Raw genomic sequence first — 72089 nt, forward strand, 5'->3', positions numbered from 1 at the left:
TTTTTATTAACAAGGCTTTAAAGTTTTTGACTTTTGAAAATAAATGTTTATTGGTTGGTTCAAATAAAAGCTTTGAATATAGCTTTCATAAAGTGTACTTAAAATTTAAGAAAAAATGTTTTCCATAGAAATACATCTGATTTAATTTTTTTCTTCATCATATAATTTTTTTCAAATTTTCAAAGTCTGATGCCTGCGGTGCGTTAAGTATCCAAGATAATGAGCTGGGAAATTGGGGATATCTTAGTCAAATATTAAATTATTTACTTGTAAAAATAAAACTGCGATCCGATAATTTTCTAATTTTGACTTCTTGCAGCCTCAAACCCCATAGTGCGATGCCCAGACTTCGTCAGATTTTTCTGTATAAATGTCAGGGAGAATCCGCTTAACATCAATCTTAAAAAACGGGCAATATCCGGGCAAATACGGCCAAAAAGGTTACATTCATTACAAATAACCCTACATTCGTAAAAAAGTATTTCAATCAGTAAACTTTTGGAAAAGACAAATTCGTATACAAAGTGCATAACATGAGCATAAATCAGTCAAACAATGAGAATTTTTGAGCGTTGTTGAGAGCATTCTTAAGCTTTGAAATGATATTCATGATATAAAAAATCGATCATCTTTCAAGTGAGACATATTGTAATAATTTAATAAAATGACCTTTTTTATAGGGGTAAAGAGGAGCACAACAGTTAGCATCCTATTATTATTTCTTCAGTATATAGTCCTTTTTAGAATTTTTGAAGTGTTAAAGATCTTTTTAGAACGATTTATGGAATTTCAATGACTAATGGCATGCTGTTAGGACATATAAAGAAAAAAATCCCGTTACTGGGTAAATTATCTGAAATAGCACTCCATTAAGACTGCTCCGGTCAAATGGCCACAGCCCGTGGCGTAGAGTATAGCTTCCAAGTCTTCTAAGCCAGGGGGCATGAGATCGAATCCTGGTCACGGCATACATGGTACACTTTTTGTGGGTTGGTGGTTTTAGCATTTGTAAGATTCTAGCCATCATATCCTCGAAAAATGTACGCTTTGAGTTAACAAAAAAGGAATCTCTTCGCGGAAACATCAAGTTCCATTGAGATTCCTACATGTGTTTGTGTTCATTTTTATAAAAAAAATAGAGGCGAATCTACCAAGCAAGCCTCTCTAATAAAATAAAATAAATAAATTATAAAAAAGAATCCGACGACAGATTTGACTGAATCAAAGCAATCGAAAGATTCCTTTTAATTCAACCACGGTAAATGAAAAGCTCATATACCGGTATTTCGATAGCAACTTACTACCTTCTTCAGTGAACGTTTTCGATCAAACGAAAACGTTCACTGAAGAAGGTAATAAGTTGCTATCGAAATACCGGTAAATGAACTTTGCATTTACCGCGGTTGAATTAAAAGGAATCTTTCGATTGCTTTGATTCAGTTGAATCATTCAACCAAGTAGACTCACAACACAACAGAGGGATAGATTTGAATTTCTGAGAAAATTCCATGTAAGATTATTTTTTTGCCAGGTTCTATAGGATTTCGAGTCTAAATTTTCCCATTGTGCTTTGGATTGTTTGTATGGACGAAACCCTTTAAATGGGACCATCTTCAATGTAGATTGCATTTGATCTAGAAGTTTGCTTAATAAGCTTCCATTCCAAATATCAGCTCCTTAATTCACATGTTGGCTAAGCATCAAGAAGGCTTTTAGGACGTTCCACTACAGTAGTTTTTCGATTATATCACTGTTCGATATTTTTAATTCTCACCAAATTCACGCTCGATTTTATCAAGGTTGTTGTTTCCATTTTATCACGCTTTTTTAGAAATCATTCAGAAACTATTTCCAGGACCTTAATTTTCTTTCAAAAGCGTAGAGCGTCTTTGATCATGATATTTTTTTAATGGTTTAGTTATTGAACTGCTTACTTTAGCTTAAGGTTGCCAGATTGCCCGGTTTTATCCGGGTTTGCCCGGATATTTAATACCAAATTTTAAGAACAGTCCGGCCCGGTTGCCTGGGTGTCATTGAAAAATGCCCGGATATTTTCACTTTATTTGGCAAATCAAACGAAAAAAATCAACAAACACCTCCAAAACGAAATTTTTCTAGCAAGTTTTAGAGAAATGATCATGAAAGGTGTTTTTGAAGCCTTAAATACAGTTCAATATCTATCGAAGAGTTTTGAAGAAAAAAAAATTTTTTTTTCATTTTTTTCTTGATTTTTGTTGAGGAATTTCTGAGTTTTGAGAAAATTTGCCCGGATACTGTCCGGATTTATGGTCGTTAATTTGAAATCGAATGCCCGGATTTTGCCAGGTTTTTATATAAAAATTACCTGGTTTGTCCGGCCAGGATACGTGCTGAAAAAATTCTGGCAACCTTACTTTAGCTGAATATTGTTTAAAATCATCATTTGGATTTTAAAAACATTTGCAATAATCAACATAAGTATTTTAACGTCACGTTAATGCTAGTGTTGTTATTTGTGTTAGGTAAGCCATTCTAAAAAGTTAACTTTTTTGGTTATTCGAAACATATAAAGATGTGGGGTTAAATTAAGCGTTTTGAAAAGAGATAAATGTCACTCACTGATTTCATTTTTTAATTTGTTTATTTGAAAGGGTGGAGTGCGGAGTCCTGATTGGACAGTCTTTAGTATTATCTGAATGGATAATTTTGGATGAACAAAATGACTCAGATTTCTGTTTTTCTGTATATGAAAAACCAAGAATTATTTTCCGAAAACATACTTTAAAAGTTAAAGTTGAGCAAATTTAAAAATATTTTCGAAAATGAAAATATTGAAATTTGAAATTTGCAGAAGAAATACCTTGCAGATGCAGATTTCTTTGAATTCTTTTTTTTAAATCGACATAAGAGATAACTGCGTCGTACTTCTAATAAATTTTCACATTACAATAAATAAATGCTTTAAATTTTACCAATTTTTCTCTGCATCAATTTCCAATGGCAACCTTTCGTGCCAAAACTCTTTTACTGAATGCCCGATATTCCTTTTTTTCTTTTTCCTCATCACACACATAACTCTATTCAGTCATTCTTTTTCTAAAATAATGCAATGTTTCAAAAACTCATTACGACTGTTCAATTATTCATTAATATTAAATCTTGTTTTAATTATTTCCATTTATTCATATATTCATTTCTTATTTATAACTCAACTTAATCGATCCATTAACTACATTCACCGACTGTTAAATTTCCATAAAAACTAAATAATTCACTTTAATTGATATTCCACATGGTTTAATCTCAAGAAAAAATCTTGAAATTGCTATAAAGAAAAATTATTTGATATGAAGTTGATCCTTTGTGTTTAGTGAACTTTGATAATAACATCTAATAATCAAAATTTATTGATACAAAACGTTTCCATTACTGAAATCATTATAAATTATTGAATAAATTCAATCAAAATACTTTTGATTTAAAGCTGCGGCTCACTGCGGTAAAATTACATATATTTTTAAATAGCCTATTTATTAAATCGTGCTATAGCGATAATTGAGTCTTGAGACCTGCCATACTGATTTTCATGGGTTTAGAAGAGAGTTTTAAAATTGCATCCGATGTAGGAACAAAGAGAAAGGACCGAATGGCTATACATATATCAATTTTTGAAGCCTAATTTTAATTTTTTTTTGTATTTACAGTTTTTGAAGCAACAGCATAGAGATCAAGATTTAATTTATAATTAACCGTTAATGCAAAGAATAACTGTAGTGTTACAACAACAAAACATAAATAAAATTATTTGAAATGTTTGCATAATGTGTAAATGTTTGCATCACTTGAAAACCCTTCAAGCAAATGCTACCAAATTTGGCATGGTTCCATGACATATTTCTATGAATACCTGTCTATGGTATCTCTTTTTTTGTGGGGAAATATTAAGTGGGGAGGGGGTCTCTCTTACAGTTTTCTACATAACTCGAGAATTAGTCAAGCAATTTTCATAGATCCAGATTTGGCATGAGGGAGTATTTGGATACCAGAAATGTATCAATGATTATTTGAGACCCCTTCCTTCTTTTTGAGTGCGGAGAAAGAACGGCGGGGGGGGGGGGGGGGTTTCTTCCATAAATTTTTTTCGAATAAATTGATATTTATTCAAGTAAATGGAACAAAATCAGCATGGTCTGTACAGCTGGCCTCGTGGTAAGATGTCGGCGAGCGGACCCAGTCTGCCCGGGTTCAACTCTCGGTCGGGCGAAAACTCTTTAGAGCGCCGATGTGGTCTAGTGGATAGGCTGGCGCGAGTCTGGTATTGGTACGCCAGGCGTACTGGGTTCGATTCCCGGTATCGGCAAGAAAAACTTTTGGGTTCGAATCCCATAAGCGGGCCGACAGGTAAGATGTGTTTCATTATATAACTGACTATATAATTGGAATGTTCAATCAGTTGCCAGCTGGCCAGGTATATACACGGATGCCGGAATACCTGTAAGTAAACTAGCCCAACTGATTGATTCGTTCTTCCAAAATATACCTACATCAACACACGCAATACATTCACCACATAACAGTTCATACGAAGCCATGGGGTCCGGGTATGGTGGCGCGCTGCATTGGAGATTTGTCGAACCTAATAATCTAAGGAATGTATGTGATCCCATACTTTGGCAAAAACTGCGGTGAATCCGTGCACCCATGGTGGATTACCAACATAAATGGAACAAAATCAGCATGGGAATTTATATGCATGATGGAAAAGTTTTTATGATTGTTTGAGACTCCTCTCAACTTGCAATGGGAGCATAGAAAAAGGGGAGGAAGCCCAAACATTTTTTTTGCAATATAATATAGCTGAACTGAACATGCAAAGGGAATCAAATTTGGAATGCGAGGGTATTCGGGTGAACGAGATGTTCCCAAGATGGGTTGAAGCACTTGCATTGGAAGAACAGAAAGGGGGAGGGGGCTCTCATACAACTTTTTGCATAACTGGTGAAATAATCAAGCAAATGAGAAAATTATACAATAGAGTGTCCATTTCCCGATCGTTTCCCCTTTCCCGGGAATCGGAAAATCTGGTGGCCTGTTTCCCGGGAATTCCTGGGATGCCGGGAAATATTAAAAACATGTAATATATATGCACTTCGACTCAAACATACATAGCTTATCGAACTTTTCGTGCATATAAGCCTATAATTTGTTCAAAATGTACTCTTCATAATGTTTTGAACTTATTTTAATCAAACAAGTTAAACTGTTTTCAACGAAAATATATTAAAAACAGTCTAAAGAACTTTAAAATAACCTGAATAAGTCAAATGAAGTATTCATTCATGCAAATAGGGGTTGATTGAAAAAAATGTTCTTATTTGTTCGATTATTCCAACCATTTTTCGTTTTTCTAAACATTTTATATATTTGCTCTTCAAATAAAAAACTATTTATTCTTCATTTTAAGGATTTAAAATTTATCTGGCTTTCCAAGCCAAATGGAAACAAGTACACGAATGTTACTTTCGAGAATTAGTCTACCTGCTACGCAATTTTTGATATATTTTTCGAACTTTTGTGGGGTTTCGTTCAATGAATACGGTGTGGAAGTACATATAATCTTTTTAAACTTACCTATTCGAATATAAAAAAATGTACCAAATGGCTGCAAAATCTCTAATGCCACAGGAATCGACATATTCTCTATCAGTTTTGTATGACTACATTTTCAAAAAGAACATCTTCCAGGCTTTTCCAGAGAAAGAATTTCATACATGTCGGGAATTCCCGGGAATGAAACTACGATTCCCGGGAATCGGGAATTCCCAAATTTTTCAAATCCCCGGGAAATCCCGGGACGGACACTCTATTATACAACCATTTCTCGTATCAGATGCTCTTCCGTGCCAAATTTTCCCTTTCCTATCTCCCAACTGGAAGGTGGAAATAATACCAAAAATATCAATAGTAACTTAAATTGCTCTCAAATACCTCTGTATGCCGAATTTGCTCGAATTGTTCTCAATAAATGTAACAAAAATTATAAGGCTCACTCCTCCCTTTCTATCTTCCCAATGGAAGAAGACAAGAATCCAATACAATCATTGAAATATTTCTCGTATTCAGATACCCTTACTTGCCAAATTAAATTCCATTTATTTAAATAGTTTTCGAGTTATGCAAATAAAAAAAAATTAAGAGCCCCCTGATTTGTTCTTCAGTTATACAAAAAATGTATAGAAGCCCCTCTCCCCGTTTCCTTTTTCCCCATTGGAAGAAGGGAGGGGCACCAACTGTTGATTGAAACATTTCTCGTACCCTTATGCCATCTCATACTAAATTTGGTTCCATTTGTTTGATTGGTTTTTGAGTTATGTTAAGCATTGTAAGAGAGATCTCTTCCCCCTTCCTATCGCTTAATTGAAAAAAGGGAGGGGTTTTGAATATTCGTTGCCACTCTCTTGCCATTTTTAATATGAAATTTCTCAGTGAATGGTTGAGATTTTAAATGATAATATTTTCTTACGAGAGTTCTTTTTAAAGTTATTTTATTTTATCGTTCATACGTTGCAGTGCAGTGTTCTGGGGGACTTTTTAAAACAGACGAATGTCATTTTACCATGCAATTTGCCATTGTAAGAACTTTGTCCTTAGTTTTTTATTTGTTTACTTTGTATAATCAAATCATATTTACTCGATCAAACAACCTTTCATGATCACATTTAAGAAAAATAGACAATCAAATTTTTCAAATGTTATCGTCGAGTCTAAAAATTTTACTGGAACAAAATTTCTCGAAAGAAATGAGTTTTTTATAATTTTTTCTATCATAAAGTCACGAATATCAACAAGACTGTTGATTCTACGCAGAAACTAAGTTCCGATGATGGGTAGAAAATTTACTCACCTTTAATATGCAAAAAAGAGATTTCAAATTACTGTTATGCAATCCAAGATATTTTTATCTAAGTAAAAGTACTTTTTTATTTTTCCAAATTTCCACATTTGGAGCATAACTCAAAAACTGTTCTACTGAGAATTTTTTGAATTTTCCTTTCGGATTTAGCGCTGAAAATGACCTTCAGTATACTAAGTTCAAAAATGCTGTAAACTAGTGTAATCAATAAATAGACACGTGCTTCTAATTCGATAAACTATCAAATCGGGGCCGTTTACTATTTTCCCTTTTGTTCCAAGAAGTTTCCATCCACCGATAGTGGGGGGAGCCAAAGGAATTGAAAAATTCAATTCAATTAAACTTTACTTCCATTTGATGGGTTTGATTTGGAACGTACAATGCAAAAGGGGTTCGATGAATCCATGTTTGAATAAAGTGGCAGAGTTTGTTTTTTTTCACGTCATCTTCGGTTTCATTTAGGGTTTTTACACACACAATTTGCATGTTCCAGCCAAATGGAAATTGAACCCTTGAGAATATTTTTTTTGCAACGAAGAAAGAAGAGAGAATGGGTAGTTTTTATAAATTCAAAAAGATAAACAACGAACATTAACAAAAGTTTGTTTGTTTGGTTAGTGTTTGACAGCATTGTGCAAAAATAACATACGTATCTCGTTGTTTTTTGACAGTTGCACCAAACCAAAGAGTATGTTCAACCAATTATATCGAACACCAGGTTTTGTATTTTTGATTGAAAATGCTTCCTGAAGGTTTAAAAAAACACAACAGAAAGTATCTAGGGGCTGTGAGTCACTATACATTTGAATTTTAGTGAAATTATTTAATAGCGTCGTATCAAAATGTAGGGATGAATGCCACGATGTGGTAAATTCCTAGCAAAAAAGGCGTATCAAAACACAAGTTTCAGAACAATAGCATAAATGAGTGAATTTAAAAAAAAAAATCAAAGAGTCATTTGGTCTAGAAAACAAGCTTTCACACATGAATGGTAATCAATTTGAGTTTGATGTGAAATGTTAGGCACCTACTTGTCAGAAGACCCCAGGACATCGCATCGAAATCACTATTTCATTTAGGCCTTTTAATGAAAGGGTTATGCGGCGTTCAGATGAATGAATGAATGCGTAATGAATGCCAACAACGTTTCTATAATAGTAATCAAACGAATTCTGCACGGCCCATATGTGTCGAATACGGTGTACGGTGGTCTTTCATAAATATCCTGAATTGAAACCAATTATCGTCATCTCACTTTTGGCTGATGGTTTTCATTGGAACCGAAGAATCAACGCTCCGGGAAAAGGGCCTGCCTATCGTAGTTGTAAATTTGATAAATTTGACATTTCCTTTCGGCAGCGGGCGTTTGGTTTCGAGCGAATCACGCTTCTCCAAACATAGTACATATTATCCCCGGACATCAGCGTCCCAGTAACAGTGCCAGATCGGCAAAATCTGATCCATATCATTCTCACAAACCTCCGTCCACTATTCCGGATCTCCTCCTTGGTCCCCCTTTTTCCGAATCCAAAACATCAATACCGCCCACGACCCACGCGAGAATCGAAAGCATAATTTGCGATGTGTGTGGTCCCATTGAGCTGTTAATGTTTTACCATTCATCCGGAGGCCGTTCATCCTCCTGCTTTGCTTTGCTTTGGCTGGTTGGCTGAGCTGAGCTGATGTGTATCGGGCACTATGGGAATCTATCGAAGAACAACGATGCCTCCCAGCGATCATCTGCCGGTTTTTCGTGTGCTCCGGACTCAATGGACAAAGAATATTCTAGCAGAGCGTAGCACTCCCATCTGACCATCATCATCGCATCGGATCCCGATAGCTCGCTATCTCTAGGAAAGAGATGATGAGAATCCCTATAGAATCCGCCATCAGTTCCCACAGAATAAAAACAACAACACCAGCAGCAACAAGCAAACGAAAACAAAAATCTCGGCGCTCATAAACGCGCACTCGCATTTGCCGATGATGACGGGAAGAGCGATAGACTAAATCGTGATCATTGAAAGATAAACAGTTTTCAACGTATCGCGGCGGAATCATAACGCTGAAGTACACTATCTGGACTGGTTGTAGGAAGAAGGTACACAACCTCGGAATAATCGGGCCCTTTCAGCGATTCGAAGCGAAGCAGGATTTGTTTTTCGATGCACTTCCGGTGCAAATTTGATGAGAAGCAAGGGCTGTTGTTGAGTTTGATCCGGGAGTACCTACAATGCATGTGGATTTCAGCGTGTACCTACTCTTTGTGTTGATACGAAATTAGAGATTGCTATCGCAAGTGTTATCGATAATTTTGGGATGTATGAAATTTTGTTTTCATAGGTTCAAGTTCGCAGTGATAGTACATAATGAAAACATATTCCACAACCTCTAAGGTTCTCAAATCTTAATTGAAACGACCTTTATTCAAAATAAATGTCAGACAAATCATATTCAAATCTCTATGCTTGGCTGTAATAAAATAATTAATAGTGATATAAAAATTCGATTTTTAATCTAAAACTGCTAATATTAAAAAAAAATGCAATTGTTTCCTCTTAATTTTTGTTGAACAATTACTGAGTTTTGACCTCATTTGCCGGATATTGTCCAGTTTTTAGGATGAAATTTTTAAAACCAATTGCCCGGGCATTGTTAGGTTTGAAAGCTACTTTAGAGAAATTATACTTTCAAATTTTCGTTTTGGGTTAACTTCCAATTTTTTTCGAAAATGTGCAGTTTTCCTTTAAATTTTATAGGGTAAATGATCTTGAGCGGAACCAATTGGCTCAATTCGATGCAACTCGGAACAGTTGACCAAGCGGTGTGGATAGGGGTTACATCCGAACGAAATTTTTTTTAGTTCAACGGGTAGATCTTGGCTTCTGCTTTCTTATGATGATTTGTAGAATATTTTAGAGTAAACCCTAATAACTTTAGAGCTGTTTTACTGAAGAAAGAATTCTGATCTTGAGCGGAACCATGCCGATCTTGAGCGGAACCATTTTGTACTGTCAACATCTTTAAGAGCTATCATTCATAATCTTTATGTAACTGTGAAAACTTCAATTAAATTTCATCTTTAAAGATTTCAAAGTTCAAAAATTGATGTTTTTTATGTAAATGACAAAAACTTTGCCTTCCACAGTTTTTCTCAAAATATCCGTTCAAATTTATTCCTTACTTAAAAAAAGATATCCTATTTTCACTTCGATTCACTGTATTTTATTTTGAAAAAATAGATTCTCTATTCTCAAATTTTAGTTATTTCATCTAAAAAATTAGATTTGTTAGTATATTTGAGTGATAATTTGAATGTGCGTGCTTAGGGTCATATTTCCCCGAACAACTTTTGAAGGTTACGACAAAGTCAGTTATACAAAAGAAGATGCCTTTAATTACAGATTTTGCTAATAAAACTGTACATTGCTCTAAATCAAAGTGTTTTGAAAGAAAAAATTTGATTTTTTGTACTTTTATCCTCAAATTCAGCGATGGATTTCAGTGATGCTAATTCCTTTAATTTCATTGAAAATTTATGATAAATTGCTTCTTTTTTTATATTCTAGTTGGGAAAAATCAGTTAACATTGAAATTCTTATCATACTTTTCTAATTCAAAATAAGAAACCTAAATTTTATATTGACCAAAAATTAAAATTTTGGAAATCTATGCAAAATTCAAAATTTGGTGAAATCTGTAAATATTTCAAATTTCTGTGTTCAGTGGCACAGATTTTGTGATAAAAATTTGCTCAAAATTCTGTGAAATTACAGATTTTTCTTTGATTTCAGCATTCTAGCTCAAAACAACTCATTCATAGAATAAAGTTTCTTGTTTCTTATGAATCTCGATAAAATTAATTTATATTAACAAAATATGAAAACATTAACCATTTAGCTCAATTGATAAAACATTTATTTCCCAAACCGATTTCATGAGTTCCAGCTCAAGTCTAAACATCAAACACTAGAGAATCGGATAGGTTTTCAATACCACGTCACCAATTGATTCGTTAAGTATTATGAAATGGCTAACTAGGTGTGCTTTGCAACACATTTTAGAACTGAAGGAATTGGTGTTAAAAATAATTTGAATTTTTGTTTATTGGTATATCGTTTTCAATTGGAATTTCAACATCAAGAACAACCTGCTGAACAACGAAAGCTGCTTCTTTAAGATCGACTAGTAATGGCAATGAAAATTGATTCTTATTCTGGAATAATGACTTTACTTTAATGGCTTCATTAGTTCTCGAATTATGCCAAAAAATATATAAGAACACCTGACCATCGTTCCTCTGAAAGAAAAAACCGAAAACATTTCTTGCACCCCAAAAACATTTTGAGTGCCTGGTTTGGTACGCTGTGACACCAATTAAAGTAATTTTTAGTTGTATTCGAACTTAATTTTACATCTTTTCTGTCTGTAATAAGTAAAATAAAAAGGTGTTGCTTACATTCAGGGGTTTAACCCGCGTGTGAGACATTAGGCATAAGGCAGCGCACCTAGCGGTTTATTTCGGAAGCTAGTAGTTCCGCTCAAGATCAAAGATGGTTCCACTCAAGATCATATTTTACTTTTAAAAACTACGTGATTTATTGATATTTTGATGGAAAACTTGTTACAAAAACCCGAATAATGCTTCTTTTAGAATTTCTCTACCATTTTAGTCAATAAGAATCAGTTTATAACGGCCAAGGGTTACATAAATTGACGTTTCAAAATCAACATAGATTGGTGAAAATTGCAGCAGAAATACGTATGTTTTTAAAGCTTCTAAAAACATTACTTCATTTAATAAATTTTAGCAAAAATGATAAAGCTTGTATGAAAAAATCTTGAAAAAGTGTTTTTTTAACATTTCGGTAAGATTCATAAAAAATCATTGCCTAGATCTTAGAAAAAGTAAATGGTTCCGCTCAAGATCAGATTTCGACTAGTTCCGCTCAAGATCATTTACCCTAATATGTAGGCAATAAATTCTAATACTTTAAAAAGAAATGTTGTAAACACAGGTTTCAGTTTTTGGAATAGAGTTATCATTATTCAGGTTTGTTCGTCAAGTCCTTAAACAACTACCATTACATTAGCGATAACTATTTGTCACTTTCCACTTCTCATATTTCCAAACCAGGAACGTTCTTATTTCTCAATGAGTACTTTAATACTCTTACCCAGAATATCTGGCAACACTGTTGTGTTAAAACGAAACCCAATTTGAGTAGTCTCGTTTAACCGTGTAATGATGTAAACATTTGTACCGCGTTTATCATCATCATCAAGTTAAGTTAACTTAAGGCTAAACAGAATTAAGGTCTTAGGACAGAAAAAAAACGACAAGTATAAAGAATGTCTCCGGAAGAAACAAGAAATTGTAAACTCTTATGAGTAAAACAGAATTAAATGAAGGCTTCGGCCAAGAAAACCAGAAAATTGTAAACTCCCTTGGAGTATAAACATAAGAAAAAACACAATCGGGCCTCGCCCACTATAACCGCCAAGGAAATAATAACAATCATGATTATGATATCGAATGACAAAATTGTTAACTCCATGGAGTTATTAGAAGAACATTGGGCACATAGCCAAATAGACTACAAATAATAGCTACCGATAAAGTAGACTCGAATTCAAAAAATAGATTGATCAACAAACAATATCAGAATACAAGACCATTGCAATATAGAGCACATACAGAGCCGAGTTGCACTCATTGGTCTTACGCATAAGTCGTGTAATAAATGAATATATGCACAAACAAACAAAAATAAAAATCGTTATAAATAATAGTTCAGTGTTCAAAATATATATTTTCGCACTTAAACTCCTTTGTCTAGGAGGGCCTCAAAAAATGAAGCTGAAATTCTTGAATTTTAAAAATTGTACAAAACTTGACATGTTAATAATACTTCCATAATTTATTCTGCAATGTTCAACGATTATTTTGTGTTACCATTAGCTTTATAGTTTTCTCAACCGATATGGGAACATCGAGAGCTTTAAAGAGGATATCAGTTTAATTTTTGAGGAAATAGGAGTTTGTAGGGCTTTGTTTCAATATATCGAAACATCATAGTCAAAATTATATTTCCACAATGATTACAACTATTCGTGACTTTATTTACGAAAGTTTTTTTCAAACAAAGTTTTAATTTTAAAAACTCTTATGTTAATTAAACTATCAAATTAATTTTAGTCCTTATAATAGAAACTTGATCTGAAAAAAATCTAAGGTTGATATTATGGAAAATTTTTGAAACATCTTCTACTGAAATTTTAATCTTCGGTTTTGTACGAATAAACGGAAATAGGGTAAGTTTTAAGATTTAACACGTTCTTAGCCAAGAGTGGGTGACGTAAAATACGTCTAAATTTGAAAGGTGAAAACACCAGTTTGGAGATATATTTTTTATTCAAAATTATTGTATTCATATTCTTCCTTCCTCTACCTGAGATTTGAAGCCGAAACGATATTTCCTTCTGTGGTTTTGGCCTTATTAAATTTCAAAATTTTTGAGTGGGTGAAAAAGTAGATGAGGCCCGTATTTTTAAAAATCTATGTTATTTATGTTATAACAAAAGTTTGTCAAAAAATATATCTTCAAAATGCCGAATGCATAAATTTTTAAAGGAGTACAGTGTACTTGAGAACGGAAAAATGGGTAGTGATTTTTTTGAAGATTTGGAGATCATGAAATTGACCATATATTGTCATCACAATATATGACATTCTTAGGAAGAAATGTTTTTGCATTTAAATGTCTATAAAAAACAAATCTTTTTAACGTGTATTATTGGGAAAATTTAGTTCCGTGTGTATTGCGATTTAAGTTAAATATTTTTGTTTTTTTTTTCAACCAATTCTTAAATAAATCTTTTTTAACCCTCCAAAGCCAAAAAAAAAATTGAAATGAATTTAAGTTTATATGAATTTAGACAATTTATGTTTATAACCGAAAAATTTGAAAGCTTTTCGATAACGTTCTATTGAATTTTAGAATCGATTGATTAAAAAATCAACAGCTAGACTTAAAGTCAAAGAAGCATAACTCAAATATTCTGAATTTAAAAATTTAAGATTATTCTACAAAATAACACACGAAAATTGCAGTAACTCGAAGTTTCAAAATTTCCAGGATTCGGTCCAGTGGTTTCTAAGATATATTTAGGATGCCAAATTATGGTGCCGGGAAGGCTTTTATTTCTTCGCGGACCTTAATGTCTTAATATGACCTCACTTATATGACATGAGCTCTTCCAAAGCCCCTCAAATTCAAACTTGAGCTCACCGCCCTCCATGGGGCGGTTAGAACCACTTTGAAAACCACTGATCTATATTAACCCATTCTAAAATCTGTATTAGTTTTGTTTTCTTCTAAAATTTAGCTAGCAAATATCATTTCTAATATTAAGCCCGCCCCCGCCTGTTGATAATGTTGACCTCCCATGTTATAAAGCATAAAATTTTCATAAAAATTCAGAAGCCGGTGTCAGATGGCCGGATTTTTTTTTGAAAACTGTCTGTTTTTGGCCAGGTTTATTGGAAAAATTTTCAGAAGCAAAGACAAAATTTTTAAGGCAGGATCGAGAAAAATCCCAGAAACAGAAAAATCAAATCTACAGAAAAATTCACGTTGTAAATTGTCTAAACAGTTCTAGTGAATCTAACAGTTACATAGTTAAAGTTTGAATAAAAGTGAAGAGAATGATTCCATAAATTCAAGTAATGCGAGAGGTTCTATCATATAAAATTCCAAAATGTGAATAAAATAATAAAAAAAAAACATAAATTTTTCTGACTGGCTCGTCTAGCCGACTTGAAAAGAGGCCTAAATTCATTTCTAAAAGTTAAAAACGCTGCCCACTGGTAAAATTAACAAAACACGGTGGTCAAGTCGTATGCAATATATTCGGACCGTTAGCGAGGAGATATTCGAAAAAAAAATCGTATTCTACATCAAAATGAACTCTTCACTGGACACCTAGCAGGTTTCTAGCCAGAAAATTTTCGTTGAAATGTCTCGCCTGGAAGATAAACAGCTAGAAAAAATTTAAAATTTTGAAGCTTGAACTCGAGGAAGCTGCAAATCAATCAGTGTTTCATTACGACTGATACGCGAATGGCTTAATATAAATTGAAGGCTTTCTCCAAATGCGACCATTTTTCCTGCATTGCACTTCAATAGGACTTACAAAGATGATACTCTGTTTTGGTTAGACCTGGTATCCCGCCTTCAGGCCAAAATTTGGTGGATTGAACAAGAGTCAAATATTTATGTTGATTTCGTGCCAAAGGAACACAATCGGCTAAATGTGTCATAACTTCAACCATATTTAAAAATCTAAATAATTTGAAGAGTCAAGCTTCAGAATACAAAAAACGCTATAAAAAGCTGCCTTGATTTGAAAAAAGGTGGTTCAAGAATACATTATAGATGGCATACGTGGTGCTTCTTCATTAGACGCTCTCTCAGAAACGTCCCAAATATTTGCAAATTTCATCAATTTCCATCCATACATTTATGAAAATTCACAAAACAAAGTGTTGCATTTTTCACGAATACATTCCTTAGTCAGTTTCGCTAAGCTAAGGTTAACAGAAATTTTTGGTGACATATTCGGACTGGACAAATTCGGGCGAATTCCTCCAAAAACCTGCCAAATTCGGACATTTGATCAACACGAAATCCGGGCTTTTTTTTTTAAACCACGTAATAATTCAAAAAATGTCAAAATGAATGCCCTAAAAACATTTTTTTCATAAAAACATATCAGCAGATTTTTAATCATATTTTAGGCTTCCAAAACACCGGTCATGATTATATGGATAAAATTTCTATTTAAAAATTTGGGACAAAAATGAAAAATTGAAATAATTCTTTTTGAGTGTTTTTTTTTTGTTAAATTTTACAAATAAAGTGTATAAATCCAGGCGAAATCCGGGGTTTTCCAAGGAAACTGAGCAAATTTTGTGTCAAACATCCGGGCAAGTCCAGATCAATCCGGGCAATCTGACAATCTTAAGCAAAACCAAGCCATATACATTTTACACAACTTTGCTTAAAATGCAGTCGTGCACTTTACTGTGTCAAATAAAGCATCATCCTTTGCATCGAGAAAGTAAGTTTTTATAGAAATGATTGAAAGTTTTTATAGAAATGATTGAAAATTAATCCAAATAATTTTACAAACAATTACAGCGTTTTCAACACGTTACAAGAAGTCTGGAAAAGGCTCTTAGAATCTAAGAATTGCCACAATTTGTGCCTGGGATTCTTTCCATTCAACTTTCAATTGAAAGCTAAGGATGTCAGCAACAAACTTTATGGTGGCGGCCATAAAGAAAATCCATTGAATTATGCACATTTGAAGTCCAATGCGGTCTCAAAAAATTGTTAGTTTAAAATTTATCGTTTCAAAAAAATTTAAAAATTTTAAAGTTTCATGTTTACAAACTTTGTTAGGTCTTGACTTTAAATTATGAAAAAAGCGTCGATAAAATGTCTTTTTTCAACTTGAACCAGTGAAACCTTCCTTTTTCTTCATTGCAGCTGAAGAAAAGTTTGTTTCTTATATCTATAACAGAATGAGTTCCAACTTAGATATAGGGGGAAGTGTTCCTATATGCGCATATTGGGTAATATGCGCCAGCCGATTGACGATATGGCTGGAGATTCATCATATCTAATTAGTGCAGTTTGAGGGTACGCTTTTAACACATGGCATAAAAAAATTAAATTATTATATAAAGTCGAAAAAATTTAAAAATTCAAACAAGATTTTTGTCAGTTTTGTTATAATATATTGAACTTTAATTATTGTGCATAAATATTCTGTGAACAAAAATTTTAGTGGTTTTTCTTTCTTATTCATCTGGAAATCGGAAATTCAACAAATCGAAGCTTTTGGCAAAGTTGTAAATGATAAGATATTGGAATAAGAGACAGGTTCTGAATGCCCATATCAAGGCAGGTTAAATGCCTATATCAAGAAAAATAGATTAGTCTTATAAATTTTTTACTTTCTATCATTTAAACATGAAATCTACGCTCAAATCACGATCTTACAGCGAAAAAAGAAGAACTTCCTACTAATCCGATAAAAATACAATATGAACGAAATATTACCCTGAAATATGGCCATATGGCATACTTAACTATGTTTTATGCAAAAGAACTAGTGATGTAAAAAATATCACCGAAATTTCGGCCTTGACGTATGCTTAACATCTGTTTCTACCATTTTCAATTAAATAATATCAAAATATTGCAAGTGGTAATGAAATATAGCTAAAAACATAAATATGCGCATTTAGCCCGCCTGTTTCAGAAATCGGCTATTTTGACTTCTTTTATTATATAATTATTTCCACGAAAACTGTAAGAGATTTTAACAAAAAAATTTCACTAACGTATATAAAACAGATGTCCGCTCATGTGCCTATAGTTTTCAGACTCGTATCTTTTGGAGTATAGGAGAAAATGAGTGCTTTCCTTAATATGCGCATATAGCCTTCCTCTCCCCTAATGCAATTTTTGAGCTCTTTAGGTGGAGTAAATTTTTCAGATTAAAAAAAATCTGAAAATCTCGATAAATAATTTTTATAGAGAACGTTTTTGAACAAAACAAAATGAATCCAATAAGACTGGAGCACAACATCTCAAGTTGTATGTGCCATTTTTTGTAATAAATAAAAACTAAATTGAACCAGCCGGACTTGCTCCTTTAAAGCTTCTAGAACTGTTGTTATTTCGATTCCCCTGGTTTTCACCGCGGAAATATCCTCATGGCGAGGGAATCGGAATAAAAACAGTTTAATCAGGTTTTAAGGAACGAGTTTTTCTGGAATATAATCATTCAACAATTTTCCATCGATTCCGCTATGTCACAAAACCTTTCTTCGCGTTGTTGATTTATTGACGAAATAAGATTTTTCACGTGAAGTGTAAATGAGCCTTTAGACTGAAATGGGAGTGGAGATTCAATAGAGAAACTCAGTATTGCTGATTTGTCCAATTTAACTACTACAAACAGCCTATTCGTTAATTTTTTTCAAAAATATTTTTGGAATAGGATGTAGAGTGTATGAACCAACGCAAATGTTAGAAACGATTGAAAAGCTAACATTTATTTTGCATAATTCATATTCACTAAGGGGAGAGTGGGGTAACATGAGCCATGGGAAAACGTGGGCTAAATATCTCAGATGTGTTTTGAGAAAAAAATCTCAATTCAACTGTCATAATCGTCGCATTGTGTAAGCATGTTTTTTTATACATTGCTGACTTATGTATGCATCATATACTTCTTTTATTTAACTAACCTATAATGAATATACTCTGCCAAGAAAAATCTCGTTTCGCATGCTAATCTGGATAGAATATACGCGTCATCAGAATTCATTTTATTTATCAAAAAAAATCCGCACAGTTCCTTTGAATTTTTCTGATCATCACGGTGTCATAATGAAATATAATGTCGAGAATGCCAGGCCCGTGCGAAGGCCCCTTCATTGGGGGGGGGGGGGGGGTAGGGGGGTTTGAAATTCAAATTTAGCCAATAATAATAACAATACCAAAAATACACAAGAAATAAGGAAATTGATTTCTAAACCATTTTCTTACTTATAATCATCACACAAACTCAAAAATAATAAATTTGACTAATAAAATAAATCAACGTTTTCAAAACGAATCCAAATGAATGTGTCATTAGTAAATCATTCTAAATGATATTCCTTATTCTGAACTAGAAATTGGCTTGCAAATAAATTCTAAACAGTGTAGATTTCAAATTTGAAATCAATATTCCTGAATCACCTGAAAAAGAATGCAAATCAATATTTCGAATAAAGCTTCGGACATAAGAATTATTGCACAGATAAAGAATATCAGATTTGAAAAAATATCCAAATTCTTAAAATAATTCAGTTTCAAAATAAAAAGATTATTTTTTTTCGGAACACAAAAATTTGGATTTGAAAAACAAAAGAAACTTATTAAAAATATTTCATACAGTTTAAATAGTTTTACTTTAAACTTCTGTAAATTTATTTGAATATTAAAATAAAATATAATGATGAAAAAGATTAGTTTTCAATATTCAAGAGTGATTTTTTCCGATAAACTCGTCATATCATTTAAAAAGTATTTTAACTGATAACTTAAAGGAACAACATTTTGGTGCCTATGATTGAATGCTTGATTTGGTATATTTATGCATCCAAAACTCGAATCTTTCGTCAAATTTTGTCTATCACCTTGCGTTTTGGTGATATTGAGTTTGTAAGATTTTAAATGTATCAGTTTCAAGTGAAATCAATCATTGATAACTGATGAAGTAACAAATCTACGGTTACAGAAAACAAATCTGATTATGAATTTGTTTATTATGCCCATTTTATTCAATTATGGAATAATATTCCAAAGATGATGAGGTATGATCTAAAAAAGTTAAATTCTACAGGTTTAAAAATATGGAAAGATATAATTACAAGTATTTCTTAAATTATTGAATAAGTTTAAAAAATGGAATTCATTCAACAAATCTTGTTCAAACCTGCAAAACGATTGAATTTTTGCTTTAAAAATACCCAAAACTCAATTTGGCTTAAAACTTTATTTAAAAACTAGCTGATTTTACCCGGCCTTGCTCGGGTTCACATAAAATATAAATCGAAATGAGTCGTTTGACTTTTTGAAATTTTGAAAGATTTTTGTTCATCATCATAGCAAATTGGACCATCTTTGGCCATGTGAGCTTTGTAAGTCTTCATAAAGTTTTGACTGGGATTATTAGCAAAGTTTATCGTTTTCATATTATTGAATAACTAATTGTTTTTAGGTTTGCTAATAGAAAGATGAAATAAGTTCCTTTGGATGTTATCCTTTCTATCACGAAAAACATTTCAATCTAAGGTTGCCAGGTTGCCCGGATTTATCCGGATTTGCTAGAACATTTGAATCAAAATTTGAGGTAAGTCCGGTCTGGCTCTGTTTCCCGGATTTTGTTGCAGAAAGCCCGGATTTTGCTCGGATTTATTCACATCATTTTTAAAACGTGACATTAACTGAGATTTTTTTTATAATTATTATAATTTTTCATTTTTACGTTTAAAAAGAAGTTTTAAATGGAAACTTTTAGAAATAATCATGATTCGTGTTTGGAAGCTTGATATACAATTTTAAATCTGCTGATGTGGTTTGTTGAAAAAAATATTGCAAGTTTATTTTCTGCTATTTTTACTGAATAATTCCGCGGTTTTGACCAAGTATGCCCGGATATTGCTAGGATATCGGTTTAAATATTTTGAAATCAAATGCTGGATCTGGCCAGGTTTTTCGATAACATTGGCTGGATTTGTCCGGTCCCGATACAGCAATTCTGGCAACCTTATTTTACACCCCCCATTTTTAGGAAGCTTGTATTGAATTACCATTTTTTTTATCAAATGATGACATTTCTTTATCTTTTCCATGGGTTATCTAGTGAAAATCCCATGTATTAAGCTTGTAAACAAATGTTAACGACTTTTTTCAAGATCCCTCCGTAGAATTGAATACTCATTTAAGTTTTATTTTGTACTTAGAAATTTCTAAATAGATTTCCGCTGAAACCTTCTAAAAGACATCCTCTGCATATTTTAAATGTGCTTTAGTTTTAAGTTTTCTTATAATTGGTTGGTGGAATCGAACACATCGATGACCAATAATAATTTAAAATTCAAAAATTTACAAATGAAAATTGAATTGAACAAAACTAAAAACTTCAGATTAAATTACTAAAAGTCTCGTGCGTTGGATTTGGTTTTAATTTTTTGCATAAAATGAACGTTTAATTGTCTAATTCCTATTGTAAATTTGATTCCTAAACGGCAATCAAAGTGTTGAGATCGCAGCTTTGAACTTACAACCCTCAGTTTTATTAATTGTTTCACTATGAGGAGTTCCGAAAGTATGAAGATGGATGGATCCTTGAAGCTGGAACATTAGTTTTCAGTCCAAATAGTTATTCAACTGAAGAAGTCAATTCATAATGAACATGAATTAATGTATTCATACTTTACACACTTCATTTTCTAGTAGATTTTCAACCACTGCTTCTCTCAATATATTTCTAACAGGCGAGTAGTTCTTTTTATCCTAAATGAAGGCTCATTATAACAATCAAATGCCTCGCACGGGTACCACGTGCTCAAAACAGTAGAAGGAAAAAACACCCGCCAAAAGTTCTCCTTCCAAAATTTTTATGCTCAGCAAGCATTGATTTGATTTTCAGTACACGTGAATTTTGGATGGTCGTTTCTAAGGCGGCATCCATAAATTACGTAACGCAAAAAATGCACTTTTCTGACCCCCTCTCCCCCGTATGTCACAAATTGTAACGCTGCGACGTACCCCCCTATGAAAATTACGTAACGCTGATAATTCATATCTATCCAAATCGCTTCTAACTTAGTGCTCATTGATGAAAACTGTCCGAAAAATTAATTGATTGTGTCTAATTACTAGATGCACTGTGCTTGTTAACTGATGATCTACCTTGTTTTCTTTATTTTGTTCAAGAAGCTTAATTTGTTATGCAAATTATACTCCACTGAGTTATATTCGTCGGTATAGTCAAAATTCCCTTTTTAAAATCAATTGAGAAAAAAAAGTTAAATTTCCATTTTACTTTTGAATTGAGTTCTTGGGGGTAAATGTACCTAATATTTGGTTTTCCAACGGATATTTCACGGCTATTCAATACACATTTTAAGGGGTATATCTCAGAATTTATAAAGAGGACAGGTTACAAATCAGTTTCAATCATGTTGAAATTTTAAGCTGATTTGGGTTTGGTTATTATTCTGCAAAAATTGCATGACATCCAAACAGCTGCGATTAAACTGAAATTTTTGAGGAAAAAATCGTTACGTAACGATGCGCATACCTCCCCCCATCCCCTATGTCACAATTTGTAACGCTCGACCTTACTCCCTCCCCCCCTTAGAAGCGTTACGTAATTTATGGATGCCCCCTAATGCCCATGGTGATTGTGAAAACAATCCCGCCAAAGGAAACGAAAATCGGTTGACAAATGGGTGCCATGACTTTTGATTCGTGTGAATAAAACCGAAAGTTGTATGGGAGGGTCCCTTTTTTTAGGTGGGAGGAGCTCAAAACTATTACTAAAACCTGACCATGGTCCAAACACATAACTGTACCAAATTTCAGGCAGATCAGTTAAGCGGTGTGGATTTGTATAAGGTGCATACAAACAAACATATATAGTCCAACTCATCTTTATATATTAGATGGGAAAAAGTATACAAATTGAAAATCTCTATAACTTTTTCGCAGAACTTCAATAACTTGAAGTCTTGAGGAAAGTTCAAATTTTATTCATGCCTTAATTTTTAAACGTTGTGTTTTTTTTGAAGTTTTGTCAGAAAAATACAGAAATTTCTTAAATGATTTTAAAATATTTGCTCCTCGAAGAATGTTAATTTTGTGGTTTTGTGTAATTTATCAAAACGTTTTTGGATGTGATGTTGAACATTTAGAAGAACAAGAAACAAAAAAATATAATAAAGACTGAAATTGGTTTTTTGAAGAATGTTTCATATTTGCAGAATTTTTTGTAAATCAAAATTTCTAGTAATTTGCTGATACTGATAACCATCGTGAGTCATGATATATGGCTTCCAACTTGTTGATGTATAATATTAGTATTCAACGAATTAATTATGAAGTTAAAATGGTTGGTTTCAAGTTCTGAACTTTTTTGGTTACATTTCTGAATAAAAACCCATTCTAAAGACTAAGTAGGGTTTTTGTATGTCATATTTAGAGTTTCAATGCAAAAGGTTGATTAATTGCAAATCAAAATTTACAATTAAAAATAAGTTTCATTTCGTATACCGTTTCATGTAATGTCGTAAAACAAAATGTCTCAAGCCTAGGGTGATTTAAAACTCATTTCTGACTTTGTTATAAACACTTATTTAACACCTTTGAGGATCAAGTAATTTCTCTTTACTTCTTCATGGGAAGGGTTAAACTCCGGTTCGCACGGCCTTGCGAGAATCCTTATAGTTTTGCTTTCATAGGCAAAGGAGAGTGGAAACTAAATTTAAATGTGTTCAATAATGAAGATATGTTCGATAAATTTAAAGAAATTTATTTAGAATTGAAATTCAGAAGATCTTATGAAGATATCAATTACTGGTGGAATACGCATGCAAAAACAACCATTAATAAATTTTTCAAAAAAGAAAACTTCCTGAGAAACCAAAAATTTTATCGACAAAAAAAATTCTGTAATAATTGTCTTTTCGAATTATTTAAAAAAAAACTTTAGGTTTTAACGTTTTGTCAGATATGAAAACTGTCAAATCGAAAATTCTAGATTTACAAGTTAGAAAGATGAACTCTCTTAACAACAAATTTAAAGCGCATACATTATATGACGAAGAAAAAAAAAGTATTTTTCAAATTGCTAATAGACTTAAAAGGACCCTTTATTCAAATGCTTTGAAACTTAGGATCGAAAACCAGATAACTAATAAGTTAAGACCAACAATTTATGAATATTTCAGCAACATTTTCAAAAAAAACTCCCAGACATTCGAAATGACTATGAAAATATTTTAAATGCAATAAATAATAGAATGAACGATATTGAGCAGCAAATATTAACTAGACCCATAACTTGTGATGAGTTAAAAACAGTAATTGAAACAGTATCTAAAAAAAAGTAGTCCCTGTCCTGATGTTTTATGTTACAATTTCTATTGCGTTTTCTTTGAGTTATTAAAAAAATACTTAGTAACTTTTTTCAATCTATATTTGCAAGGTGACACTTTTCTAGATATGAAGGTATCATTACACTCGTCCCTTAAAAAGGAGATATGGAGGAGATATTATGCTCTTGCAAACCGTAGACCTAATAGTATGCTCAACACAGATAGCAAACTTTTCACTAAAATTATTTGAAATAGAGTTAGGCGTTTAATGATAAAACTAATAGGTAAAGGGTAATCTGCAGCCGTTGATAACAGATCATGTGTTGATAACTTGAAAGATTTAAGAAATATCTTGATACAAACTAACTCTTCAAAGCCATTTAAAGTAGGGTTACCATACGTACTCTTTTAAGAGTACATGTACTCTTTTTCGATCGAAAAATGAGCGTACTCTTCTTTTTGTGAAATCTTGCGGTTTGTACTCTTTTTTTGTTGAAAGACATTTTATTAGAGCAACGAACTTATGTCTTCCAGTTCTTAAGTTTGTGTTCCTGTGTGTACAAGAAGTCGGATAGAAATGCAACACTTTATGCATTCATGGCACGGCACTTAGTTTTTCTACTTTGTTGAATTTTCCAAACGATGAATTAAAATGGAAAGCATCACAATTCGAGATTAAAATCTAAATTTTTCGTTAAAAAGAAGTTTTCTTGCTGATGAAATAAGCAGTATTTTCTTATAATTAAAATTCAACAAATTCGAAAGCTTTAAAACCGCTTTTGAGAAAAGCTTCTCCCAGGCGTCGAAATAAACTGTGCATGCAATCAGCGCCTTTGAATATGCAATTAGCGCCCAAACAGTTGGCGAAGAGCACAACAGCAATTTAAACTCTTTTTGAAATACAACATTTTCTCATGTTTGCGATGTTTTGATCTCTATCTCTTCGAATAACCCGACCCTTCCGCTTTTCACTAAAAATCTGCAAGAAAATTAGCAAGTTTCATTTTGTAAAAGGTCTTCTGGAAAGTCATAGGTAATTGCCAGGTCACATAACTAGCAACTAGCAATTGCAACTATTTGAATGGACTAAAATTTCTTGGTTTCTCTCGTTTCTCCTAAATATTTTGAACTACGTTTTCAATGTACTCTTTTTGACGTTGAAGGGTATGGTAACCCTAATTTAAAGCTGTATTGTTAAGCCTTGACTTGGAGAAAGCATTTGATCGTGTAGATCATGACTTTCTTCGGGCAATTTTGGACAAATTCAATTTTCCGGTTTCGAAAAAAAGAAATGTCTATATAAAAATGCTTATTCTAAAGTTCTTTTCAACGGGTTTTTTACTCCTTTAATATCAATTCAGAGCTCAGTACGGCAAGGATGCCCACTGAGTATGACTTTGTTTTCATTATATATTGAACCATTAATAAGGAAGCTTAGTGAGAATATACCTGGATGTCTCATAGGAAAGCAGAAATTCGGCTATAAGCTGAAGTTATAACGTTCAATATAGAAACTACAGAAACTGGGGATTTTGAAAAGCTTAAACAAAATATAAGAAACGCGCGATTTAATTCCAAGCACTTGTTTGAAATCATTTCAGTAATTATTTGAATTTCTTCTAAGCTATTTGTAATGGAACTATAACTAACCATAAGCAAAAACAATGAAAGTAAAATCTAATTGTAATTTTAAAAATAAAGTTGATTTGGAAAAAAAATTATACGTGTGGCTTGAAAAGCGACATTTTCATTGCAACCGGGACCGTCAACGTGAAAGAGTGTTTTCAATAGCGTTTACTGCCTTTCCTGATAAAACATGAGTTGTTTGTGCTGTTTCAGCTGGAATTGGCATCCTGCCCTTATGTAAAAAAGCCATAGAGTAGTATGCCGCTAACAACATACAGGTTGTGCCCAAGGATGAGAACTCTCCCAAAAGACCAGAACCTCAAGAAGACCCAAAAAACTGTTAGCAGCAAGAAGCAGTTAAAAACAAACTGGCTTTTTTTGACGAAGAAAGTGGATAAGGTAACTGCATAAAATTTAATGGTAGGCGTCAAACGGAAGGATCGCCAATTTGGACTAATGGTCCCTCTTTTTAATTTATAGGTTCAAATTATAAAATATATTCAATGTTGAATGAAAATTTATTTTAAATTATGCAATTTTTATTTGAACCAAAAAAAGTTTTGATTAAATTATACGTTCGTTGATTTAAAAACAAAAAGTTAGTCAAAAATTGCGATTTTTGGACTTCAGAAAGTTAAGATGCAAATTAAAAATTTTATCATACTGAATCAACATTTTTTCTTCAGGGCGAATGTTTTCTGAAACAAATGACATCAAGCCATAACCTCACCAAACATTTATCAAATAACATAATTTTCTAGAAACCAAACCATCTAACAACATAAGCAACATTTCTTGCATTTGCCATGACTGGTAGGTCAGAAGAAGTGATTTCTCCAACTGAGAGCTATGTACCTATGAAGCTAACTGCTGCCCACCGCCACGATGATGGGAAGAAACCATTCCTTGAGGTACTCGTGCTGTGGCAAGACACCTTACAAATTTACTTTCGATTCGACCCGGGAGAGCTTTCTTCAATGTATCAAACGGAACGAGGAATTCATTCATTTATTCATTTCACCGGAGCACTCCTAGGGGTGCCTAATTGAATTCGTGACAAGGAAAGTGGCGCGGTTGTTTGATGATCGTTTTGCGATTCGAGAAATTCGTTTTGCCGAATGTTGGTTTGCTTGGGCGGGTTCAGTCAGACCGGGAGGAGTTTGGCACCGTTTAGGAGTCGAAGTACTTTTGCGGCTTTGTCAAAAGCTTTTCGCAGCGTATTTTGATTTTTGGAAGCTATCTGAGGAAACATCACCCACATCCACATTTAAAAGGTTTAATCAATTTTAAGAAATGTTTTATCAGGTATGTGCCTTTTCTTCTTCTTCAGAAACTTTCTGCTACTTATGATGAACTTGCCTTATAGTATCGCTACAGATAGAAGCAGATTCGATTAAACACAATTGATATAGCAACCATTATACAATGACTACAGGCTGGAATTAGAAAAGTTTGTTCGTCTAGTCTGGCACCATTCCAAACAAATTTCAAAAAAGGAAGCTTGCTGGAGCTTTCACAGCTCTGCTTATTTCCCGTATGAATTCTATCCAAAAGTTCAACGTGCATCTGTTTTTGACTTTCATAAATTTTCTCCACCAGCTCTTGCGATCAACTTTTATGCTCAATCACGATTAGCCAGTTAGAAGAGGGGCCAACAGTCATAACAAATTTCCGCACAATTGTCTGCCTGGGAAATGGCAAGCTGTTTGGGGCCAGTAGCAAAAGTGATCCAGAATTTGTTACATCACTCAGTTCAAAGTGCCCACGGACGTCGGAATGATGCCATCCGCAAGTTCTACTTACACTGCCGGCCAAAAGTTTGGGATCACCCGCTAAAAAACATGCAAATTTTGATCGTTCATATCTCAGCCGTCTTAGGATATATTGCAAATCTTCTGAACTCATTTGAAAGATAATGAGCAATAGCTATTTCGGAGTTATTTTGCTCAGAAATAATGTTTTAGTTTTGCACCTAAAACTTAACCTAAAGTTAGAGCATTTTCGAAAATACGCACTCAATATTCAAAGCCGATCATCTCGCGATAGGGTGGACCAAATTTCAAAATTTGAGTTGCATTAGAATCCTTATTCTATACTTCTCAAAACACAATCAAAAAATTTTGTGCAAAAATTTAAGAATGTACTATTAATTAATAAAATAGACACTTAAGTTATCGTCCAAAAGTTTGGGATCACCCCTAGTATGGTGTATCGGCCAAAAGTTTGGGATCATTTTTTCAAAAACATGCAAATTTATCTCATTCATATCTTTCTCATCTAACATCGTATTGCAGATCTGAAGGGTGCATTTGAAAGCTTAGGAATTGTTGTTTTTTCATAAATTCATTAAAAAATTATATTTTAAATCCATAACCATAAAAAATTCACATTCATAAGTGTGAATTTTCAAAAAACATTTAATTTCAAGTAAATTCTTTATGGTTATCACTCTAAAATATAATTTTTGTATGAATTTATGGGAAAACAACAATTCCTAAGCTTTCAAATGCACCCTTCAGATCTGCAATACGATGTTAGATGAGAAAGATATGAATGAGATAAATTTGCATGTTTTTGGCCAATACACCATACTGAGGGGTGATCCCAAACTTTTGGACGATAACTTAAGTGTCTATTTTATTAATTAAAAGTACATTCTTAAATTTTTGCACAAAATTTTTTGATTGTATTTTGAGAAGTATAGAATAAGGATTCTAATGCAACTCAAATTTTGAAATTTGGTCCACCCTATCGCGAGATGATCGGCTTTGAATATTGAGTGCGTTTTTTTGAAAATGTTCTAACTTTAGGTTAAGTTTTAGGTGCAAAACTAAAACATTATTTATGGGCAAAATACCTCCGAAATAGCTATTGCTCATTATCTTTCAAATGAGATCAGAAGATTTGCAATATGTCCTAAGACGGCTGAGATATGAACGATCAAAATTTGCATGTTTTTAGGCGGGTGATCCCAAACTTTTGGCCGGCAGTGTAGATGATGGGCCACACATTTTTTATATCATCTTTGGCAGCAGCAGCGCAAAAAAAAAACCGGAGAGATGCCAAGTGATGAGAAGTAAAGTGCCCTTTTCCCCCGCTTGGGTTCTCATATCCGGTTGGCCCATAAACTTCTCGAGAAGTAACTTTATTCCGGCTCCCAATGACTTTGCTGAAAACGGGCCAAGCCACGTATTGGCGTAGAACAAGTAAGTAGATTCATCCTCTCTTCCACGGAGGTTGCGTGAATGTTGGCAAAGGGCGCGGGTGGCAGAAGCAGTTTATAACTTTCAGCATAAGTAGATTAATTTATAATAAAAATAAATTGCATCAAATTAGCGCACCAGTGTAATCTGGGTTCGGTTTTGTTTTGGGTGGATCAGGGCAGAGACGGTTTGGCTTGGTCTTCCTGCAGGAGCGAGCCCGAGAAGATGATGATGGATTATCGCTCCGACAAAATAAGGTTTATGATTCGCGCTGCACAAGCAGACAAAACATGATTCACAAGTGGTTGGAGCCACACGTCCGACAGCGAAATTGAGGCCTGTACACTGAACGATTAACCAAGAGATCTTTTTACGATGCCGTTAAACTTAAGTTGAGTTAAGACATAAAACAAATTCTATTGTCTATTGATATTAGTGATAATTCGATCAAAAGAAATGAACGAATTATCTTCTTATTTGCCCATTGCAATTTCTTGTGAAAAAATACGTATTTTACGAAGATCAAGTCCGTTTACGTATTGATAACTTAAATTATATTTACCGTATGCCCCATAAAAAAAATGCGAAAATTCGTCTTAAAGGTTCAAAAACACTCTCTTGATGTTAACATGATTTTTGATATCGTTTCTGAAGGGCCGTGTGTTGTGAGGTGTAGAAAACGTGCTCGTGGCAAAATCGGCTGGTACTTCCCACAAGTGAATCCTAAATTAGTTCTGGATGTTTGGTAACGATTTTTGAAAAGTGTCTCACTTTTTAACAACAAAGTGGCTGCAAAAATAATCTGAGTATAATCAATATTTGCGATTAAAACTGCTATCAGTGAAGACATCTCCTTCAAAAACACTGACATTCGTGTACCACAGAACCGACCATATCGCCTACTCTGTGTCTGTTTTGTGCTGTTTTCTAAACTGATACTTATTTACGAACACGATGTCAAAACAGAAGAGCGATTTGTTGATGACTAACTCTGCGGAATCGGTACATAAATTCAACCAGATATCAGTCCCCGGAATACCTCGTCACGATATGATATTCTTCACTCTTAAGTATTTGCTGCAAAGTAGGAACTCAGGATATTGGTATCGTGATCACCAAAATTATAACAATAACAGCCTTAATGTTGCAATGCAAAACATGAACTTTGATAGATTGTTAAGCATAAATGATTCTGATATGATTTTAAACATTTTGAATAGTAACCTCAATGACATACATGAAAACTTTTTTTCCTCTAAAATTTAGGAAATTCAACAGAAAAACATGGTTTAATAATGATATTAAAGTTGCCATGGTGAATCGAGACATTTCATACCGCGCATGGATAATAGATAAGACAGAAGTCAACCATTCGACATTCAAGATTTTGAGGAATAGAGTAAATACACTTATCCGTTCTGCTAAAACTCAGTATGATAAACAACGAATCGATTTTAATTTTCTACAAAAAGCTCTTTGGAAAAATATCAAAACTCTAGGTTTATCTCAAAAATTGAATGATAACCAGCGTAGTTTTTCTCCGGATGAAATCAATAAATATTTTTCATCAAATTGTAAAAATTTTACTACGGATTTTTCATCTTCATCTTTAAGTTCGAATAGATTTGTATTTGAGCCAGTTTCAGAATTTGAGGTTTTTAACTCTGTTTTTTCAATAAAATCCAACGCCATAGGGCTCGACTGATTGGAAAATATCGAAAATCGTTCCTTTACCCAAAAAAGCAAACTCAAACGCAATCTGCAATTTACGGCCTGTTAGTATTTTGTGTTCCCTTTCGAAAGTTTTCGAGAAATTTAAAAAAGAACAAATATCGAATTACATTAACAGTAATAATTTATTGCACAAATTTCAATCTGGTTTTCGTAAAAACCACAGTACAGAAACAGCTCTGATTAAAGTACACGATGACATAGCTAAATGTATCGGTAGAAAGGGAGTTGCAGATTTACTATTAATTGATTTTGCTAAAGCTTTCGACCGAGTGTCGCATGCAAAGTTGTTTAACAAACTTATAAGTAATTTTTCGTTCGGCACATCAGCTGCTAATTTAATTAAATCATATCTCATTCTTAGGAAGCAGGTGGTATTTGTAGATGGTTCTTTATCGGGCTTCGAGAACATCAAGTCAGGCGTTCCACAGGGCTCCGTTTTAGGGCCTATTTTATTTTCTTTATTTATCAACAATTTACCAAGTGTTTTGAAATATTGTACCCCTCATCTTTTCGCTGACGATGTTCAATTATATTTTTGCAGCTACGGCAACTATGACCCTATCGAAGTGCAAGTAGAATAAACAATGATTTATCCGAAATTCATCGCTGGTCGAATACTAATAGTTTACCAATAAATACTTCTTAAACTCAAGCTCTATTTATTTCTCGTCTCAAATATGCTCTTGTAACTCCCCAATTATTCTTAAATAATGAAAAACTAGAATTTGTAGATAAAATCAATAGCTTAGGTGTAATTTTTGATAATAACCTCATTTGGGGCATGCACATCTGATTTCAGTGTTCAAAAATATATGCATCCTTAAAACTTCTAAATATCAACACGCGACACTCTGATATTTCAACCAAGATAAAGCCGTTTAAAACTTCATTCTCCCTCGTTTCATGTACGGTGGATTTATTGCTTCCAATATTCAAATATTATTTCTCGACCGACTTAAAGTTGCATTGAACGCCTGTGTTCGGTACGTTTTCAGACTGTCACGATATTCTTGGGTAACGCATCTTCAGAAATTTCTTGTTGGTTGTGAGTTTAAAAAAATTTTCGTCTATCGATCGTGTATGGTAAAACACAATATTGTTAACTGTAAAAATTGTCTTATTTATATTAAATGCTCATTCCGCTTCGAAGTTTACGTACTAGCAGTTACATTGTCCCATACCATAGCTCATCTTACTATATTAACTCGTTTGTTGTGAGAGATATCGTTTACTGGAACCAATTACCCTTTGAAATTAAAAATCTTAAGCATAAAAAGGGATTCAGAGAGAGTTTGTTGGCAAAACTGAACAGTTCAAGAGATTAAGAGAAAAATAGATATGTATTTAAATATTTATAAACGGCGCACTTTTAGAAACGTTGTTAGTTGTTTATAAAAGTGAATTTACCATTTTGTAACGCATTTAAAGATCTGAGATCTTATGTTACATGAATAAAGATCAATTAATAAATAAATAAAAACACAAAAAAATAAAAACTTATTTCTACTGAGGTTGCCAGATTAGCCCGGTTTTATCTGGATTTGCCTAGATAATTAATAGAAAATTTGGGAACAGCACGGCCCGGCCCGGTTGCCCGGATTTATTAACTTTATTTCACAAATCATACAATAACAAAAAAAAAAAAAAAACAACAACAAACGCCTCCAAAACGAAATTTTTTGAGCAAGTTACAAAAAATACCAATAATTATGAAAGGTTTTCTGAAAGCCAAAAATGTGATTCAAAATCCGTCGATGAGTTTTTATGAAAAAAAAAATATCTTAATTTTTGTTGAGTAGTTTCTGGGTTTTGAAAAAATTGCCTGGATATTGTGCGGATTTATGGTCATCACTTTGGAAATCAAATGCCCGGATTTTGCCAGGTGTTTATAAAATATTGCCCGGTTTGTCCGGACTGGATTCGTGCTAAAAAAAATACTGGCACCCTTAATTTATAAATACACTCAGGCATGTAAATACCAAAATTAAGATATAATAACTTGATGTACCCACTTTCGTTCTTTACTCCATGCGAAGTTTGATTCGGAAGCATACTTTCGCAATATAAACCTCTGACATTGAAGCCTAAGCCTCAGAGAGAGAAGACTTCAGAGAATCAACAGTTGAGTGAGAAAATCCACAGGCCTTCGCTTGGAGGATGCAAATCTGGACTGCTCGTAGGCCGAAAATCATTCGGCCAAAGCTTCATGTTTACTTCTTGTTTTAAAGAAACTGATGGCAATTTAGTGGATACAGCCATATAGATTGGACTTAGAGTAAAATCGGTTAGTATAGATCGTAAGTTGCGAAGGGTACATACAAGATAACTCTTTTTAGGCCTTTAAAAACAGCGAAAACCAACGTTTTCATTATGAAAATTGGTGTTTTTTTTTCTACAGAGGTAGAATTTTGGCAAATCATTATATTTTTTACAATACAGCCAGCCAATACATACTTTAATAAGCTAGGGTGCCACGAGCAGACGTGGCATAGTATTCAATCGCTACAATTTGTTTGAAATAGGGTATTTCATAAGTTTTGTCGTTCATCAGGAATCATCCCTCGCATAGCATCGGTACCGGTTATTCAGCTTACGAGCTCTGGAACTAGCGAAAAAAATTTGTGTTAGGTAAGGGTTGAATGACTAATAACTAGGCAACACTTTCAGTTAATCGAAGAAATTTTTTTTGAACATTTCAGCGATCTGCACTTAGTTTTTCGCTTATTCAATATTTAAAATGCTGGTACGAGTCTTGACTTCCCTAATGACCCTTTACCGTAGTTGCCGGTCATGTGCTTCCCTCCAATGCTTGATTTGGTTTTTGTGGATTTTAGTTTTGTATATTTTCCCACCACCCAAACACAGTAATTGTTTGAATAATCAACGGTTTTGTCAGCTATCAATTTGATAATGACGGATTTTAAGGAAACTGTAAAGAATTTTTTTTTCTTTTTGTCTTACATCGTAAATATCTCAAAAAACGCGTAAATTTTAAATTTAGACAAAAAGAAGTCTGATAGTGCTTTTCACAGGTAGCAAAATGCAGTCAAAATTCTGAATGTCCGATCACTATTAAACGAGTTATTAGCAAAAGAACGTGTCCCATTTCTAAAAGAACTAAGCTTTTGGTAAAAATACATTTAAATAATGTGTTAATTTTTTTTGTCAAGGATCATAATAACAATGTTTCAAATTATAAAAGTTTTAACGTAATGTTTTATTTTCTCAAAGACCACGAGAAATTTTGGCTTTTTGTAAAAGTAATAAAATTTTTCTTTTTGTTTTTCCCCCGTTACAAGAATTTTCTAAATATTTTAAACAAAAATGAATCTATGATATTGGTAAATCCTTTAAGGGGCCGCCCATTAATGATGTCACGCAAAATTTGAAAAAATTACCTCCTTCCTCTCTCCTGTCACATATTGTCACAATTTCCGTAGCCTTTTTTTGTAATACATCACGTTTCTATATTTTGTCGCGTAGTTTTTCTAAAACTCTATTTTTAATAAGGTCATTTCATTCTTTAACTTCTTCATCACTTTCAAAGTGTAATGTGTTGTTTGTAACGTTAATGACTATGCACTTTACAATGATGATGATGAAGGAAACATTATTTATTTAAGATTCGTTTTAGGTGTGTTTACAATGTTTCTTAAGTTTCAAGTGATACAGTTTATTATTTTACATCTTTGTTTAACTACAATAAACTATGCTAAACTATCTAATTCAAAGTACTAATGAGCTCATAAGGAGAATTAATGCATTTGAATCATTCGTTCAAAAGTTCTTGTTCTGCTAATTGATGAACTGTCGTTGTAGAGGTGTCAAACGGTACATTAAGAATCATTCGAAGGGTACGGTTTTGAAATGCTTGCAGTTTCTTTTTGTGGGTGGATACACATGAATCCCATACAACTGATGCATATTCAATAACTGGTAATATTATTCATTTGTACGTTGCCAGTTTGTTTGCTCTGGTGAGTCGTGAGCGTCTGTTGATTAAAGGGTAAAGGCACCTAACTATAACACAGCACTTGTTCAGAACATTCTCGATGTGAGAGCGGAAAATTAGTTTCCTGTCTAGCGTTAAGCCTAGGTATTTAACTTCAGCGACCCATTCTATTGGAGTATTGTCCATTTTTATGTAACAGCCAGGAAGAGGATTGAGTTTGGGAGATTGGCGATGAAGAAACATGATAGTCTGCGTCTTCGACGAATTTATTTTGATTTTCCAGAAATTTGCGTACTCGGCGAATACATCTAGGCATCGTTGCAGTTTATTACAGAGTTCACGAGCGACACGACCTTTCACGGCTATGGCAGTATCATCTGCATACAGGCAGAGGAAGTCTTCGTTGGGCATTGTGGGGATATCGAATGTGTATATGCTGTATAACATGGGTCCAAGAAGGCTTCCCTGTGGAACACCTGCTGATATTTCAAAACTATTGGAGTCTACTTTGTTCAGTGACACTCTGAACTGTCTTTTTTGGAGATAGTTGTGGATAATTTTTATTAAATATAGCGGTATGTTGTAGTTATAGAGTTTATATACTGGACCGTGGTGCCAGACGTTATCAAAAGCTTTTTCCACATCAAGCAGAGCCATAGCAGTTGATTTGGAGAGTCTTTTGTTGGTGTTTATTTTTTTCACAACGCGTTATAGTTGATGGGTAGTGGCATGTTCCTTACGGAATACGAACTGCTCTGGTAAAAATACTCCGTTTTCTTCAATGAAACGGACCAATCGGTCAAGTATAAGTCTTTCAAAGGTTTTGCTAAGGGCGGAGAATAGGCTTATAGGACGATAGCTAGTTGGATAGGAGGGAACTTTTCCTGGTTTTAATACTGGAATTACTTTGGCGATTTTCCATACGCTTGGAAAGTAGTGAAGGGCGAGACATTGATTGAAGATATTACTTAGTAATGTGTGCACCTTCGAGCTGAGATTTTTCAAGACCAGATTAATTATGCCATCGAGTCCAGGGGCTTTCATATTTTTGGTTCTTTTGATTGCAGTGTAAATCTCTTAAAGTGAAATGGCTGCTGTTGCTGGGACAGTGCATACCATTTGATCAAGGGTTGAAATGGTTGCAGTTACTTGATTTTCAAGGGGACTGATAATTGATGCTCCGAGCTGATAAGAGTTGACGAAATGTTTTCCCAGGGCATAAACTTTTTCTTTAAAGGTAATAAGCAGAGGATCAACACTTTTAAGAGGAGGGATTTGTTTAGGTTTCGATTCCAAGACTTTGGCTAACTTCCAGAAGGGTTTGGATCTTGTATCTAAGTTCTGAACAACATTATGGAAATAATCGTTTTTCAAAATATCTATTCTGATCGATATTTGTTTAGTTAGTGCATTCGCTGGAGCTTTTTTATTGAGATCACCAGAGCATTGAAACTGGCGGCGATAGATGTTACGTAATCACTAATCACTTCACTTCACTAATCTAATACTTACATTTCACCGGTACCCTTCGGATGAGAGTTTCATCTGCAACTGATATTGCTTCGGCTAGGCCATTCACAGCATAATCGATGTCTTCGGGGGAATCAAGAACAAGATGGTCCTCGATTCTGGAATCCACCAGGCGTCGAAAAGCGACAGAGTTGACGTTGCAATAATCCTTTCGTATAGATGGAGCGGCAGGTTCAATGGTTGTGTTCACTTCACCGATTACTGGAAAGTTATCTGATCCAAGCTCGATGATTGCAGTCGGTTTTAAGATGGCGATGTTCGTGAGAAAGATATCCAGGGTAGAGGGATTTCCAATAGGAGATAGAAACGTTGGGTCATCAGGATGCTGGATGGTGAACTGGCCGATTTGTTCGTGGTCCAAAAGGAGGTTTCCGTTAGTATTGCGTATGTAGTTTCCCCACTGTTCATGCTTAGCATTAAGATCGCCACCAATGATGAACTTGGAGCTAGTTCGAGTTAAAGTGTGAGATCCTTCTTGAACTGTTGAGATAGGCCATTACTTTGGAAACATTGCTTAGGGCAGTATTTAGCGATGAACCTTATGTTACCAGTGGTTTGAGATTTAAGTTCAATTCCGATGGCTTCGATTAATTTAGTGTTGAAGTGTGGAAGAGTGAGGAAGGAAGAGGAAGAGGAAATTTGATGCCTTTTTTACGAAAACGGCAAACTCACCGCCACGAGAGTTGGAGCTGTCAAGACGGATGATTTGGTGGTCTGGTAATGAAAAATTCATATCGGTTCTTAAGTGGGTTTCTACCAATGCACCCACATCAATGTTGTGTTGAGCAATGAAATTTGTGAACTCCATTTTTTTCGCTCGGATAGAGAGACTGTTCCAGGTTAAGAAGCGAAGGTTAGCCATGAAGACGGTTGAGTGTTGTCACGAGGGTCGTGATTTGTTCAGTGAAGGCACGGAGAGCTTGTCGTGGTCTTCTTATCCGGGTATTTCGTTGGAATACCTTTGATAAGCAAATGCACCAAAAAAGACGGTTAATCTTCAATAACGTACCTAATGATCTCACCCAAAGAATAAGTTATTAGCACTTATTGCGTACTCTAACTTCTAGCACTTAAGCGCCAATAATTAAAAGAAATTGATGTGCAGAAGTCGCTGTAAAGCCCGGACTCGATCACAGGGGAGGTTTCTTACCAAATCGGTACAGAAAGAAGAAATATCGCGATAAATCATATTTGTATTTGCCTATGTTCACGAAATAATCCACAAATGAATTTTCTATACCGCCGCTAAAGTAAAGTATATCCAGAAACAGTCTAATAGAAAAATTTACCGGCAAATCGGATTCCTTCCGCATACAGGCACTTCCGGCTAAGTTTCCACGGACCGGGGTCGATAGCAGTTCCGTTTCCGGTATTCGGGATTTCTTGATTCCAACGAACGTTCGCGCTAAATAATTCCAGGTTCACGAGGCCGACAATACAACCGCCAAAATGGTGAATTTTCCCGATATCACGTACCGATTTCTCAAAATCTGAACTTCTCGATAGCAAAACCAAAACCCATAAGAAGGTATATTCTCCCTTCGTCCTTTCAGGTAAACTTCCCCGCCATTTTCCCTTAGAAAAACCGCCATCAGTAACCTGAGCGGCTGACTAAATAACGATAAGTTATTTTATCGCCTTTGGAGGGTTTTCCATTATACCGAAAGTTTTCCATATTTTTCGCTTTCTGGATATTTTTTACATAGAGTCCTATGCGTGTATATTCCTTCCATGAGTAAACAACTTATTTCGTGAACCGTTACAAGCTGACATGACATCCATCATCATCTGCATCATTGCTGGTATCTGGTTCGGCACGGTGCTTTGGGGCTCACTGTTGGACACTTGTTGAGCAAAAGTGCGTTAAAACCCAGGCGGAGTTTCTGAGTTGACAATATGTAGAGACTGTTTCGAGGTGATTGGAAGTGGCGGGAAAGTATCACCGTTGACTGGTACTGGCGGCTTGGGTTTTCTTCCGATTTTGGATCTCTTGGAGGCTTGTTTGCGAATATTCTTGAACTCCTCACGCTTCGTGCACTGTCAGGACGAGGCGCTGTGATCAGCACCACAATTAGCTCACTTTGGAGTTGTATCAGTGGAAAGAGTGCATTGGGAGGATGTATGGCCTTGCGAGCAAATATTACACCACGGTTTAAGGTTGCTGTTTTAAGCGCCGTGTCCGAAATTGAGGCAGCGCTGACACTGTGTAACATCTCTGTTGTATCCACGATACCTTTCCCATCGAATGATGATATGAAAGAGGCTTCGGACTGTTTCTAGTGGTTTAAGAGTGACTGATCCCTTGGCGAAATGCACTAGGTACATGCAGTCGCGGTATTGTCGGTCTTCTTCTTCCTTTTTGGACATTTGAAAAACGTTAATTACTTTTAGATTGTACCGCAAAGCGAGCTCACTTTTGATTTCATTGATGTCAACTAGAGGAAGCCCCCAGATGACAGCTTTGAAAGGTTGGGTGCCCTGGATGTCATGAGTAAAAATCTCGATGGAGTTATGGCTCAAAAACAGGCGCATTTTGTTGTAATCGTTCAATGATTGGGTGACAATTTTGGTCCCAAAACTGGTCATTTTGAGGTCCGCATCCAGGCCCAGGCGGCACATTTGTTGATGAAGTTGGCAGAGTGAAACAGATTTCCAACAGAGATCGGAGCAGGATTGACGGCAGGAATCACATTTTCCACGGGTCTGCTTCTATTAGAGCATCGATAATGTTCTCCGAGATGACTTCTTCCGAATCCGTGCTGGTGTCAGCCTTGCCGGTAAAACGGCGATTTTTGAGAAATAACCACGTCCGTCGTACAAGAGAGTAAGCACGCGAATGTTGCACTTTACAAATAATAGCATTGATTTTTAACCACAAAAGTAGCCTATTTCGATTTCGGTAAGTGGTGGTCTTAAAATTTTGTCCTTCACTGATATGACGCATACACTGCACTGCTTTGAAACGATCTTAAAACTCCCTGAAAGGTACTGAAATCCATGTTTTGAAACGTTCCCGTGCATTATTTATCGAAAAAGTGTCGTTCATTTTCCAAGAACAGAGGGTAAATTTGATACGATCTAACAAATGACCAACCAGTAATAATCCGTTCTACCTCAAACGAAACGTTCAAACCTCGATTCTTACGGAATCCCAAATACCACCTCGAACAGGTTGATGCACTTTTGTTTAATTCTCTAATCGGCTTAGCGACATTTTCTGCAGTGAACCAGTTTTCGGAATCGTAAAACCTACAACAGTGCCATGATCGTCATCAACGGCCAGTCGCAACAGAATTAGCCATGTAAATGCCCTGCCCAGTCTAGTGATCCCAACGACGACGACGACGACGACGGAAGCTACCGAGCATAATTTTTAACGATCTTTTGAATGCCCGGGACACGTGGATTAGGTAATCTGACTGGGGAGCAAACATAAAACGGACCTGTCTGTGGGCGAGATCTTTACCGAGCAACGATATCTTCTTAAGTCCCTTTCTCTCTCTCTTTTCCCGAATAAAAATGGGATTCTGGTGGTTACGGATCATTTTTCGTGTCTAAGCTGGTATTTTTCTATGAAATCAGCCTATGAAATCGTAGCTGCAGCCATTCGAAACCAAATTAGATAACCATAAAATTAGAGAGACACAGTTTAAATGAAGTGTAAAATTTTCCCGCAATCAAAGCCCTGGTGTCGTGAGATATTTGGGCTTAGCTTCGGTGTGTGTTTTTGACACAAAGCTGACTCAAATGATCAATCGAGAAGGTAAATTTGAGAACGTTGACATTTTCGGTTCGAATCGGTCCCTTGGGTGTTCTTGGGTGTCTCACTTTGTTATATCATTCACAAATAGGCAGACCGCTCTCTTCTTGCTTTTTTAAGTTTGAAGAATTTTATGTTTGTAGTGAAGTAACCAGCAGTTTCGAAAGTTAAGGAATAACAACCTTGAGATGAATTTAGGAACTGCAAAAAGTCAGCTAGTTAGCTTCTCTACATAATCTTTTCAAATTAAACGCTGAAAAATTATTTTTTTCCATAAAATAATTGTAGATAGGTACTTGTTTTTAAATTTTCAAATGCAACAACAGTACCTCCATATTGAAAAGCTACCATAACCAACTTTTAATGAACCAGATAAAAAAAACAACACACATACGGTATGATAATAAAGTTTTCAAGTGCTCACACTCGAATTATGGTTTGGCTGAAAATGCCACGATTGATTGTGATATTTATTAGCAGCCGAAGCAATAAAAATCAATTTACATTGACTATTGTAGTGAGAATCGCGAAACATTCCCATGAATAGTTCTGTAGATATTTATGTATATTCGCGCTCGTGTTGAGCTACATCGCGGTTTCGTTCAATTTAGGGGCGGGATCGATTGTTAGTTAGGGAGATTGGGAACGCAAAACCCACCGGGCTAACTAACCATCCAATAATAAATCGTAACTACAACAAAAACTACACAAATTAGTCACACCACCCAATCCGCCCATATCGAAGAAGAAGTCAAAGAGTTCACTGCCAATTGATGTATGGTGGAGTTTATTCCCATTCGACGACCGGCATACCACACGATTCATACTGTATTCGAAAAGGGGTTTCAATCAAACCGCAATCAATGGCTGGTGCAAAATGTGTATGGGTACAAATGGTCGTCAAGAATTGACTGTGAATATCAATCTGTCAATCAGATTGATGATCGATGTCTCAGACAATCATGCCAATGACTAAGAATCTTACTAGCCGATTTCAATGAAAATAATCAATTGATTCTCTAAGGGCATTTGTTTGTATTCAATTCCAAAACCAATATTTTTTCATGCGTATAACAGTCGAGAATAATCACTTTATTTGAATTTTTTTTTTCTTGACGTACTCATCATTTCCAACTGTAAAAAATGATTTTTGAGGAAAAATAAAAAATCATGAAATGAAGGGTTAAAACTTTTCTTTCACAAACGGAGTAACTTAAAACATGAGGAAAAAAGAAAATATAAAAACATGCCTTCAACCAAGCATTTACAATTACCAACAAGCGAGCAAACCCTCGTCGCACGCCATTTAGTATTACCGTGCAATTTTGCTATTAAAAACGTACACACAGTTTAGTTTCCAATTAACCTCCACTTCACCTCTCCATTTAGGAGCAAAAAATCGATCCATTTTGCTCAACAAACAATCCATCGTTTATCCATTTTGCTATACTCCACCCATTGATTGCATCGGGGATTGGCACCGAGCGAAGAAACTTTTCAGTCGACGCAAACGAAACTGTCGATGAGAAAAAGAAAAAAAAAGAGCAAATTATCACCTACATTTCCATTGATTTCGGCAAGCTCGACTTCTTTGAAGCTTTGCGATTGAGAGTTCGTGTGAACGATTGATTCGAGCGCGCCCCAAGCGATCAACGAACAAAAAAGCGTAGGCTCATAATTGCCTGAACTTTTGACACATTGTTGTCAGAGGAGCAAACTGACTGGGATCACATGGTTTTGCGAGAAAGTAATTTGTGTGTCAATTTGATTTTTACCATTTCGGTGAACAAATTTGTAGAAATAAACACGCCCAAACGACAATACAGCTTCACCGTGTGAGTTTCATATGGTTGACGTGTTCAGACACTTAAATAGTTTTTTTCTTTTCTTGTTGGAAATTGAAAAAGTAGATAGCGTGAAACGGGGTAACTTTGATCACCGGGGTATCTTTGACCAACAATAAATTTTTGCACATTATCATCAATAACTCAGTCTATAGTTTGAATTTTTGAAAACTGTTTTCTACATTTAAAAGTCTATGATTTGGGTATCAAATTGGAAAAAAATGATTTGTATTTAAAATTTTTTTCAGTTAGTAAAAGTGTAATTTCAAAATCTTCAAATATCTACTTTTTCCAAAGCTTGCAAACAAACAGCTCTCTTGATGAAACTAAAAAGCATTTAGAAGCAAACGGGTCGTTGCATGTGTAAGAACTCCTTTTTTTTGTAGAGATTTCTTTTCTTTAAGAGATAAATTTATGATATTTAAAAAATAAGGACAGTTTCCAAATGTAAGCCCGTATTGAACAAATGGATAGAAACCCTAACAAATGGTTAATTTTAAAGATAAAAAAATAAAAATGGAAATAGTGGGAGGGCCAAAAGGAATGTGTGAAGGTAAAATTTCATCTGTATTTTGTAGCTAAAACTATTTAGCAATTATTTTAATCTTTGCCACTAAGTGTATTCACCATAAAAGTTCTTTTTTCGATTATAAATGTTTTCAAAAGAAAACGTTAAAAAGCAAGGTAAAATTGATAAACTAGCATTTGTTTCTATTATGAAGGTGTTTTGTATCCTTTATGATCAAGAAAACTCGTTAAAACCGTTAAAATAGAGACTGATCAATGTTACCCCAAAGCAGGGGCAGTCCTAGAGTAGGCTCTTGGGAGGGGGGGTGATTTTCCAAATTTTCAAATATTAGTCAATATAAAGGAAAAATGATCATTTTGTGAGAGCGAAAGGAGGGGGAGGGATGGCAGGGAGGGAGGGTTAAGGTTCAAATGCTGCACTCTGCTTCTTCTTCTCTCCTTGAATTTCACTGTACAAGATCAGATGTATTTTGAAAAAATAAGAAATAAGAGAAGAATAATGAAAACTTATATCAAATTTTCTCAGTTTACTCATTTCAATATCCTTCTCCACAACTTATACATCCATTTATACAAAAACCAGAGAAAAAATGTTGATAAAAGTTTTTTTTTGTAATTTGTATGATTGGTAGTTTCAAATTATCACTTTAACCTTCCCATGCCGTTCGCAAAATATCGGTTTCGGGGAAATTTGAGTTGTAGTTTGATTTCGTTCTCCTGGCTGTAAATGTTAACCGATTTTGATGATATTATATTCATTGTGTAGGTAATTTGTTCTTATTACTCAAAATTTTAAAATAAAGTCGATAAGTATTAAAAGGTTATCAGAAACTGGTTCAGAAAGTAAAAAGTCCGAAAAATCAATTTTATTTTTAAAATGCTCATAACTTTTGACAGCTTTTCTGTATTTAAGTGTTTCATTGATGTTTGTAATCGTAAAGAATTCATCTATTCGACAGTGTATAGATATGTTGGGGTCCAATGAAAGTTTTGACCGCAATCTCAGATCTTCCGGTAGAAATAAATCTAACTTTAAAAAAACGATATCAATTTTTTGCTTTGCTTAGCTGTATTTCATTTCCCAATGAACCGATTTTCAAAACTCAAATTTCAATTTTTTGACGTTAATTTGATCATTATTTTCATAGAACATACTTGGTCTGTCAAAACTCATAGTTCTTCAGTATATTGGAATGATGATAAAGAGATTTTAAATGTGCGCTTCGGGTCATATTGACCCGAACGGCATGGGAAGGTTAAGAGATCTTTAAAAAATTTATCGTTATATTATAGAATATAGAATAACATATTCTACAAATGAAAATACACACGTTGTTAAAAGATGAAAATGCAGTTCAAAGTTCTTCAATTTATCTACATTGTTTTATCTGAGCTTCTAAATATCAGCGCTAGGCTCGAAAATTTTAATATCTCTTATTTTGCAACTAAACGTTTGAAAAAGCTAACTTTTGAGATAAGTGGATATATGTCAATAATTGTTATGAATTTCAATCTGATTGTAAGACTCTGTTATTTCACTATTCCACTTTTCTCCGATAAGACCGATAAACTAATTAACAAACTTAAATAAGGGTGGTTAGATTCTTCATTGGCGTGTTTTACGGAATCGTGTTTTGGAAATTTTGTATTATTATTTTCAATTTTGAAACACAATTCTCGTTTATTATTTCCTAATACAAAAAACCACCACTTTCAATATAAATTAAGTTGAAAATAAGATAATCAAAATCAGTTTCTAAAGTATGAAGCTTCTGATACAAAATTTTTAATTGATTTGATCTTGAATTTAAGATTATCATTCAAAATTTTCAATTTTAATTGTACTGGAACGAATGAAATAGTAACAAATTTGCATCAAACTAATTATAAAGCAAGTGAAAATCTTTTCTCTCCAATTAGGTACCTACAGAGAATTACAAATTATTTGAATGATTTTGAATTATAATAAAAAGTCATGAAATGAAGAGTTCATTCTGATAGTTAGGACTATTCTAAAGTGAAAAGTCGTAATCAATTACAATTTAAACAGCCTAACTTTGAGATTCAGAGGATCAAACCTTAAACTGGATTTAAACATAAAATTTTAATATTATTGTGTGGATGAGCTTAAAGTAGTATCTGCGTAATTATAGGTGTAGATCGAGAAATCTGAAAGTGTTGAACAAACTTCACTAAAAGATCTTCTGAATGTTTATTGTGATAGAGAGCCATGTTGCTGCAAACAAGTCGACTGATAACGGAATAGTTTTGATTCACAACGGAGAAATTGAAACATAACAGTGCCTTTCGTAAGATTTTTGCGTCCTAAACTCGAGTATTTTTTATCACATTTTGACTATCACTTCTTGTTTTGTTGCGTTTACTAATTACAAAACCAATCAGCTTAAAGTTAAACCTATCAATGATAACTGATGATCTAACTTACTTTTAACAACAAAAAATATTTTTAATCTATATCTATATTTATTCAATGATACAGATTTAAGAGAAAAATTCAACAAAATAAAAAATTCCCGGAAAAAAAACCAAACAGCACGTATTCGGGCCGGACAAATCTGGGCAATTTAATATAAATATCTGGCAAAAACCAAGCATATGATTTCTAAATTGTCGACCAAAATCCAAATTTGGTCAAATCCTAGGAATAAAAAAATTAAAAATAAACTGGGAAAAAATTGTTTTATCAAATTTAATAAGTAGATTTTAAATTGTATTTAAGGCTCTCCAAAAACCCTTCATGATTCTTTTTATGAAATTTGTTAAAAAAAATTCGTTTAGGTTGCATAAATAAAAAAAAATTACAAAACACTTTGTTTTTTTAACTTGGTTTGAAAATGAGAATGAAAATAAACCCTGGCAAAATCCGGGCTTTTCTAATGAAATCCGGGCAACCAGGCTGGGCCAGACTTTTCCTAGATTTTGTATTAAATATCCGGACAAACCCGGATAAAACCGGGCAATCTGGCAACCCTACTCATTGGCAACGCAAACAATCTCGTCTTTTGATTAATTGATGCTGGAATCTCTCGTCTTTTAACGCATTAACTGGAATTTAGAAATCTTGTGATGATTTTTTAAATTTAAACTTTTACGATGAATATTTCATATTTGATTTCTGTTTGGCAGTACAGACCCAGTTCGATTTTTGGTAACATCCAAGCATAATCGTTCGTTTTTGGCAACATCCAAAAAAAAGATGGTATTTTTGTCACTTTTTTATTTTCATTTCACAATAATTCAAATTAATGTTAAACGTAATAAGCATTTTAAAAAACGAACACAAACTCATACATGATCTCTATGAAACATGATGTTTCCTCGAAGAGATTCCTCTTTTCTTCGTACATTTTTCGAGAATATGATGGCTAGCATCTTACAAATGCTAAAACCACCAACCCATCGAAAGTGTACTATGTATGCCGTGACCGGGATTCAATCTCATACCCCCTGGCTTAGAAGACTAGAAGGTATCCTCTACGCCACGGGCGGCGGCCACGGGCGGTATTGATATGAAATTTCTTAATTCGGCTTAATAACAATAGTTTTATACATTGAAAACAAGAATTTTTTCGTGTTTTACTACTTTAAACTAATATTATTGAGCCGAATTGAAAAAAAAATGCTAATATAAGGTTTAATATCAATTTTAACTAATTTGAAAAAAAAAATCATAAAAAAGTGACAAAAAATCGTTTGATTTTGGTAACATAAAATTTACGGGCTTGTTAACAAAACTAACGGGGTCTGTACTTGCTCCACGGCCGTCCATAACATGTAGATATGTTAGATTTCGAACAAAATTAAATTAAAGCGGAACCAAAATTTAATTTTTATTTTTGAATTTCATAACATAGGTTATAAATTGGATGTACACTGGATTCTTTTTTTAAACGATCTTATTTTACACGGTTTTATTTTAAACGACTTTTTATAAACGATTTTCTCGAAATAAGACGATTTTTGAACATGTCAAAAACAGGTTCTACACATTCCCGCTTTTTGTCCGAACCACTCTTGGGTGGTAAATGGATTCGGACGTTGCTTGCTTCCCGACAGAAACAATTGCCGGAATGGCCACTTAGAGACTCTGCGGAAGTTCCGGAACAACCGTGGCTTAAAACTCAAAACAAAGCAATCGAAAACCAATCTTTGAGCTTCCAGGTTTCACTCAAATCACTTCAGAATGGTCGACCTGGTTGGAAATGATCGATTTACAGTCCAAGTTGGCCACTTTACTCAAAATGAGCGTTGAATTTTGCCCGGATGTTTCGAACTTTTTTTACACGATTTCTTTTTTTGCACGAACACAACAATCGTTTAAAAAAAGAATCCAGTGTATTATAATCCATATTTGAATGATGAAACATTTAATGTGAAATAAACTAGTGCAAGAGAATCTTTTTTGTGGTTCAGAACCTCACCTTTTAAATTCAAATTTTCATTTAAAGTTCACATACGTATTGGTATTTATCCTTAAAATAAAGATCTCTTGGAATATTTCGTCTTGTTTCTGAATTGATGATTTTCCTTAGATTTTAAAAATATTTTGAAATACAAAAAAAATCTTATGATATTCCGTTGCTTGAATCTCATTAAAAATGGATTTCATGCAGCATCAACAATTGTTGTATGTAACGATTGAATTTTTTATGTGAAATATTGGTTACTATTTTAAAAAGGTAGATTAGAAAGTTAAACTAATTTAAATCATACGTTTCCTATGCGTCTACTGGAAAACTTTTCATTCCGATGGAGAATTTGACTACAAATTCAATTTTTTACTATAAAGTTAATATAACACTTGATAGACAAAGATCTTTTTCAACTTCTTAGAACTTTGTCAAATGTTAATTGAACAAATATTTCACAATTTTAGTTTCATAACTATATTAACCCCCTAAGTGATGAATGAACATTCTTTATGCAAAAACACTTACGCGGAGTGGAAAGTTTTTGAAAATTTAGAAGAACATTCACTAGGAAAAGGGTTATTAGGATTTGTGGGTATTTTGTATAAGTTTTTTGCCACGGGGGGGGGGGGAGGGTTTTGACCGCGCCTGCCCCAAAGCATCAAATTCAAAACAGAGACGAAATCGATTTTTTAATCAAATTTAAAGTGGTCTAATAAATTTCTGCAACCATGTTTTACGTTCATTGGAGTCCAGTACTGATTTTAAAAATATGAAACATGCCACACTCCCCTTTACAAAAAGTGATCAACATTACCCCGGATTACGGTAATTAAAGTGATTAACGCCAGCAAATCTGAAGGTTCTTCAACTGCTTTGCATGCTCTGAAAGGACAACTATTAGGGCTGGTGTCTCTGAGGGCAGTATACTTGGGTCAATTTTATACAATATTTTTACATTTGATCGTCAAAGGTCGAAATTTAAGGGTGATATGCAGTAGATTACCAAAAATTTTAATTCTTCTATGAACTATCCATTTGAATAATGCATGGATTATCCTCAATCAGGACGCACTGTTTATTATACCATAGCGCTCCTAGTAGTCGGATCTGGAATTTTTTGACAGTACTTTGTAAAGAAATGTTACCTTTATCAGTACTGAAAATTTCATTACGATTCGTTTTGTTCCAAAAAAGTTAGACGTGATGGAAGCCGCGAGACGACAATTTATTTTGGACATCCACGTCAAAAACCCCGCATGGTCGGGTTCTAAAATCGCGAAATCGTTAAAAATTGTCAAATAGACCGTGTGCAGCGTTCTCAATCGTTTCCGTGAGATGCATACTATTCATCTCCAAGTTCATACCAAGCTTCATAGTGGAACTAAGGATCGAAAACTGCATTTGAAGGTGTTGAGAACCCAAGGGGAGTCGGACTATGACATCACCCAGAAATTAAATGCCGAACGATGTACCGTCAGAAGGATTCGTCTGCGTGAAGGAATACGATCTTTTCGGACCAGTAAGAAACCAAACCGGACATTGAAGAAGAATGTAGAAGCCAATGAACGGGCCCGGAAGTTATACAGCAAGGTTTTAACGAAGTACGACGGATGCATCTTCATGGATGACGAAATGTACTTGAAGATGGATTTTTGGCAGCTTCCTGGACAAAAATTTTATAAAGCCACTGGTCGGGGTGATGTTCCCGGCAAGTTTATATACGTTATAAAGTCCAAACTACATTTAAATTACGTCTTTTTTCGAAAAAATGGTGATTTTTTCCCACATATCCATTTCCATCATAATGAATAGGTTTGACCAACAGTTCTATTATTTTTTCTGTGTTGAATCACTTTTTACTGCACGTTTTCAACTAAATGAAAGTTCAATGCAGCATTAGAATGAATGCTACATGTGAACTCTTCATTATTCAATAAGCATGGTTTTAGTTAATTTTTTGTCTTTAATTATTTAATTGAGACAATGGGCATATTTAAATGAATAATAATAATTTTGACCTGTGGGTTTCAAACTTTTTTCACCCAGCGCCCCCTATCTCGATATTTTAGAGCTCATCGCCCCCACCCCCCCCCCCCCAACCCTTGCAGCATTTCCGAACAAATTTGTATAGAAATACAATACAAAATTGTAGTTCTGGAATCTTTCACAATCCCCTTGTAGGCTTTGAACGCCTCCAAGGGGCGGTAGGTACCACTTTGAAAATCACTGATTACATTACATTACGTTACCTTCATAACTGTTGTAAAATATGTTCTAAGCCTTGCATAAAATATCATTCCACAAAATAAATAGCAATTAAACCTGACAATGACCCTCCCAGCTCAATTTGAACGTATACTTTCCCAGGACCTTGCGAACGTCCGAAAATTTAGACATACTTCTTGCCCATACCATATATCGTGCTCTATGGGAAACACGCCTCAAACATGCATACTAGACTAGTTCACTTTTCGGCTTTTTTCGCTGATCACAACGCCACTTACAGGGTTTGATCCTCATTCATTTTCAAGTACTCTGGCCAAATTTGAGCTCATTTGAGTAAGTTTCCAGCGAGCGCTAGGAGTTTTATTGAAAAAAGTCCATTTTTCTGGAAAATTTCCGTAGATGTGTTCTAGCAAGCTGTTGTAAATATAAACTGATAATTTTATAGTGCTCGGTGATTGGTATGACAAGCATTCGTATGGACCTGTTTTAGATAATTGGCTTAATCAAACCGAAAAAAATTAAAAATTCATAAACTACCAACTTTTACAGAAAATTTACTTACAAGTTGAGAGCTTAAAATCAGTAGTAAATAGAAAAAAAATATTTTCGATATAAACTTTTCATAAAAAGATAGCCTTATTTATAACCTTTAATTTGATGTATAACACTTAATGATCGCAAGAGTGCTAGCAAAGTTATTCAAATATCTATGCAACAAATTTGATTTGATAAAATATTTTTCATTCAAGTTTGCTCCACACCAACTTGTGCACAAGAAAGGATATTTTATTCAATCAAGTACCCCATGCCGGGGCCAGGAGTTAAAAAAGCGCGCGCTTTGATCAAGTTGTAAGCAAGTCCTCTTGATGCCACGTTTTGCAGGTTGCATGATGCTAAAACTTGAATGGAGACAACATTATGATTCAAAGAATGTGATGTGAATGTTTGAATATCTTTGCTTGTACTGTTGTGATAATTAAGTGTTATACATCAAATTAAAGGTTATGAATAAGGCTATCTTTTTATGAAAAGTTTATATCGAAAATATTTTTTTTCTATTTACTACTGATTTTAAGCTCTTAACTTGTAAGTAAATTTTCTATAAAAGTTGGTAGTTTATGAATTTTTAATTTTTTTCGGTTTGATTTAGTCAATTATCTAAAACAGGTCCATAAGAATGATTGTCATACCAATCACCGAGCACTATAAAATTATCATTTTATATTAACAACAGCTTGCTAGAACACATCTACGAAAATTTTCCAGAAAAATGGACTTTTTTCAATAAAACTTCTAGCGCACGCTGGAAACTTACTCAAATGAGCTCAAATTCGGCCAGAGTTCTTGAAAATGAATGAGGATCAAACCCTGTAAGTGGCGTTGTGATCAGCGAAAAAAGCCGAAAAGTGAACTAGTCTAATGCATACATATGTACGTACATAAGTCTACTGAAGGTATGCGCGTAGTTTCGTGATTCATAGACATCCCAGACCGGGTCATTCGGACTGTTGCCAAATGAGTTCTATACCATGGGGCCGCTCTAAGATAGGAATGGGGCTCAACTTCCAATCGTTTTGTGCGACCGCCAAGGTCAAAGCCAATTGGATTGGGAAAGGTAGCTCTAATCTGATTAAATTAATAAATTTACTTAATTAAAGTTCACTGCAGCCTGACTCGGCGAACGATTGGTGTAAGCGGTAAGTATTTTGTGGACAGAAGAAAAGCTTACTATTTGCAGTATTAACCCGTTTATATTTTTTTCATCGCTCCTACTCAACGATTATGATTATTTCGAGTGCAGATAGAAGCTGAAGGTTGAGATCGGAGCAAAGCAACAAAAAAAATCTAAAATGGCAAGACAGAAAACCCATTGCCGAGACCACGGGAGTGCCGGGCAATAACCCATTTTCTCCATATTATCGGTTCCCCTCCGGGTGGTTAGTTTTAGGTCGATAAACGTTAATGGCCGAGAGGGATTAAAGTTAATTTAATTTCGAGCACTGTTGCAGTAAGAGTTGGATTAAAAATGTTTGACAGACTGAAAAAAGGCACAAGTGACAGTCGGGAACTTTTCAACCTATTAATGTTTGAAAGTTGAAGATAATGCCTTGCTTTTGGAATCCTTTTAAAATTTCAATTAAATGTTCAATGTCAATAGATGTTAAATGTATTTCACAATCGGTTTTTTTCAAAACAATTGCATATGAATCAAGTTTTTTTTTTTAGAAAATCATTCCGAGTTTTTAATGTAAAGTATTAAAACCTATTGAAACCATCAGTACAACCATTAAGTAAATTCGTTATCGGTTTATGAAATTCCATTCAAGTGAAAAAATATAAATGAATTTCAGGAGGTTCCTCGAGGGCTTAATCTAGCCTTGACAATCGTCCTTATTGAGGGAACAAAGTATCTAGAAATAACATAATGTCAAAAACTGTCAAATACGTTGAGTTGCTAAAAATAGCCAAAACAATAAGATGCAAACAAGAAAATGTGACAAGGTCTCCACTCCACCGGCTTCCTTATTCTGAAAAATTCTCTAAAAATATCCAACCAACACTGCTTGATTTCTTCGCACCACAGTTTGAATCAGCAGAAATTTGAAGGCCTCATACATATATATGTATTGAAAAAAGTATTGAAAAAAGAAACCGGTCTGAAAAAGTTGTTCTCAATGTAAAAACAGTTGAATACATATATTCTAATTGTTGGAACTGGAATCAGTAATTAGATATTTAAGTTATTAGAATATCAGATAAGGAATCCAAAAACAAATTAATACCTTTAAAAATTATCTCGAGTTCTCAATATTTACTCAGAAAAATCATCAAACTGAAGGAACAACACAAGACTTGAAAATCTCAATGAATTAAATCCCTGTTTGAAAATCTAAAAGAAGACAAGAAGAAATATTTATTTTTAAAGGATCACTCATGGAAACTCGCAATTCAATTACTAGAAAGTTTCATGATGGACATAATTTGCGAATGGACGGTCAACTACACAGTTAGAAAAATCCACGTAGAATTACATGCAACTGCATGGGTAGAAGGGAATCGCGTTATTACATGTGCCAATACTGTTCGTTACATTTAAATTCCCAGTTCCATTGATATTGATTATTTACTGTAGATTTACATGCTCAACCTTGTTTTATTGATGTTTTTTGCCTTTCTTTCAGAAAGGTATAGTTATCGGTCGATTTGGGAGATCATTAATTATGGGTCTTAGATATACCTTTATAGGTACCTATCGAATCAGCTCAACGAGTTCAGACGATGTCAGTGTATTTGTGTGTGTTGGTGTGATTTTTTGTAAACTTTGTCCACACGTTTTTGCGAAACTGGGAAGTACAATAAAAATGATTTTTGTCTTAAAAAATTTGATTTTTTTCCCTCTTCAATGTATAAAAGAAAAAAACAAAATAGTTTGAAAAATAAATTTTCATAGTAATTATCATCAAATCATCACTCCAAAAAACGTGTCAATTGGCCTTGCTAGCCACAACCAGCAATCACTAAAATCAAGATTATCGTATATATGACGTCAAATTATACGTGACGTCATAGATACGCGCTTGCTATCTTAAAGTATGGACATGTCGATGTGTGGAAGGGAGAACAGACAGGCTTCACTCCCACTAAGGTTTGATGTCATCGTGACAGAAACCGTGTAGGAGGAAGAAGACAGTTCTAATTTTCCCAGCTAATGGTTGTATTTTTTTCATTTTAATGGTTCAGTTTGAAACCGAACCGTTTCAAAAATTTCGGAACCGAAGCTCCGAATTATTGAACATAAAAATGGTTTTCACCAAGGGGTACGACCACGAAATTTATGAAGTCGTTGGTGAGTACGTCATGCCCACACTGCATGGTACGAAAGCGATAGTAACTTCGCCCAACATTATATTCAGGAACAGATTGCTCTGAGAAAGGGAAAACAACACGGGTACGCGGACGATGTATGCACATCCTCTCATCTTCTCACGTGCCGTTCGTGCTTACGAAGCTTTTTCTTAAGCAGCAACGACAGGAGAGTATTTCGCCCGTGAAAGCAAATTAAATCTAATAAGACAAATGCTACTGAATCCTCTCGAGCTTTAAGCTCTCGAGCTTGTTTTTTTGTTCCCTTTTCTCTTCCTTTCTTCAGATCTAACGTTGCGTTGTTGTTGTTGGGGTTGGTGTCTTGCAAAAACGATGACGGCTTGGAGGTCAATCTGAACTTTCACTTGCTGAAGCCAATGGAAGATGACAACCAAACAGTAGCGCCACCAAGCCCTCCATAGTAGAGTTTGAAGCATTTGGGATTTTTTTTGGAACATGCATATGAAGCTAAAAAGCTAATAATCATTATTGACAAAGTTGAAGAAACAGAAAAAAAAAATTGACTAAATAGACCAATTTGACGAAATTGACAAATTTGACAAATTTCATTGATTTGACAAAATTCACTTGATTGAAAAAATCATAAAATTGACAAAACTTATAAAATTTACAAAATCGAGAAAATTGGCAGAATTGACCAAATTGACGATGAAAAACTGGATTAGAATTCACTGAATTGACAATATTGATAAAACTGACAAAATTAACAAACTTAAAAAAATTGACAAAATTGACAAAATCGACAAAATTGACAAAATTGACAAAATTGACAAAAATAACAAAATTGACAAAAGAGATGACAAAATTCACTAAATTGACAAAATTGACAAGATTGATAAAACTGACAAAATTGAGAAAATTGAAAAAAATTACTAAATTAACGATGACAAAATCGAAAAAATTCACTAAATTGACAAAATTGACAAGATTGATAAAACTGACAAAAATCGACAAAATTGACAAAATTGATTAAATTGACCAAATTGACCAAATTGACCAAATTGACGAAATTGAAAAATTCATTGTTTTGACAAAATAAACTTAGCTGAAAAAATCATAAAAATTGATAATATTTATAAATTTGACAAAATCGAGAAAATTGGCAGAATTGACAAAATTGACGATGATAAAATCGACAAAATTCACTGAATTGACAAAATTGACAAGATTGATAAAACTAACAAAATTGAAAAAAAAATTACTAAATTAACGATGACAAAATCGACAAAATTCACTTAATTGACAAAATTGACAAGATTGATAAAACTGACAAAAATCGACAAAATTGACAAAATTGACCAAATTGACCAAAATGACCAAATTGTCAAAATTCACAAAATTGACAAAGACAAAATTGACAAAATTCACTATATTTACAAAATTGACAAAATTGAAAAGATTGACAAAATTGACTGGCGAAATTTACAAAATTGACCCAATTGACCAAATTGACAAAATTGACAAGATTGACAAATTGACAAAATTTACAAAATCGAAGAAAATTGACAAAATTGAGAAAATTGGCCAAATTGACAGTGACAAAATCGACAAAATACACTTAATTGACAAAGCTGACAAAATTGACAAAATTGACAAAATTGACAAAATTGAAAAAATTGACAAGATTGACAAAATTGACTAATTTGATAAAACTGACAAAATTGACAAAATTGACAAAATTGACAAAATTTTCAAATTTGAAAAAGTTGACAAAATCATGAAAATTGTTAAAATCGAAAAAATTGACAAAATCTAGAAAATTGGGTAAATTGACAAAATTTATCCACTAAGAATGCTGACAAAATTATGAAAATTGAAAAAAAATGACATTATTGACAAAATTGAAAAAATGTCCAAATTAACAAAATTAACAAAATAGACAAAATCAACAAAACAGAATAAAAATCTCAAAATAACAAAATTAAAAATACTACGCATTAAAAATTTTCAATACTTTTAATTTTCAAAATTTATTCTACCGATTTTCTGCATTTTGGTATCGTATTTTACCCTAGCAATTGAAATTTTGTTCCAATAATTTTATCTATGTATTTGATTCCTCTACTTGAGAGGTTGAATTATTTGAAATACATGGTCTTTTTTCAAATTGTATTCTTAATTTTTATACCCCTTCCATTTTGAAGATATCATATGCTGTAACTCCAAAAGGAGTAAATTGAGTTAGATTATAATGTCATAGAAACGGAATCATAAATGATATTCCAGAATCTAGTCATTCAAAAATCTCCAACTTGTTGCAAATAAGGTTATTTATATGAAAATTATGATCATATAAAAATACTTTCATCCTAATAAAAACTTTGAATCTTTAATTCCTAAATTCATTTTGGATTTATTGCGTATGAAATTCATTAATCATAATTCATAATTCATTTTGTTTTATATGTACCCAAATATAATTTACAGGCTGAAAGAAAGGCTACAATCCACTGTCAAGTGTATTAAATCGGGTTTTTAAAGGAATGTTTGAAAATAATAAATAAATCAGCAATAATCATTAATAAAGAACCTTTATTCAGTTTGTTGGCATACACTTCAATGATCATTTCGACTTGACACAAACGCCTGTCGGTGCTTTTCAATTCCCCCAGCGACGGAAACGACGACAGGTGCCGGAGAAAATTGAATCCATTGTAGTGAGATTCTGCAACATAACAAATTTACAATTAATAAAAGTTGTTGTAACATCCCCATTTCCACACACATACCTTCTTAAATGGAATTATTAAGTTTTTCAAGAACGTTGCTGGCTGAAAATCTTGTACGCATCACCTCCAATTCGAACAGAAGCAAACAGCACACGAACAGATACAAAAAAGAACGGACGAACGTTGCCAACGCTGAGATTTACATGAAATTGCAAGAGAATTTCTTCGCAGTCGTCAAGATGCTATAGTCTTTTTCATATTCTGTCGGTGACGATGCGAAAATGTATAATGTAAATTTACATTTTTCTTTCTGTGTAGGAATTGATATGCTGAATTCGGGATTTTTCCGTTAGCAGAGGATAATTATAAAATAATGTACACCAGAATCAAATGTCTGAAACTTTGGTTTCATCAACTGGAAATATTACAATTCGAATTTCGAATCTTGAACTGGATTTTTTTTCTCGAGGGATTTTAAGCATCGATATGGTTTATTCATCCCGATTTATACTGGATACTCAATAGACAAACTCAGTTTTGCCTATTGGTAAAATTTAAGCAAGCACAGCAGTTTTTCTGCTTTCTTATTGTTTTCCATTAAATTGAATATCGGAAAGAGAGTACCGTAATCCGGGGTAATATTGATCACTTTTTCCAATACTTTTCGATAATTTTTCCTGTTAAGGGGAATGTGGCATGTTTCATATTTTTCAAACCAGTATTGGACTTCTATAAACGTAATACATGGTTGCAGAAGTTTATTAAACTACTTTAAATTTGATTTGAAACTCGATTTCGTCGCTGTTTAGGAATTGATGCTTTGGGGTTACATTGATCAGTGTCCATTTTGACGGTTTTAACGAGTTTTCTTAATCATAAAGGATACAAAACACCTTCATAATTGTTTAAAAGTTGTAATTTATCAATATTACCAATGGTTTTTAACGTTTTCCTTTAAAAACATTTATAATCGAAAAAAATGGTATTGCATACATCTAGGGGCAAAAATTATAATAATTGCTAAATAGTTTTAGCTTCAAAATACAATTAAAATATCACCTTCACACATTCCCCTATGCTCTCCCACTATTTCCATATTTGTTTATTTCAATTCAATTCGTCAAATCCAATCATTTGCTAGGATTCCTATTCATTTATCCAACAAGAGTTTACTCTTGAAAAATGTCTTTACTTTTTAATTATAAAAATATTATCATTAAATGACTATAAAAATATCATTATGACTATACATATACAAAGAATAAAAGTTTTCTTTCACATTCAACCACCCGTTTGCTTCTAAATACTTTTTGGCATCATCAGGAGAGCTGTTTGTTTGCGAGCCTTGGAAAAATAGATATTTTAAGATTTTGAAATAACATTTTTGCTAACAGAAAACAATTTCAAATACAAACCAAATTTAATTTGATACTCAATTTAATGGCTTCCAAACGTAGAAAACAAATTTCAAAAATTCAAACTATAGATTCAGTTATTGATGGTAATGTGGAAAAATTTATTGATAGTCAAAATTACCCCGGTGGTCAATGTTACTCCGTTCTACGGTACATACAATAAATATGCATTTTTTTTGCCCATTCTTAAATTAAATAAAAATTTTCTTTCTTACTTTAAAGAAAGTAAATTTTTATTTAATTAATATACAGCAAAATTCTAGAAATTTCAGAATTTCAAATGATTTTCAATGTATATTTTTACTTTCTTCGATTTTTTTAAAATTTCAATGATACCTGATTTTAACCCGGATATTGAACGGTTAAAATTAAAGAATGTTTGTTAGAAAGTCTTTTTTTTATTTGAGAAATCATGAAGCTTTCAATAAATTGCATATTTAAAAAGTTCCTAACAACAATGTAAGTTTTTAGTTATCACCGTGGTTAGTGTCTCTGGGAGAAAGCTTAAGTTTTCGAAAATAATGTTTCCAAATAATCACTTAATCATACTTCCCACATCTTTGAAGATGAAAAATTCCTCCAGTAAAGGAGATGCTAATAAATCATATGGTCAAACAAAAGTTGATATACGGAAGGGATCTTAATCCAATATATTCCGTCAGAATGAAAAAGATTTTTCCAGACCGAAGAATCTATTCTCGCCCCTCCGCAAATGGATGGACGTCGATGATGTATTTGCCGAGATTGATAAATTAGCCTTGGGAGAACTGAAATCCAATGGCCAGAGTAAAGTCCGAGAAGGACCTTTTGTTTGGTCAACTTGTTCGTCTCGGGGTTTTTCATAATCATCATCATCAGCAGCCACATCATCGATGGCCAAAGTCAAACAAAAACACGATTGATGATCCGTTGGATGTTCAATGGGAAAATTCGTCTGTTCGCTCGATTTGATGGAGAACTCTCGATGAACTCTTGACACTTTTCCCCCGGGGGTTTCGGTGGTGAAATTCTTCCGGGTTCAAGAAGTGGGGGAGAGGGGCCAACCGGAAAGTATCCTTTTATTAAGCTTAAGATGTTTTTTTCTGTTCTCTTTAGTAGGACAGTTATGAGAGCAGAAAGTATCGATGGAAAAGGATGTATTATCAGGCTTGGAAGGGGATACTTGAGCTTTTTGGTTTGGCATGAGGGTTTTGCGTAACTTCTATTATCAATTTTTGAGCCGAGCTTCATTCAATTCAAGAATTTGCTTTTGAAGGAAGATGATATCATTATTTAACAACCCATTAAATCTGGAAATATTATTTAAAAAAATTTACATTAGTAAACCAATCAGGTTTATTGGTAGATATAACCTTCCATGGTGTCTCAAGTGTTTGAAAACGGCCCAGGTATTTAATTAAGATCTTAATTTGAGCTTTCCATTCGGCCTGAAGAGCATTCCGATGATCACTGGATGGCATTCCAAGTTTGCGTTGATGGATTTCTCGCCGGGCGGGAATTGTCCGAAATGAATGGTCTCTTGGGGAATAAGTTAGTTACTAAAAGTACCGACCAAAAAGCGAAAGCATCACCACAAGGCGTCGTCGTCGACATCGTTAGTCGCTCAGATTTCCCTAAGACGCCACCCGCTGCGAAAACAAATTGAAACCGATCCACATGGTCGTGTCGACGAGCCGGAGTAAGGGCGGCTTGCTTTCGCGGTTTCAAATTTCAATATTCTCGCGTGCTGCAATTTTGAGCTGAAGTTGCAGACTGACTTCCTACATCGTAAACCTACAAACCGAAATTGGATCAAGGGAGATTCCCTCACTCGAATCGAGAAAACCCTGTCTGGTGTCTCAGAGGCGTTGATTTATTCCCGAACATGATCGTTTATTTTGTTTCCAATTCGATTTTTACACCGATGAAGTTGTGGAATGGGATATCATTGGGAAAACAACATTGATCGTGTGAGTAGCAGTTTGGTTGGTATTACTGCACTTGTGTTTTGAGGTATTTATTTCAACTTCGATCTATTGCTTAATTTAAGTGGTTTCGCCTAATTCAACAAATATCTACATTGAGAAAGAAAAAAATCTGCTAATAGCTGAGTTAAGAAGTAAAACTGAAATTTGAAGATACCTGCCAACTGTCAAGAGTAGTACACAGCAAAAAAAAGTATTGTGAAATTACATCAAATACCTGCACATAACTTGAGTCGCAAATGTTACTTAATATTACATCGTCAGGATGTATCCGGCTGTTTTAAACCATCTGATATTTATTGTACCGCTGATGCGAAATGGACTAAATTTCCTAAAAATGAAAAATTAGGAAATTATATTCAAAGCTATAGGTTTGCTTACATTTTTATTTAATTTTTGTAGTACTTACACGCCAAACAAATAATCCGTCCGTCCGTCCATTCCGTAATCCGTTTCTAACTTTTTAAAAGAAAGAAATTTGAACGTCAATAGAAGAAAACATTGACTACTTGATGCGATATCACATAGAAAGTAGTGATATTACACCACACGACATATTAACATTGTGTACATCGTTGAGATGTATTATTTCAACAGAAATCCCTAATACTACATCGTCTCCAGAAATTACATCGTCCTTCGTTACATTTTTTTGGCTGTGTATGACGAATCGTCTAATAATAGCAATTCGGCGAAATTGTTTAAAAGAATGTTTCCTCCATTTGAAAAACTTTTTTATTTTTTAATGAGATTTTCAGCTTTCAGCTGGTTTATCTCTTAATTTGAATAACTATTATATTTAAAAAATACATATTGAAATATAAACATTAACAGAACCGGAAGCTTTAAACTGCAACGAGATATGATTTTATCAAAAAATGAACAATTTCTTTTGGACTGACTGCTTATTTGCATCAAAAGTTTATCACATTTTAGTTGAGGAATGTTGAACAGATTCAGATTTTAAAATACTCGGCATAGTTGTAGTATTAGACATTAATTTTTTCGAACAATTTCTACTTCTAAGCAAAGCATGAATGAAGTTCCTATCAATTTACAAAATTCTTTGTGATAAATTTTGATTTGGTAAAAAAAAATGCAGGAAATCATTGATTACGATGTTTTCCATACGAACATCCGTCCAAAAAAGAATGAAATCGTCTGCTGGGCGACAAAGAACCTAATTTACTAACCGGCATAATTTTTGATTGCGTTTATCGACTTGACGAAACTTGGTTTGGTACTAGACCAACATTTTTATACCTTTGGACCAAATTTAAAGAGTTTTTCATGGAAATTGTCAAAGATACAGCAAATTTAGTGAAGCTATTCCAAGTGTCCATTTTTCCGGGAATAGCTGTATATTTGTTTCCAGTCATTGTATAGACTTCAAATTTTGTAGAGCATTTGTTAGATAGTTGGACTAGATTGAGTGAAAATTTCATAGAAAAAAATATCAACCGAGAGAGAAATGGCAACTTGTCAAATTTGAAAGTGGGTGCGCAACTTCACGCGATTTCATTCTTTTTTAAACGCAACTGTATATCACCCATGAATGGTCACTCAAATAGTCGAATAGCTTATTGACAAAAAACTAGGACGCCTGGATGATGTTCTTATTGACACTAAAACTTGAAATGGTGATATGATTTTGTATCATAGTTACGTGCAGGCGCACTCGCCCAACAAGACAGTGAGCCTGCAGGGATGCCAGAAAAATGCTCCTCAATGCACTTTTTGTGTCCCGTTCAAAGTACTTTTTTTGTGACTTAACATCCTTACTTCCTTGTTCTTCAATGAGTATTTACATATTGTTCACTCATGGGAATTGGGCAAAATAAGTCACCTACAGGCTTGTGAACGGTAGACAATGTGCAACTCGAGACCCCATACACCCAACCTTCGGGTAGTGGTCATATCACCTCTTGTCTGCAACTCCGATTCTCTACCTCCCCGTGGTGCTAGCTGGGGTGCGAGCAACCTTAGCGGAGATCGGGTACCCAACCCCGGTGGATGCTTTGGTCGCATGCAAACAGAGTCAGGGGGCTTCGTACGCGTCTGTTCTCCATGTCAGGGGCGGCGTGCGGAGTGCAACAACGTCCTGGTGGTGTTCGGGACCCAAAACAGCAACATCACGACGGTCCTCCTGCGAGATAGTGGGGTTAGCTGCGGGCCTTGCGAAGCAAAAAACAACGAACAACGAATTTCGGATGAAAATCGGCAAAGACCCACGCTACGAAAGGGGATTAGCGATTGGAAACTTGGAACATGGAACTGCCGATCTCTAAATTTTGTATGCAGTACCAACGTGCTCTCCAACGAATTGAAGAGCCGCAAATTCGACATCGTAGCGCTGCAGAAGGTATGCTGGAAGGGCTCCACGGTACCAACGTACCCAGATGGTCGTGCCATCTACCAGAGCTGCGGCAACACACACGAGCTTTTATAGTGATGGAAAAGATGCAAAAGCGCGTGATCAGGTGGTGGCCGATCAACTCACGAATGTGCCGGTTGAGAATCAAAGGCCGGTTCTTCAACATCAGCATCATCAACGTGAACAGCCCTCACTTCGAAGGTACCGGTGACGACAAAGACGAATTTTACGCGATGCTGGAGCGAGAATACGACCATTGCCCAAAACATGATATCAAGATCGTCATCGGAGATTTTAATGCTCAGGTCGGCCAGGAGAAGGAATTCAAACCGACAATTGGAAGGTTCAGAGCGCACCAGCTGACCAACGAAAACGGCCTAAGACTTATAGATTTCGCCGCTTCCAAACGAATGGCCGTACGTAGTACCTTTTTCCAGCACCGCCTCCCACACGTTCACCTGGAAATCACCGTACCAAACGCAATCACAGTATTCCGTCTCACGACATAACTTGAGGAACATAATTCCTAAAATTCACTGGGTCCATGGTAACCGTTCTCCAATTTCTCGGGCACCCCACGTTCGCCAGATCACGCTCCCCTTGGTCTAACCACCTCGTTCGTTGCGCCCCCGCTCGTCTTGTTCCTACCGGATTCGTAGCGAACACCTGTTTTTCAGGACAGTCGTCCGGCATTCTCGCAACATGTCCCGCCCAGCGTATCCGGCCAGCCTTCACCACCTTCTGGATACTGGGTTCACCGTAGAGTCACGCGAGCTCGTGGTTTATCCTTCGCCTCCACACTCCGTTCTCCTGTACGCCGCGAAAAACGGTTCTTAACACTGGTCGCTTGAATACTCCAAGTGTACGCAGGTCTTCCTCGAGCAATATCCATGTCTCATGCCCGTAGAGAACAACCGGTCTAATGAGCGTCATATACAGGTTACACTTCGTGCGAGGGCTAAGTCTTGTCGACCGCAGTTGCTTGTGGAGTCCATAGTAGACACGACTTCCGTTGATAATTCGCCTCCGGATCTCACGGCTGGTGTCATTGTCTGCGGTCACCAGTGAGCCGAGATAGACAAAGTCTTCGACTATCTCCAGCTCGTCGCCGTCGATCGTGACCTTGTTATTACTGGACAAGCGGGTTCGGTCGGTCTCGGATCCGCAGGCCAGCATGTACTTCGTCTTGGACGTGTTAATCATCAACCCAATCCTTCCTGCTTCGCGTTTCAGTTTGCGGTAGATCTCTTCCACCGCCGCAGATGATCTGCCGACTATATCAATGTCATCGGCAAAGCCGATAAGTTGACTGGATCTGTTGAAAATCGTGCCACGCATTTCGCCCACCGCACCTCGAATAACACCTTCTAGCGCCACGTTGAACGTCATGCAGGATACACCATCACCTTGTCGAAGCCTCCTGCGCGATTCGAATGAACTCGACAATTCACCCGAAATCCGCACACAGCACTGCGTTCCATCCATCGTCGCCTTGATCAGTCTGATCAGCTTCCCGGAAAAGCCGTTCTCGTCCATGATTTTCCATAGCTCGTTACGGTCGATCGTGTCGTATGCGGCTTTGAAGTCGATGAATCGATGGTGACTAGGGATTTGGTGTTCCCGGTTTTTTTGGAGGATTTGCCGTAATGTGAATATCTGGTCCGTCGTAGACCGTCCCTCCATGAAGCCGGCCTGATTACTTCTCACGAGTTTGTTTGCTTGTGGAGTGAGGCGGCGGAGTAGGATTCGGGACAACACTTTGTAGGCGGCATTGAGGACAGTGATCGCTCGGTAGTTCTCACAGTCCAATTTGTCGCCCTTCTTGTAGATGGGGAATATTACCCCCTCCTTCTACTCTTACGGTAGCTGTTCTATGTCCCAGATCCGGACTATAAACCGGTGTAGGCAATCGGCCAACTTGTCCGGGCCCATTTTGATGAGTTCAGCTGCGATGCCTTCCTTCCCAGCCGACTTGTTTCTATTCAGCTGGCGAATGGCTTCCTTAACTTCACTCATCGTTGGGAGTGGCTCCTCTTCGTCGTTGGCTACGCCGGCGATATACCTTCCCCCACCGTCTTGATCTCCTGCATGTGCGCCGTTCAGGTGTTCATCGAAGAGCTGCTTCCACCTTTTGATCACCTCACGATTGTCCGTCAGGATGCCCCCGTCCTTATCCCGGCACATTTCGGCTTGCGGCACGAAGCCTTTGCGGGATGCGTTGAGTTTCTGATAGAACTTTCGTGTTTCTTGGGAACGATGCAGCTGCTCCTGCTCCTCGAGCTCCTCCTCCTCCAGGCGGCGCTTTTTCTCCTGGAAAATTCGGACTCGCTGCCTCTTCCGCTGTCGGTGATTTTCCACATTTCAACGGGTGCCTCTTTGCACTACTGCCGCTCGCGCGGCTTTCTCTTCGTCCATCACCCTCCTACACTCCTCGTCGAACCAGTCGTTCCGTCGAGTTCGCTCCACTTAACCGATGACGTTCTCCGCAGCACTGTTGATGACTTTCTTGATGATATCCCAACAGTCCTCGAGAGGGGCTTCGTCAAGCTCGCCCTCTGCCGACAGCGCTGCCTCGACCGATTGCGCGTAGTCTGCCGCGACCTCAGGTTGCTTCAGTCGTGCGATATTTAACCGAGGTGGGCGCCGGTTTCGTGTGTTGTTCACTACGGAGAGTTTTGGGCGCATCTTCACCATCACCAGACAGTGGTTTGACTCGATGTTGGCGCCTCGACAGGATCTGACGTCGATGATGTCCGAGAAGTGCCGGCTGTCGATCAAAACGTGGTCGATCTGTGGTTGCCTTTTTTTACGGTGATTTCCAGGTGAACTTGTGGGAGGTGGTGCTGGAAAAAGGTACTACGTACGGCCATTCGTTTGGAAGCGGCGAAATCTATAAGTCTGAGGCCGTTTTCGTTGGTCAGCTGGTGCGCACTGAACCTTCCAATTGTCGGTTTGAATTCCTTCTCCTGGCCTACCTGAGCATTAAAATCTCCGATGACGATCTTGATATCATGTTTTGGGCAATGGTCGTATTCACGCTCCAGCTCGTGTGTGTTGCCGCAGCTCTGGTAGATGGCACGACCATCTGGGTACTTTCGTACCGTGAAGCCCTTCCAGCATACCTCCTGCAGCGCTACGATGTCGAATTTGCGGCTCTTCAATTCGTTGGAGAGCACGTTGGTACTGCTCACAAAATTTAGAGATCCGCAGTTCCATGTTCCAAGTTTCCAATCGCTAGTCCCTTTTCGTAGCGTGGGTCTTTGCCGATTTTCATCCGAAATTTGTTGTTCATTGTTTGTTGCTTATGTTTTTTTGTAGTCACGGGTTCGCAAGGCCCGCAGCTAACCCCGCTATCTCGCAGGAGGACCGTCGTGATGTTGCTGTTTTGCGTCCCGAACACCACCAGGACGTAGTTGCACTCCGCACGCCGTCCCTGACATGGAGAACAGACGCGTACGAAGCCCCCTAACTCAGTTTGCATGCGACCAAAGCATCCACCGGGGTTGAGTATCCGATCTCCGCTAAGGTTACTCGCACCCCAGCTAGCACCACGGGGAGGTAGAGAATCGGAGCTGCAGACAAGAGGTGATATGACCACTACCCGAAGGTTGGGTGTATGGAGTCTCGAGTTGCACATTGTCTACCGTTCACTAGCCAATAAAAAAATGGTATTAAGGCTGAAAATGGAATTGTTCTATATTCATTTTCTCTACCACACCTGAGGATGGCAAAGTTATTCATATCATTTTCATGGTAGAAAAACCAAAAGTTAGAAGGTCAGATAAGGGCTTAACGAGCACCCAAAGCATAGTAAGCACCCTTACTTTTATACAAAAGTACACTTTACAGAAATATTTAAAAAAAAACTAATGTGGTTCTCAATTGACGAAAAAATCATATCTTTCACGCTCCAGAAAATATCGAAAGTGATCGAATAATTATTTTGACTTATAATGTTATGTACACATTCCATTTTAAAAAGATTTTTTTCCTCAACTTGTTGACTCGAGGCGAAAAGAGTATCTTTGGTCTGGGCACGACGAACAGTTCCTGTCGTAAAATCTAGCAGTTTATACAACTCAACCAAGTTAACTCAATTATAGAGCTACAGCTCAACTTATTTCATATGCCGATTTGGCATAGTTGTAAGGTGTTGGAGAGATAATCCAGAGAGAGGGTTTTAGTTCGTATCCTGGTCGAACCCATTTTTTGTTCATTGACTGATCGATTATTTTGATTGTAGTTTCATTTGCCAAATATAGACCAAGAAAAAATGTAAGTGTGTATGTGAATTGTTTGTATTCTGTAAACACATACGTGTGTTATTTTGTTGTTGTTTTGTTTGATGAATAGGGCTAGTTGGGGTAATTATGAACAAAATTTCTTCATTTGGCACACTCACAGCCGCCATATGTTTATTTCTTATCATAAATTCTGAAAACCTGCCAATATTGAATGTTTCCGTGCTCTTCATCATTCTGTAGAGCAACTTTTTTTTCTTGGTCGCAACCCACGTCCTTGCGACGTCTGTTCATAATTACCCTGTCTGTTCATATATACCCCCCTGTCTAGGGGGTAATTATGAACACGGATTACGGACTTGGTATAAATTTTTTGAAAATTAACAGTATTAATACGTTACATTTACCCATAGTAATCAGTGTATGGTGATTTTTTACTTAAAAAATTATGTTCATAATTACCCCAAAACCTGTTCATAATTACCCCGAATGCTGTTCATATTTACCCCGAGACTTGTCCAATATGATTTATATGGTGTCAGAAAATCTCAATTCAACACCAAATAATGAAAATAATTAGCAGTAATAAGAAAATGGGGTTTTTTATAAAAACTCAATTCAATTCATGTATAAAACTTATAAAATAAACAAATGTAATCAAAATTTAGAGGTAAAACAACACCAAAAATAGCTATTTAGTGTTCTTTTGTATTTATTTTTTCTATCTTTTGTTTTGGGCGTTTAATTTCTTTGTTGCATCTTTTACGTTTTGGTTGGATTGTTTTTTTTCTGTTTCCTTGTTGTCGTCGCAGAACATTTTTATTTGATAGGACCTCTCCACACGAGTGAAATTTCAGGCGAGTTAGGTTCCTCGATGATTTTTACATCCGTATAAAATGTTCTGTGCAGCAAACATCAAGTCTTCACCTTAATGTCGTGGGTTAGTCTTTTCAGGAATCATGAAATTGAAATTCAAAAATCTTTTAAGATGGTTGTTTTACAAAACACTCAAAATTTTTTTCTTTAATTAGTGAACACTGAACAGTCATTTTTTGCAAGGCTTGTCGTCAGTTCTATATGATCGACTGTTTTGAAAATTATTTGCACTAATAAAATTTTTTATCGCTTCTACGAAATTCCACATAAGTAGCTGTATTTTCTTAAAAAAAAAAAAAGAGAAAACTTTCAACCAAAAAATATTCATTTTGTGTCAAATTGAAAAAAAAAGTACCTATTCGAACAAATTAACATTGAGAAAAGTATCTAAGTATAAATATAAGACTGCAAGAAAATAGATTTTGTCTCTTTGTTATCCGGTTGTAACACATTAACAATTATTATTTGCTATTATTCTAATGTTCTAATTCACGTCGTACAATTTTTTTTATTCACAAATGGTTTTATTAAGGCATTTTACTTATAAAGTTTTCATGTGCCGGGAGTATTTTTCACGTTGTACAAACATACAGGAAAATGGAACTTTTTTTATCTTTGCTTTGTGGACTTATTCACCTATTAAATTTAGCAAAGTTTTTCATATATTATACGGTTGACCACAGAGATTTCAAGTTGATTATAATGTTAAATTTCACGTGGTTGTGAATAAAAGCTCGAGCAAACATTTTGTAAACAAACGTTGAATTTTATTTTTAGTAAAATGAAACATTTCATCAAGTTTCCTTTACAACCTTGTCATTTATCAGTAACAAGAAAACTGGTTTTGGAAGGACGTAAAACCTGTATCCGGTATTAGAGAACTATTCCTGGGATACAGATATTCGGTTTCGGTAATACCAGTAACACTATCCTTACGCATCACTCACTTAATCTAAGAAAACATTACACTGCTTTATCTATCAACAAAAAGCAAGTTCTTATCACTAATTTTTAAAACAAAATGAAGACTTTTTCAAATGTGGCTACGAATTGAGCTTTTTTTCAAAATTTCAGTTTTATTCACTTTTTTCACTTTTGAAATTTAATTTTGTGTTTTTTTCAAAGACTGATAAGAACTGGCATAGCTTTTTATTCTAAATCCGAATCTCGTTTTCAGAAAAAAAAAATCAATTTCTCAAAAATTCAAAACTCAACACTCACATTGCGGACCTGATTTAAATATGAAATTCATTGAGTTTGTTCCAGTGGATTCTGTGATATAGAATGCCGAGTGTTGATGTTTCCCGACTTAGATTCTTTCGCATTCCTTAATGTGTTAACTTACAGAAGGGGGGGAGGGGGGTAGTTTTCTTAGGGAGGAGGGTGAAAGGGGTCTGGAAATGCTTGGGTAATTAGTGAATGGCCCCCTGAGTTGATGAATTAAATATTTGACCATCAAAAAGCCAAAGAAATGTCAGGAAATGAATAAGAACATGTGTTCATAATTACCCCATAGGACGAAAACTATGGGGTAAATATGAACAGTCATCTGTGAGTCAGTGCGAATAACATTTTTCAAAATTTCTTCAAAATCCAGACAAAGCATCAAAAACTGGATCTCAAACAGGTGATAACAACATTCCAGCTTGATTTCCTATGATCAGATATTCAAAACATTGAACATTGTCGAAAACGATTTTCGTTTCAAGGGGTAATGGTTTTTTAAAACGTCTGAAATAATATCATTAGGATTTGAAAACAGATCGAAAGCAGCTTATAGCTATCAATGGGATGTTCAACTACCACTTTTGGAACTTTTTGTGTTCATTCATCCCCCACAGCAGCGTGTATGGCACTTGTTCGGAATTACCCCGTGTTCATAATTATCCCACTTGACCCTACTACGACTCACCGTATAGTGTAGAATGCATCGACCATCACTTCCATCTGTACCGTTGAGCCGTCAACACGTACGCCGGAGCATCGTATCGTTGCTGTGTACCTGCAGGAACATTTTACATTATTTATTTTTTCCTTACCTGTATTTCAATCAGCACTTTTCAGTGCTAAAATTATTTTCATTTTCTTTTATTCATATTTTCTCTTTTCTTTCCAGCATGGGGAAGTCTTCGGCCGGCTCAAGGGCCGGAAGAAAACGGATTGCTGAACCTAATCCAGGGCCATCTGCCAAAAAAGTTGAAATTTCCAATTCATTCGATGTCCTTCATAACATCGGTGATGAGGAAATATTCATATTTAATTCTGATAAGAGTACTAAGAAACCTTCTTCTTCTTCTTATACTCTTAAAAACGAAAAGATTCCACCAATAACGGTCACGATTCCTGACTTCAATGCCTTTCGAAAAGAAATCGTCACTTCCGTCAAGGATGTGAAGATTTCTTTTCAGATCGGTCGAAGGGGAACTGCTCGTATATTGGCGGAATCTTTTAATGATTTTCAAAAGGTTTTAAATTATTTGAATAATAAAAAACACCAATTTTTTACGTACGACACTAGAAGTGATCGTCCATTTAAAGTTGTACTTCGTGGTCTCACTGGCGATCAGACACCGGATGAGATCACAGCTGAATTAAATTCTTTGTTAGGTTTTTCTCCGATTCAAGTAATTCAAATGAGGAAAAGAACCAACACGAATAATATCAGTAGTGTTGGTTTTGCTCCTGAACTTTATTTGATCCATTTTAAAAAGGATCAGGTTAATAATTTGCAAATTCTTGAAAAGGCTCGTCTTATGTTTCATTGTCGAGTCAAATTCGAACCTTTTCGTAAATCTTCTACCAATTTTCTTCAAAATATTACGCAATGTCGTCGTTGTCAAGCTTTTTGTCATGGCACTAAAAATTGTAGAATGAATGCCAGATGCATGTTTTGCGGCTCATTCGATCATGAAAAGTCTAAATGCCTTTTTGGTGGTGATAAGCCAAAAACAGAATTTTTTAAGTGTGCAAATTGCGCAGGTAATCATTCCTCGAATTCGCTAGACTGTCCCATCAGGGCAAAAATTATTGCTTCTAGGAAAAATCCCAAAGTTTCCAGAAAAGTTTCTTCTCCTCCTTCCTCTTTTTCGTCTTCACACGTCGGGCCGGCAAACAACCTGCCTGTTCGCATTCAGCCTCGGTCTACATTGGAATCACGGCTGGGTAATACCCGAAGTGATTTTAATGTTACCTGGGCTGATTCTGCGCCCCAGACTCGTTGTTTATCGTTCTCAGAGGTGGTTGAAAATGGGTTGCCCTCTTCAGGTTTAACTAATAAAAATGGGAAAAAACCAAGTCTCAACGTTCATGCGAAGGCTTGGGAAAATCCCCGAAATTCAAATACTTTTTCTTCTCCTTCCTCTTCTGCTTCTAACAATTTTGTTGATTTGGGTGAGATTACTGAGGAAAAATTAAAATTTTTGCATCAAAATTTAATGGAAATGATGCAACTTATGTTGAAAGCAAATTCAATGTTTGAAGCTTTCCAAACTTCTTTTAATTATGCTAACAAAATTATTATGACTTTACGATTCCCTCATGGATCCAAATAGATGTTTAAATATTATGAATTGGAACGCTAGATCTTTGCTGGCTAACCAAGACGAGTTCTTTTTATTTTTGAAAACTCAAAACATACATATTGCTGCCATCACTGAAACTTTTTTAAAGCCAGACAATAACTTGAAAAGCAATGCTTTCTTTAAAATTTTACGAAATGATCGACTTGATCGACAAGGTGGGGGTGTAGCTATTGTCATCAATAGTCGTCTCAAATTTAGACTTCTTCCTTCTTTCAATACAAAAGTCTTAGAAACAATTGGAATTGAATTAGAAACTTCTATGGGGAAAATTATAATTGTTGCCGCATATTTGCCTTTTCAATGTAGCGGTGAACAGACAAATTTTTTGAAGGGAGATTTACAAAAACTCACCAGAAATAAATCTAAATTTTTTATTATTGGTGACTTTAATGCAAAACACCGATCTTGGAATAATATTTCATCAAATTCAAATGGGAATATTTTGTTTAATGACTGCTCTGCAGGTTATTATACTGTTGAATATCCTAATGGGCATACTTGTTTTTCTTCAATTAGAAATCCCTCCACAATTGATTTGGTTCTAACGGATTTAGGCGAGCATTGTAGTCAATTAGTTACTCATGCGGACCTCGATTCAGACCACCTTCCAGTAACATTTTCTTTATCCCAAAGTCCCATTGAAAACCCTTTAAAATCAACTTTTAACTTTCAAAAGGCTAACTGGGAGCGATATATGAATTTTATTGAACGTAATTTAGATGTAAACGTTCCACTGAATTCAATAGAAGATATTGATTTGGCTGTAGAAAATTTGACAACTGCAATAGTCAATGCTAAAGCCGCTTCAATACCTAAAGTTAAACATAAATTCAATCAACCTTTAATTGATGATGATCTTCAGTTTTTGATACGACTGAAAAACATTCGTCGACGCCAATATCAACGTACTAGAGATCCTTATTTGAAATTAATTTATTGCGACCTTCAAAAAGAGATCAAACGTCGTTTAAATTTCATTCGTAATGAAAATTTTGCTAAAGCAGTAGAGGACATAAAACCCTACTCAAAGCCATTTTGGAAATTAACTAAAATTTTGAAAAAGCCCCAGAAGCCAATTCCTACTTTGAAAGATGGGGATAAACTTCTTTTAACTAATTCAGAAAAAGCTCAAAAATTAGCCCAACAATTTGAGTCTGCTCATGATTTTAATTTAAACGTTGTAAGTCCAATTGATGCTCAAATTTCCCTAGAATTTGATGATATTCTTTCTAAGCAAAATGTGTTTGAAAGTTCCTGTGAGACAAATATTGATGAACTTAAATTGATTTTCAAAAAATTTAAAAATATGAAAGCTCCAGGGGAAGATGGGATTTTCTATATTCTTCTTAAAAAGTTGCCTGAAAGCACTTTAAATTTTTTAGTTAAAATTTTCAACAAATGTTTTCACTTGGCCTATTTTCCCAATAAATGGAAAAATGCCAAAGTAACTCCAATTTTGAAACCTGGAAAAAGTGCTTCAGAGCCTTCAAGTTATCGACCAATTAGTTTGCTTCCATCTTTAAGTAAACTATTTGAGAGAGTTATTTTGAATAGAATGATGATTCACATTAATCAGAATTCTATTTTCCCTGATGAACAATTTGGTTTTCGTCATGGACATTCTACTACACATCAACTTTTGAGTGTAACTAATATGATTAACGCTAGCAAATCTGAGGGTTATTCAACTGGTGTTGCTCTTCTTGATATTGAAAAAGCTTTTGACAGTGTTTGGCACAAAGGTTTAGTAGCTAAATTAGCTCGATTTGATTTTCCTGTATATCTCACCAAAATTATTCAAAATTATTTGACTAGCCGAACCTTACAAGTAAGCTATCAAAATTCATGCTCTGAAAGGACACCCATTAGAGCTGGTGTCCCTCAAGGCAGTATACTTGGGCCAATTTTATACAATATTTTTACTTCTGATCTTCCTGATGTACCAGAAGGAAAAGGTAGAAGATTATTTGCTGATGATACTTTGCTTTCAGCAAAAGGTCGAAATTTACGGGTGGTACGCAGTAGATTGCAACAAAATTTAAATTCCTTTTTGAATTACTTGAAAATGTGGAAAATTTCTCCTAACGCTTCCAAAACTCAACTTATTTTATTTCTCCATAAGCCAAGAGCAAATTTTTTAAAACCTAATGAAAATCATTCCATAACTTTTAATGGGGTTTCATTAGAATGGTCCGATCACGTGAAGTACTTGGGACTTACACTTGATCGGAATCTTACTTTTAAAAATCACATTGAAGATATTCAATCTAAATGTAATAAATACACTAAATCTCTTTATTCTCTCATCAACAGGAAATCCCGGTTGTGTCTGCGAAATAAGATGCTCATCTACAAACAAGTTTTCCGACCAGCGATCATGTATGCAGTTCCGATTTGGTCTAGCTGCTGAGCGACGAGGAAGAAAGCCATCCAGAGGATTCAGAACAAAGTTCTGAAAATGATTTTGCGGCTTCCACCTTGGCACAGCACCGAAGATCTTCATCGGATTGCGGGCATTGAATCGATCGGAGAGATGGCCAACAAAATTATCTCCAACTTCAGAGGCAAATCGATGCAGTCTTCCATCACAGAGATTCGTTCTCTTTATGTTTAGTTTAATTTTAAGA

Source organism: Uranotaenia lowii, chromosome 2 (assembly GCF_029784155.1).
Source record: "Uranotaenia lowii strain MFRU-FL chromosome 2, ASM2978415v1, whole genome shotgun sequence".
Classification (NCBI taxonomy): Eukaryota; Metazoa; Arthropoda; class Insecta; order Diptera; family Culicidae; genus Uranotaenia; species Uranotaenia lowii.